Raw genomic sequence first — 72,089 nt, forward strand, 5'->3', positions numbered from 1 at the left:
ATTAAACCAGCAACAACTCTGTTACACAAAGCTAAACAATTCATTTCGAGCAGTTAACAATTCTTTACTACTTTGACTAATTTGTTGATATTGTTGTTTAACATCCAGTGGCAAATATTTCAAACAAATTCAATATAGAGCTCCTGATTTAGACATTACAGTAATATCAAGTACAAAATGTACTATTAAGCTTCATAGTAAGAATATTTTCAATAATACAGACATTCTATAAAAGTAAATGAATAAACAAGAAAAAAGACCACACGTTTTGATGGTCCATAAGCATCACACATTAAACAAAAATTACATCTTAATTTCATCATCCGACACTGAAGTTTTGTATATATGAAATATAAGCGAATATCAACACACTTGTTAAGTATAAGTAGACAGTTAAATATATAAATGCAGATAAATCGACGAGATAAATTCATTGGCTTCGTGTACCATGCCAAATAGTATAAATCTCACTACTAATGTATGATGATTGCGCTTATCGTTACGACACTACGATTCAGCAGTGAATGATCACTTTTCTCGCCTTTGTAGAAGAGAGCTGTCTGCTGTTGTAGTAGGATAATTGTAGATTGATTATGAATAATTAATTGCATTTTGAATATAGGATTTTTAATTTGTGTAAAGATAAACGATGGAGCTTATTATTATTTTGTTACCCTTTTTCGGATTGTCACTAAGGTAAGATTTTTGTTTTTATCTATCCTGTGTTATATTATACTTAGACACTTTTTTTTTTTTTTTTTATCTCTTTGTCATATTTAAATTGTTTATATTTCAATTATCATGAAGATAAAGACACGCGACTCATTTCACAAAACTTTGCAGGAAAAACAATCGTAAGTTATGAACAAGTCAGTGTAACCTTGCAATCAATTCTAATTGTAAGATTTTGTTTGTGTGTGTCCCATGCAATAACAGTGCCATTTTTTATAAATACTATTTAACTTATTGAAAAAAATATATTCTTTTTATTTCGTGAACATCTTTCGACTTTTCCTCTTTAAGTCAAACTTTTTACGGAGAAAACTACATATTTTCATTCTTAACACCGGATCTGTATGTTACAGTTATACCGAAGAGTGATAACCCAGACACATTTCGTATGTGACAATCCCAAAGATTTAAATTTTTATTAAGATTCAAAGACAGTAGCCTGTAACTCTGTGGTTGTCGTTTGTTGGTGTATATCATTTAAGAATAAGAAGATGAGATACACTTGTATTATTGAAAATAAGACCACTCTATACGTAAACATTTCGTAGTAAGACAGTTAAACATTTAATGTAATTTAATTTCTACAAAAATTTATGGGCGCCATCTTCATTTCGTTGACCATTATGGAATAGCTGACTGTTTCGCAGATTTCCAAGGATAGACGATTGTGCTCCATTTAAGGTTTATACCGCAATTCCGTTCACTGTTGTTCAATGGTGACAGTTCTAAATGCGACTAAAGTAATCGTCAAATGTGTATTTGGAAAGAATAAAACAAAAAGTGTTACTAACCGGTAAGGTGCTGTTTACCCTTCCGGAGCTCCCGAAGTCACTCCCATGCAGTTTGGGTGGGTTTGAGTCACGTGGTTTCAGTTGCTTGATCTGTTATTTACTGTATAGTTTTTAGTAAGTTGTTGTTTTGTCTAGTCGGTTATAATTTTTTGATTTTACATTTTAAATGAAAATGGACTATTAGCAGTCCTGATGTGCTTTTCTTTGAATTGCGTTGAAATAACGATTGGCATGCAGAAACTGATTCGAGGTTGAACTTAACTCGAAACGAAATTTATTATACTAAAATTTTGGAACGAATCAATCCTCCTATTCATTACTTTCATCATATATTGCCTTTGGTGCAGAAATTTTATTACGCTTTTGTGTGGAATAAATTACGTTAATTCTATTACAAAGATATGAGGCGTTAAATTAATAAAGTTTTATAGGATAGTATATGATTGGTAATTGCACATAACACGTATCATACCTTTTTCTTTGAAATTCTAGAAGTGGTAGGTGTATCTATTTAATCAAAACTTCTTTTATGATATTTTGTCTCTCATAATGGTCGTTCCTGTTCTTTGATCTTGTTTTAAGGCAACATTAAGGCGGTGTAGATCAGTTTTTAACGTCTTCATTGCGATTAGATGGGTACGGATTTTCTTCGCATTACTTTGCTTTCATACTAGGTAGATCTGGGCGGGTTTTTTTTATAATTACTAAGTCCACTTTCCTTAATATCTTCCTTTCTACATATTTCCTAATAAATGTTTTATAATATGTACAAAAATGCTCTTTAGGGAGCTACCATTTGATTTTTATGGGGGGGGGGGGGGGGGGCTTGGATGATAAATTTTGTCCTGCATTTTTTTTTTAGTTGTAATCTCTGTCCTGCATGCCTTTTTATTTTTCACTCTGTTCGGTCCTGCCTTTATTTTTAGTTTATCCTGACATTTTTTTACTTAAATTGTCGTCCTGACTCTTTTTTTGCAAGTGTCTCATCCTACCCTTTTTTTAACTCAAAACTCCTGTCCTGCCTATTTTTTTCAAATTTCATCCTAAAAATGAAAAAGACAAACAAACAACAGCACACACGACACAACATAGAAAACTAAAGAATAAACAACACGAACCCCACCAAAAAACTAGGGGTAAATGTCATGGACATGATTTGAAATGTTTTGAAAATAGTGATAAGATTAATAGCTTATATACCATCTAATTTTCATTTAATAAAGTTTAATTGGAAATTTTTAAACATATCGTCATATTTAAAACTACAATTCTACAATGGGCATTCTCACACTCAAACAATAACTTGAAGTGATTATGAGCACTTGTTTGAAGTGTATTGTCAGTTTTGTAATGCTGAGGATATTTAAGCACTTAAGATAATATACTGAAGATGCTGTTTAATAAGATTGGTCTTTATTTCGAACAGATATGACGCTTTACATTCAAGTATGTTAAATAAGAAAAAAACGTCTTTAATATAAATAATTCTACGCCTTTCCATCAAGGATTATACAATAACTGTAAAATATTTATATTAAGATAACAATGATTTTTTTATTTACATTTTAAACGACTCTAATGATTATAGGAAGATCTGCATTATTCGCTCAGATGTTATACAAATGCTCCAGCAGAGAAATAAAGGTCATTGTAAGGACAACCAGCATAATGCCCATGATACAGCTGCATTAAGTCTAGTAAGCTTTCATTCTTGCTCAGGAGTCTCACTAAATCAAGAAGTGTGTCACTCAGTGGTTGTCTTTTGTTATATCTTAATAATTTGTTTTTTGATGCAACACGTCCTCTCATTTGCTGTTAGTATTTTTTCTATCAGCTCATATAAATACTTTTGTCTAATTTGAAAAAAAAAACATGACGTCATCAACTTTTTTTCCTGATTTTGTCTGAATGGAATCTGCAAATAAGTTATAAGGAATGACTGTAAGATTGTTTAACGATAAAATGGGCTGAATAAATATTTCTGCTAAGAAAATGGATAGGTTTTTCATATGTGTTTGATTTCGTGTACATGTATACATATGGAATGTTACGGAAGCCGGTTAGTGTCAGGGTGGGGTTTTATTTTTTAAGTCGTTGTAACGACTTAGCTAAGTTGTTATAACGACTTATCATATCTACCTCGTTATATAACAACTTACATAACTTGGTTTAACGACTTAGTAAAGTCGATATAACAACTTAGCTAAGTTGTTATAAGCTAAGTTGTTATAACGACTTAATAATAAAACTCCACCCTGACACTAACCGGCTTCCGTAGAATGTAGCCGTTGGTGGAAAAGAGAAGACCGAAACGGTGTGCATGACGCAATTATTTAATGACGCAACATTCAGCTCAATAGATATATCAGATGCCAAATAGATAATGTTCACAAAAATGTTAAATATCTGATACATGGAATAAAAGATCCGTTTGAGTCTTTTTGCTAAGATCACACAGACGTTGAGCATAACAAGTAGGTGGGGGTCCTTAGATGACTTGTTGGAAGATAAGTTTATCAAAACTTATAGAATTATCATGATTTATGTTTTTAAAAGTGAAAAAATAGTACATGTTTATGACGTCAAAGGAAAGAAAATAGAAGATTTATTCATTATGTGAAAACTCGCTTTTCCATTTGACTTTAAAATAACTACATTTATTGCAAACACAGTAAGATTTAAACATAACTATAGCATAACACTTATGTTTTATTCAAATTCATCACGAATTTGACATCTGCCATGATCCCAATTGATTGTTCAGTTGCAGATGTTGACCGTGAGTATATAGAATACATGTCATACACATCTATAGATGAAATAAGCAGTATTGTGATGTAATGTCAATTATAGGAACAATTATCTATGTATTGATATTAATAACTTATTTAATACAATGTCATACAGCAGACGACACCCAGTAATTGTAGGAGTAAGAATGATCAGATTATACGTGTCACAGTGTTGTACTTGACACATGTTAAGTCGTATGACACATTTCAGATTATACAGCAACGAGCTTAATGGTTTAGAATTGTTGAATTTCAAAACTCAATACAATTTAGTAAGTTAAGTGGTCCATGAAATAGATATTTGAACCAGTCAAAGAGGGGCTAAAGACACTCAAACTCATAAATCGCAAATAAACTGACAACGCCATTGTTAAAAAGTAAAAAGGCACACAGACATATACTAGTACACAGGAAATAACATAGACAACTAAAGACGAAGCAACACGAACCCCATAAAAAACTGGGGGTGATCTCAGGTGCTCCGGAATGGTAAAATATTTTGCACCGGTATACAGTGTAGGTATGACAGTATGGAACTAACATATACACTCAAATTGCGAAAATATCGGTTTTAATGTGTTTAAACTATTGGTTTGACTGCCAAATTGTTTTGATTCGAGCTCAAACGATGAGTCCGATGTAGATGGAACGCGTATCAAATGCATTATTCTCATATGTATTTTATACGAGTTGTCTAAAACATAGAGCAAATTAATCATGACGACTGAAATAATTTATTTTTTCTGAGATGGTCTCTATCTTTTTTTGTTCGAGTTCTACTGACGAGACCGATGACAAAATAAATATAAGCCTGACGTGAGTGGAATGAGAGAGAAAGATAGACTCTTTGAGGTTAGGGGAGGGTTGGGATCCCGCTAATATGTTTACATGTAACCCCACCATATTCTGTATATATGTGCCTGTCCAAAGGCAGGAGCCTGTATTTCAGTGGTTGTATATCGTTTGATGATGTGTTACATATTTTTTTTTTCGTTCATTTTTTCTACATATATTAGGCCGTTAGTTTTCTCGTTTGAATTATTTTACATTTGTCTAACCGGAACCTTTTATAGCTGACTATGTAGTATGGGGTTTGTTCATTGTTGAAGGCCGTATGGTGACCTATAGTTGTTAATTTCTGTGTCATTTTGGCTCTTGTGGAGAGTTGTCTCGTTGACAATCATCTTCTTTTTTTTATATTAGAGAGACTATAAATGATTAAATACAATAGAAATGGAATACTCTTTCCAGGAATTCAAAATTCACTGTATCATTTTAGTTTTTATACCCCAAAATTACATTTTTTTTTATAGTTCTTTTAGTTACTGATAACTCTGCTATCTATATACACAGTGTTTATTAACTTCATATACCGTACACTCATACTTTAATAACCTTTAGAATTGGTTTAATCTTTATCTATAGGATACTTGATGAATAATGTTCTGTTAATTGGAATAATCCAATCGAAAGCCATGCTGACAGTTGTAATACTGATCGTACTTAATAGTTATAGTTAAATAAACATTAGTTTGTGTTGTTATAAGTAGGGGATCACACGAGATTAGGGGATCACACGAGATTTTTATATAGACTTACAATATTTTCTTTACTTATCATCTTTGAAGTGCACGTGCTTAATTTATTTTTTATTAAGAGTATCCTTATTACAATCATATCAAAGGTTGTCTTTTCGGATTCTCTCTAACTTCATGCATTAACTGCAATTACCAAACGACATTATATGTGCTTATTTTTACATTTGTTTTTTTTTTACTGTAGCGCTAAGGATGCTCTTGTTATCTATTTTGTATAATAACTTTCGTTAATAAGTCAGCTAATATTCTGCCACTCTGCAAATATCTTTAATACCTTACAAACACCACTGTATTAAAAACTGTCGTCATCTCTTATTTTTATGCCCCACCTACGATAGTAGAGGGGCATTATGTTTTCTGGTCTGTGCCTCCGTCCGTCCGTCCGGTTAAAGTTTTTGGTCGAGGTAGTTTTTGATGTAGCCGAAGTCAAATCAACTTGAAACTTAATACACATGTTCCCCATGATATGATCTTTCTAATTTTAATGCCAAATTATAGTTTTGACCCCAATTTCATGGTCCACTGAACAAAGAAAATGATAGTGCAAAGTTCAGGTTAAAGTTTTTGGTCAGGGTAGTTTTTGATGAAGTTAAAGTTACATCAACTTGAAACTTAGTACACATGTTCCCTATGATATGATCTTTCTAATTTTAATTCCAAATTAAAGTTTTGACCCCAATTTCACGGTCCACTGAACATAGAAAATGATAGTGGAAGTGGGGCATCCGTGTACTATGGACATATTCTTGTTTAAAATGATATAATTCAACCTTATTTGCATTTCATTGAACTAGTAAGCACTATTTTACTACGACACATTTCAACATTGAAAGCTTTATTAAAAATGTTTAGGCTGTTCTAAAAATAGATATTTGTAAACATCATCTGTGGAGTTAAACATACTTCAACTCATTGTTATGCTTTGTTCTTATGTTGTACTGTTACACCACTGTCCCCGGTTGGGGGATGGTTTGGATCCCTCTAAAATGTTTAATCCAGCCACATTCTGTACGTATGTGCCTGTCCCAAGTCAAGAGTCGGTAATTCTGTCGTTTGTTTATGTGTTGCATATTTGTTTTTCATTATTTTTTTGTACATAAATTAGGACGTAATTTTCTCGTTTGAATTTTTAAACAATAATTTTGTGATTTCTGGGCCTCTTTAGCCGACTATGCGGTATGGGCTTTGTAACGAGTTGCCTCATTTGCAATCATACCACATCTGATTTTATATTAACAGTAATAAAAGCGCTGTTCCGTTTCTATGTGTTTTTTGTTGTTGTTGTTCATGAACTTATACCCCATTTTCTTTGTTTTTCTATCATGTCATATCCAAAACAACAATTTAACATTTTGGAATATTTAGAGAATGTTAAATTACTTTAATAGCAAATTATGTACAATGAAAACCATATGTGCTATAGCAATTTTCAATAATATGTATGTTGACCGGCTGTAAGAATTTAATAAATTCTACTTACTTGGCTACTTAAAAGTACTTGTTTGACATTAACATGTACATGTACAAATACAAATATTTGTTGAAATTTCGAACTGATTTGAAATTTACATTATACACATAACTTTGTTCAATTACCTTTGGTTAAATGTTAAATTATTTATCGTACGAGAAATGTTTCCGACTTTCCAGAATTTAGTATAAATTATATATCGTCTTTACTGTTGTATTATTAACAGTCGTTTACGAATTAAGATTTTTATAATATTATTGCTTATACAATTTGCTTTGTGTAACTTCTTTCAAAGTCGAACTTTATGCTGCATTTCCACCTGGAGAGTTAGAAACACTTTCAGTGTAAACCCATCACTTGAAAATAGGGTTTTTTCTGCGTGTATCGTGTATTTATCATTCATCGTGCATCGTGCGTGTATCGTGCGTTCATCATTCATCATTCATTTTGCGTTAATCCTCCGTGTAACGCTCATCGCTCATCGTGCGTGTATCGTGTATCGTGCGTGTACCGTTCGTGTATCGTGCATTCACCGTGCGTGTATCGTTCGTGTGGTCAGTATGAATTTTAGAAGGTCTGTACCAATGAAGTATAACAATACGCTGTATAAAGGGGAAGACAGACAAATGTTTTCACGTAGGATGAATGTCTTCCTATCGTCTGAACTAGCACTAGCAACGTGTCGGTCTAATTCATAGCAGGGATCATATGCATATCACATTAACACATCCTTCTCATTATAATATGCATGTACTATTTGCAACTTGACGTAAACCCCAAATATAGTTGTCATCATCGCTAAAATAACATTTACTAATATATGGAAATTATTCGTTGAAACTGATTTTATTTAATCAAATACTAGTATCTATTTTCTTCATTAATTTCCTATCACGGAATATTATTCGATTTGAAATATTTTCGTCACAGCATGTACAGTTGTCTTTTATTTCATCTTTCTACTAAGATAATGATGATTTTGTGCTTATTTCGAAAATAAACATTATTTTTTTTTAAATAAAACACGCTGGGACAAACTAATAGCCTACGTGAATGTAAGGGCAAACTGTTAAAACATGGTGTTTGTAATTTATATGGAAATTGGAATGGTAAATGTATAGCGGTTTTGTAATATACAACTTCACCATAATATACATACATAGTATGATGGTACATGCATGGTATTTTTGTTTGAAACAAATTTCTATACAATGGTATAAATGTCATCTTATCGGACCACAGATGAATTATCACGTTGTGATTGGTTAAATGCCGTCACGTGGTGACCCCCTATGAGACCGTATGGGGTTAGTAAGTTTCATATGGAGTTCATGACGCGTTAATGGCGACGTCATCTATTAATGTTGTTGTGTTTCATTGTTTATTTTTCAACAAAACGCCGCAGAAAAAGTCCAGCGTCCGATAAGTTCGTTATACGGTTAACTACTGACCCCCTACGGATCCACAGAGGGTGAATCAAATGCATAGGGGACTCGGCCTCCGGTCTCACCCCCTATGGATTTTACTAACCCTCTATGGATTCGTATGGGGTCAGTAGCGAACCATATAACTTATAGTATACATGTCATCATATGAACTAAAAAAAAAATTATACTCTTTCCCCTTTTAAATACCACTGTAACATATAAAAAAGAAGATGTGGTGTGATTGTCAATGAGACAAGACATGTCACAAGAAACCAAATGATACAGAAATTGACAACTATAGGTCACCGTACGGCCTTTATCAATGAGCAAAACACGTACATGTACCACATAAGGTCAGTTATAAAAGGCCCCGAAATGACAAATGTAAAACAATACAAGCCTAATCTATTTACAAAAAATGAACGAAAAACAAAAATGTAACACATCAACAAACGACAACCACTGAATTACAGGCGCCTGAATACCGTTTTTTTACAGTATGCTGTTAGTTAGTTATATAAGAAAATGATAATTTGTTGTTATCATATTGTTAATCTAACCATGTGATAACTTATAAAAATCATTTTTGACAGATATTACCAGTTATAAACTTTGAAGGTAGAGAGATAGCGGGAGGTTATCTTTTCATGTTCAAACACTTGCTAATCAGCTAATAACGTACTTTTTTTGGCGAACTAACATCTACTATGAAGAAAACGACACATGTGAAAATCGATTACCGTTCGAGTATCTTTCATCTAGTCACAAATAATATATAAAAGAACATGGATGAAAGAGACTGAAATAAATAAGTATATCTTTGAAATCGAAATGTAATATCTTTAGTAAATTCAAAATTTGAAATTAGAATTTCTAAATACAATATCCGAAATGTCAATCAGTCGTCAGTGTCTAAGCTATTGAATGCATGTAATTACACCAAATAACTATATTTTAGTTGTACATTATGTTGTTGTTTCCTGTATCATGAATTTCTGAGTTTTCTTTAAAAATACTAATTTTTAACTTTGATAATGAAACATGAATATTATATTTTACTTGTTTGTTCATTGGATATGCTGTTAGACACATTTGTAGATATCCCATCCTCTATAATAAGCCGCTAAATGAGACAAATACTGACATTTCTTTCAAATTGTACTCTATAAGTTGTTTAAGGAGCCTAATAATATTTTTGATGTTACATGTATGTCGTGCTTTTGAAAATCTTCGTCAGTTAGGTTAGTTTACATTAACTATCTAATGTTTAAAAGCCGAAAATTTTGCTTGCAATGCGGTATGGGTTTTGCTCTTTGTTGAAGTTTATATGGTGACCTATAGTTTCTTACTTTCATATAGTAAGTTTTTTTGCATGGTGAAGAGTGAACTTGTCTCGTTGGCAATCATATACAACATGTTCTAATTTTTATAACATACAAGCTTCACTATCTATAAATAATACTGGCAAGCAATGCATGAGATATTCATCACTGGACGTTATGTGACAATACTTCACCGATATAATGTTTGGAATATGATATCATTGGACAACGAGTTTTCTGACGACAACTCGCTCTTTCTCTCGGCGACATTGATTAAACTGAATCTTAGAGAAGGTATTTCATATATGAAAATCATTCGTCTCAACTCGGCCGATTCCGTACCCTCATCTAACGCGGATTCTACCGAGGATTGCCGAATGATATGACAAGGTTATTTTACAGAAACAAGGTTTTGGTTAAATTTAAAATTGACCTACATGTAATACCAATTATCGACAAAGATTGAAACAGTATCAGTGCATGAGTGCAATGCATTAAACCAAAGAATTGACGACATCCGAAGAATCTTCTCTGTCATATAGTTTTGACTGATTTTCTAAAGGTTAACTATAAAACAAGGATACATGTACTAGTTTGTGTCTATAGGACATTGTGTCGCGATCATATTGTCACATGTCTGAGTTGGGTTAACTAACAAATTTGGGTTAAAATCCCAATCAGATCTGCCAAACAATTTGGTCAAATTAAAGAAGCATAATTATGATTTCAGTCTATTTTCATAACTGTCTTTATCCGTGTCCTCTTTTCTTCTTTAATGACTTCACCGACTGTTTCCTATCAGACTTTTTCAAATAAAAAGGACAACGCGACGAATGTAACTGGTGGAGCAGGTACATCTTACCCTTCATTTGTATATTAGTTAACTTCCGGTTTTGGTAGGGTTTCTATTGGCAAATCAGCTTATTTTCCCCATCCTTTAAAAATAACATATACGAGATCCACTGTTTTGCCTTGTTTTGGCAGATGGTTTGTTCATAATGTCGTTCATACACTAATTATGAGAATAAGCTGACTTTGCAAATCACCGCCCTGAATCATTTTGTAATTTTCTGATAACTACCAACGATTAGCAGTTATGACATAACTGTTACTCAACCATTAACCCATGGGATAATTACATATACATACGCCGTACAAATAGTTCCCATCTAATGTGACATTAGGTCGTCAAGCGTGGTAAAAAAATGTCTTGAAAAGTGTTAAAGTCATTCTGTGTTTGTTAAGATAAACTTTGTTTACATGCAAGTATATAAACAAATATATGTTTTGTTTGATTGCACCTGTTGACAACAGCAATAACAGACGGACTAAGATAGTATGTCAACTTAATGATCAATTTGCGACGTATGGCTAAAACATTAGGCACTAAGTGAATTTTGACGTTTTAAAGATTGTAAAGCAAAAAAGCTACATAGGAAACAAAAGTATGCAATACGAATCAATTATAGACTACAATATAAGACAACGCAATGATCAAAGACATACGGCGAGAAAAAACCCAAACTACTTGAAGATTCAGAGATTGAATTATAATGAAATAGTTAAATCCGCCTCATGCTTGTTGTGACGTCATCAAGACAGGAGCCATAAGCCCTTGTCTTGTACGTTTCGTTGTTCATAGTGTGTCTTAATCGTTTAGTAGTATAAACTCAAATCTGACCTTCAGTTTTCTGTTGTGTGTAGGTCTTTTACATTGAGTTACCCCGGTACGTTTACCCTACGACATTGACTTTGAATGTCGTGCAGTGATCGACAGTATCTACATCTTTGTCCTGTAGTCTTTTGCATATAGCTGTCGCACTATAATTAAACATTGCCGAAGATCAGCCGTACGGTGTATTTAGTTGATTGATAACTGATACGTCATTTCCTCTCTGGTGGAGAATAGCGATCTACAGTAATCTATATCTATGTTTTGTAGTCTTCGGCAGATAGCTGTCGTATACGTACTAGCAAACATTGTTGAAGGCCGTACGGTGACCTTTAACTTATAACAGCTACGTCATTTCCTCTCTGCTGGAGAGGAGGAGTCTCATTGGTAATCATACCACATCTTTTTACTTTTGTATACCATAGATCGTATCTTTCTATAAAATGTTCTGTTTAGCGTACCCCTAAGAACCAAAAGTTTAGATGACGAGGAAATATTCAAAACATATACAGATATATGAAACATGCGAATCAAAAGCAGAAAAGCGTAAGATGTCAAAAGAACAGCCTAATAAATTGAAATAATATAAATAACGTTAATAAATCAATATATCGTAAGCTTGTATAATAAGATGAGGACACTTGCACCATAAATGAGCGGACCAAGAAAACAAATTACCAAGTTGCTTTGAGAATTTAGATATGATATACTAGTAAACAATAATCCACCATTGAGCTTTTTTTATATTATATATATAAATGTAAGAAAATGATATTATATGAATGTAGCTCTCTTTACTTGAAATATACTGCCTTTGTGCATTTACACTCATATAGCTGTTTGCACAGTTTGGCTATAGTGAACGTGGTATTGCCTCAGAAAAATAACACTTATTAATACTAAATGAATCTTTAAAAATAAATGAATGCATGGCATCAGAACACGATTTGTATAGAAGCCCTAAAGTGACATGCAGAAAAAAAGCAATTTGGGCATTCCAGGGCTCCCGTAATTTTAAATAATATTGTAGCTTTCAAAGTAGTATTCACACGCGAACTAAACGCTTGAGATTGGTTGAGAAACCAATGGGTAATCAATAAGGGTCTGGATAGGGATCATTCATTTCTGTATTCTGTTTTTAGCTCACCTGGCCCGATGGGCCAAGTGAGCTTTTCTCATCACTTGGTGTCCGGCGTCCGTCGTCGTCCTGCGTCCGTCGTCCGTCGTTAACTTTTACAAAAATCTTCTCCTCTGAAACTTCTGGGCCAAATTTAACCAAACTGAGCCACAATCATCATTGGGGTATCTAGTTTAAAAATGTGTCCGGTAACCCGGCCAACCAACCAAGATGACCGACATGGCTAAAAATAGAACATAGAGGTAAAATGTAGATTTTGGCTTATAACTCTGAAACCAAAGCATTTAGAGCAAATCTGACAAGGGGTAAAATTGTTTATCAAGTAAAGATCTATCTGCTCTGAAAGTTTAAGATGAATCGGACAAGATTTTGTTGGGTTGCTGCCCCTGAATTGGTAATTTTAAAGAAATTTTGTGGTTTTTGGTTATCTTGAATACTATTATAGATAGAGATAAACTGTAAAACTGGTAACAGCAATAATGTTCAGCAAAGTAAGATCTACAAATAAGTCAACATAACCATTATGGTCAGTTGGCCCCTTAAAGAGTTATTGCCCTTTATAGACAATTTTTAACAATTTTTATTAATTTGGTATTTTTTTGTAAATTTTTACAAAATGATTTCCTCTGTTACTAATGGGCAAAGTTCATTATAGATAAAGATAATTGTAAGTAGCAAGAACGTTCAGTAAGAACTTCAAACACATCACCATGACCAAAACACAATTTTGTCATGAATCCATCTGTGTCCTTTGTTTAATATGCACATAGACCAAGGTGAGCGACACAGGCTCTTAAGAGCCTCTAGTTTTATTATACCCCCGCTTTAAAAAAAGGGGGGTATACTGTTTTATCTCTGTATGTCCATCCATTCATCCATTCTTCCGTCAGTCCGTCAGTCCTTCAGTCCGTCCGTCCCATGAATATACATGTATTTCGTCACATTTTTCTCAGGAACTACAATACAAGGATTTCTGAAATTTGGTTTCAGGGTTAATATAAGTCAGCTATACCGTGTGATGCGTTTGCAGATTCATCACTTTAATAACAACTTCCTTTTTACCAAACACTTGAATATTTTTACACTATTAATATTATCCACTTGCGACGGGGGTATCACCAGTGAGCAGTCGCTCGCAGTTTCACTTGTTCCTTTTATTTTTCAATTCTGATCTTGTTTGTCCATTATGCTTTTTTTTAATTTTAACACCGCATTATTCTTTTACTAAATGTATATATTCTTTATTTATTTCTTTATTCTGAACAAATTGAATTTCTCTATTTAGGCCCTCAGTAATCCGTAGCTTCATCTCACACGAAAAAAAAAGACAACAAAAATTCCATTAGAGGGAAAAACAATAGTCAGACAACAATCCTAAAAGACTAAAGCATAATACTAAATTTAAAGCAAAACGAGACGTACTTTAACCAAGAGTCGCGATAGATGTATACCCGAATGCAACTTATCATCAAATATCCCTCCATATGATTTCATAACGTGTGCCAATTGCGATTTTCTTATCCTTATGAAGCACATGACTATATTCCAGGTTTTGATGGTGTTCGAGGTCCCCAAGATTTAGTTTTCAAAGTATTATTTTGGGTCTGTCGTGTTTCTCTTCGTCGTGTTTTTTTTTATGTTCAAAGCACGTGTTTATAAAAGTAGAATAGTTCTCAGAGGTACCAGGCTTATGATTTAATACGCCAGATTGCGTTTCGTCTACATAAGACTCATCAGTCACGCTCAGATCAAAATAGTTAAAAAGCCAAACATGTATAAAGTTGAAGAACATTGAGGACAAAAAAATCCAAAAAGTCAGAAGATGTGTTATGATTGCCAGTGAAACCATTCTTCACAAGAGACCAAATGACACAGAACATTGCCTGTTTTATTTGGAGTTATAATATTTGAATTGTCTCTTAGCTTTGAACTGTCTACCTCATTTTCTTAGGTTTATACATAAACCTTATTGCCGACTTCTTCAGTTATGGTAGATCTTGGACAATTCGGTTGCTCTTTGTAATTTTAATTTTTTTTTTTGGTGTTTTTGTTCCTCTAAACATTAATGTTGTTGGCATTCAAAAGATTTGGACGCAAACGCTCGCGTACATGTACACGACGACAGAGATTCACAGAAACATGCATTGTTGGAACGGAAATCATAAAATCATTCGTTTTTAATGAGAATGATGACATATGGAAAATAAACGACAGCTTTGGCCTCGCAGGGACGGACTTGTCTTATTACTATAATATAGATGAGAACATTAACGCCTTTACGTCACGTTATTTTTCTTCCGTTTTATACGAAGATCAGGTGTTTGATTTTCGTAAAAATTAAATTTATAACTTCTTGCAATATCAGGTTTGATTAACGTAAGTCGTCATATTTGAAGTAATACAGTATTATATTAATTTATAATATCTGCAGAAAAATATTTAAAATTGAGAAGGGAACGCCACAAATGGGTCTTCAATGCATCGAGAAACTCCCGCAACCGGAAGTGGTCCTCGGCTGGCCCCTAAATAAAGTTCAGTGAAAATTAACGTCACACTGAACTCCAAAATATATTAATAAACTTATAAATTAAAAAAAACCCATACAAGTCTAACAAAGATCAGAGGCTCCTGACTCTGGACAGGCGCAAACATACAGTGGGGTTAAACCTGTTTTGTTAGGTTTCAACCCTCCCCCTATATCTATATCCAATGTAAAATTTCATGTTTGTTTTATGCTTTTTTAGTTCCGTTACTAATGTACTACCAATTCATATCAATCTTTTTGAAAAGCTTATAATTTTGAAACTGAGTTCGCGGATTCATTTTTTCGTGATTTTTGTTAGACTCATTTAATTCTCGCTGACGCAATTTAGAGAAAACATGTATTTCATACAATATATGCATTTATTTAAAATCATGTATTTCATGTTATATATATATATATATATTTATTAAAAAGGATTCTAGTAAATTTCTCACTTTCAACAGAGGCGAAAGATCATACTGCACTGAATGATGTCTTTAATATCATGCATTGATTAAAAACTACATTTCAGCATATTGCAGACTACGCCTTCAGTCTTTCCACAGCTGTTTTAACTAATCGATCTTTTACGTTCATCAAATTATCTGTCTTTGAAGCAGACGTTTTAAATGTTGTAACAATTTATATAGCGTTTGTGATATTCTTCTCTTGATTTCCTTACGTTTGAACGTGCAATAAAATAACGTCTTAAAATAATTAGTGTTAATGTATTGCCCACTGTTTCGTATAAAATAATTAGACTGTTAATGTATTGCCCACTGTTTCGTATGACTTAAATAACTTAAACCGTTCTTAAATAGAATACCTGCACAATTCGAGCCACCTGAAAGTGTTAATGGTCGTGTAATGATGAGGTAGTTTGCGTTCTTGTCACTATGAATCACAGAATAATGATAATTTTCTTATTCAGAAATAATTCAATTGTGTAAACAATTATTATAAATGAAACAGATTGATATTTGCATTTGGGTCTGCAGTTTGATTTTTTTTCTTTTTAATGTGGTTCCTAACTCTACAGGGATATAACTCTGTAAAGTCAGCTAAACGTTTTAATTACGTTGTGTTGTAAAGGGAATATTAAGCTTCTCAATGATCAAATTTGGTGTTTGTCAAACTGCTATAACCAGTGTAATTTTTCTGACAAAACGGTTGGTTCAAAATTTTTGATTTTTTTTGTGTTTTTGTTCAAGGGTCAAAGTAATACATTGTCAAAATTTTATGAAAATTAAACGAGCCAAATGAATTTCAGTGAAAGTGTTGGGTACCACCTGAATGTTTATAGTATGTCCTGAATATAATGGCATATTTGCCACTGGACATAAATCAGTCAATTTAATGTTACTTTCAAATAATTCATTTTTCTGTGTGTTTGTTTGTTTTAAAGTATGGTCATCGATTATACTAATATTCAGATTCGAGATTGATCATCATCGATACAATATTTCAACTGGCTTTAATAATTACACCAACGTATTTCTTATTTTTGCAAATGGTAATGAATGGTATTAGCCAAAAGCCTCTTATCATTTAGAAAGAAACCCAAAACCGATGTACGACCAGTTCAATTTAAGATTTTCATGAGCAAACATTTTGGTCAAAGAGGGACTTTCAAACGTTGATTAATTGCTTACATGCAGATCATGCTGGACTGTGCTGGATTGTTGTATTATCAGCAATAATTTCACATCTCCTCATTATAATTTTTTTTTGTAAACTTCGTTGTTGGTTTATACTGTTTCGGTTTTAGCGCCACTGATAAGTCGCAAATCCACTTGATGCGCCTCGCACCACGTGTCTTTCGTAATGGATAATAAACCTGGTATTGTTTGTAAGATTTAATAGATACATTCAAAGTTTATTTCCTTTGCAGGTCACCGGTCCATTGCTATGGAGATATAGACTATAAAGAAGAAACAAAACACGTGTTTACAACTGCATTCCATAAATATAACGAACGTGTACGACCTTATAACAACGGTCTGCACCCAGTGGAAATAAAAGCAAATTTAGAATTCATCGATATAGTTTCCATAGATACCAAACATGGTCAGTTAGAGAGTATCGTAGATCTCAGAGTGGTAAGTGGATATTTTTCATTATACTTATTACTGATATCGGCAAATTTCGGCAGATTCCGTTGTCCTAATTGTTAGATGCTATACTCATTTTGGGAGCAACCCTAACATCTTGCCTCGTTGTCGTCCGATAGTTCATCTCTTGTGCACTTGGTAATGCAACGTCTTACATTTCAGAATTCAACCAAACGTGTCCTTCTTGTAACTTCATGACATGGCGATGTGCACAGTCATGTTTTTTTTAAAACTTCTATCTGATTTTACATGCCACACCATGCACTACGCCGTTCAGATTTACGTTGTCCATAGCAAGCGCAATACAACCCATGGTTTAGTAAAAAAAAATGCCATCAACTGTACATTTTAAATTGAAATATGCTCCATGCAATAATACCAAAACCAAAACATCGACTTATATATGGATGATGCCCTGACTTTGTGTATGAAATAACAAATGATTGATAGTGTTTGACGCATTTTCATCTCTATTGGCTATTGGCTGTCAATATCATAATGGAATAAATCAATTTCAAATTCCATGTTGGTTTTTTCTAAAATTTAAAGTACATCATTAAGAGAGTAAAATTGAAATATCATATGTGAAGCAAAGTTAATGCTGAAGACATTCTTCACAAAAGTGTTGAAAAGTTTTGATCGATGATTTGACGTCAAAAATACATGTAAAATGGCTTAAAAAGAAAAGTAAATACTCTCACTATTCGCACATCGCAACTTATGTCAAAATAATGCCTGTCATGATGATTAATATCTGTATACAGCAAAGTATTAAAAATGTCAATTTGCAGATAAACTATCACACCCATTCCATGCAAGACTTACAGAGTTCTTTGCGGCTTCTGTTATATAATTCAACTTTCGCTTCATGAAATTTATTGATAAATGTATTTTCTATTCTTTAACCAATCTCAAACGCAACATGTAATCGCGTATTAATGATAATGGCTATGTAAAACACATGTTGCATTTTTTATAGATCGCGTGAACAATAACTCGTGGTAATGCATTTTTAAAGAGGTATACTAAACAATTTACAAAATTCTTTGTTTATTTAGTACTGCCATGTGCATTATACAACGTGTTTAAAAATATCATTCAGTGTTTATTATTATTGAAATGAAGATCAGCACTTGTAGTTGCATGTTTCGTCATTCGTTTTTATGATTTAGGAGGTCGAATTGTTTACATTCTCTGCAATTATTATTCCCAGAAAATTGGTACTAACACGAGCCAAATGTTTGGTACCGCATGTGGAGCAATTTCTAATTACCCTGATAGACAAACCTAGATCACTCCTTAACAAATGTTAATTATGTTTGGGTAGCTCTGTCTGTAGTTTTCCATGTCGTGCCATGCCGTTGTCAATTTGGCTTCTACTATATAGTTTGTGTTGTTTTATGGGCTATGCTTTTGTCAGTTCGTATGCGAAAAGTGGTGCGAAATATACAAGATGGACATTCAAACTCATAGATCGAAAATAAACTGACAATGCCATAGCTAACAAAGACAAAATGACAGATAATAGTACACAAGACACAACATTGAATACTAAAGAATAAGCTAAACGAACCCCACCAAAACTTATGAGTTTAAATATCCAATTGGTATATTTTGTCTCTCTTTTACCCCTATTTACTGGGATGAATTTAAGATTGAATTTCCCTAGAAGGGTACGCATATCTTGCGGCCAGTGTGGCAATAATTATTTACCAATACCTATGGCAGTTCTAAAACATACCATTGTGATAATAAAACTATCTTTTTATACCTTACAAAATAAACAAAAACAGTATAGTAGATACTAAAAGATAAAAATAGTAACGTGTTATTTTTATTGTTGTGGGAGGATATTGAATTATTGTACCTGTCATGTATATTATAAATATCAAAGCTAGACCAAGGTTATAGATCAAAATAGCATTGTTGCTTTTGGCATGTTAACCTTGGTGAAAGATTATGCTGTGACGTTGAAGTGATTATAGTTGAACTTTTCTGCTAAAGTAGTGTAAAATGTATCTGTTTTGCAAAATATTTGCAAAATGCTCACTGACACTGTGAAGCGAAGACATTGATGGGATCACCTAATTTACTTTTTTTTTTACCACATAAGTTGTCAAAATTATTGTAGGCACACTATATTGCTTGGGAATATATTTCTCTTGCAGCAGTCAAAAGAAAATTGAAACTGTGGATTCTTTATAACTATTCGTTGGATACCAATTTTCGTGGATTTCGAGGGTAGAGATGAACCACGAATTTAAATTTTCAATGGATTTTCTATTAGGTTGTATACAAACTTTGACAAAACAACAAAATCACATATCGACGATAAGGCAAGTTTGTTTGCAATCCACGAAAATTAATACCTATGAAATACCTGCGATGGATTAATCGATATATTGATTAAGTTGCCTTTCTCATATAAAGAAATTTACTAAACAACAGAATTAAGCTTGTTATGAGAAACAATAGGTGTGACATTATTGGAACTTCTCTAAAGCAAAATCTTATTTTTGTGTCTCTCATATGAATATATTTTTCACAATCCCTACCAATAGTCTATATACAGATTAGATTTTTAAAAAAGCTAGGAAGAATTATTTAATGTGTAAATTGAACTTTTTTCTTGTACTGTATGTGTGTTTTATATTTGACTCTCAAACTTACATCGCAGTCCATTTTACTTTTGTTGTGTGATCGTCATTTTCCTCGATTTATAGAACGCCAATTTGAGCTAGATTCAACTATTATCACTCGGCCTTTGAGTGGCGGTGTTTGAAGAGTCTTCTTGAAAATGTCTCAAAAATTCAAAACACCCATCTTCTTTTGATTTGACTATGAGTCTACTGTGCAATGAAAAGGTATATAATTATGCATATGTTCTATTTGAAGGTTTATGTTGTGTTCTCGGCGTATGTCTTCCATGCTCAGTTGTAGAGTTGTATTCTGTATTATTTTTGTGCTCCTTCTAGTTGTCATACATTATTCTGTCATGTGCCTTAAAAAGAAATTTGTCTTCGACACCCCCTCTAACTCGCCATACATGTATAATTATGCCTTACATTTTTACCATTACTATACCTGTGTATTGGCCAATGTGTATCGTTCATATTTTTATTATGCGGGAACTTGGTCCCGTTTTTGTGATTCGTGTTGTGATCTTTCTTTCATAGTTATATCGATTCTTTTTGCGGGGAACTGCTCACATTGATGTTACATTATTTGGGAACTAGCTTGGACTCGGCATGACAATGGGACCTTAAAAGACAATCCAGTCTGCTAACTACATTTTATGCTGGTTCACAGTCCAATCATATTTACAACAGTTACAATACAGATTACATTACTTTTTCATCATAGTTAGACATCAAATATTTCGCGATATCAATCGAACAATAATACAAAACCCGACAATAGTATACGCGCCATAAATGGACAGTCTTGTCATATGTTATCTCCCCTTAATTCGTGTACTTTTATTATTAAATCAGGTATCAAAATAAGAATTGTATTTTCAAAAGTTATCTATACGAATAAGTTAAATATCTTTTTGTTTAAGTTAAGAACCTTTTATTCAAATCATTTACCTTAATTTTATCTCAAACTTTGCCTATAATTTATTTAATCTAGATCACGATTTTTCTTACGAATGTGAATACAATTACTTTACTAGGAAACATCTTTTAATTTATTAAACTTGTTTCCTCTAAATTTATAAACAAACTACTAAACAATTTTAACCTATTTACTAACCTTAAAAGACAATCCAGTCTGCTAACTACATTTTATTCTGGTTCACAGTCTAATGAACCAAATAGTTTTGCACGACTTTATATATAGCAGACTGGACTTAGGGAGCTACCATTTGAATTTTATGGGGGCTAGGATGAAAAATTGTGTCCTGCATTTTTTTTAGCTGTAATCTCTGTCCTGCCTTTTTATTTTTCATTCTGTTCGGTCCTGCTTTTTTTTTTTTTTTTAGTTTATCCTGACTTTTTTTTTTTGCAAGTGTCTCATCCTGCCTTTTTTTTTACTCAAAACTCCTGTCCTGCCTATTTTTTTCAAATTTCATCCTAGCCCCCCATAAAAATCAAATGGTAGCTCCCTTAATTTGACACGTACAATTTTGTTACTCAATACTATAGCTTTCTTTTGATCTCTTTTAATAAACAATGGACTATATCGGATAAAGACAGAATTACTTAATCTTAATTGTTCAAGTCTATTAATTTCAAAAGTATATACAATTGTATTTATGCCTTCGAAGCTGACACATTTATCAATTAGCTGGGGGACATTTTTGAGACAACGTTATCAAATATGCTAAAAAGATTAAACACTTACATTTATATTTTTAGGAAATTGTTCTATAAACAAGTTAAACTTTCTTTAATTCTGTATGAAGACATGATTTTATTTACGTTTATTTTTCTGTCATCAAATTTTACAATTAAATGATAAATATTCTCTTGAACTTGTGTGCGTTTTTCCATTATCCAACAAAACTTTATTTGTAATTTATTAATAAATGTTATCTTTAAATATCACGTATTTTTGCATCATTATATTTTACCTAATACAATTCGCCATAAATTGCTTCATTAAAAAAATGGTTACATTAAATGTGCCACCAAATTGAACACAAGCCAATATCTGTTCCATGCAACTGTGATTAATTTAAGTATGGTGTACATGAAGTTATATAGTAACAAATGTTTAAAAAGATAACAGGAGTGACATAGGAGAAACATGAACAGTCTGACCCGTGACACACAAAAAACAAACATAAAAGACAGCAACCATCGACAACCACTGAATTAAGGGCTCTTGACTATGTTTATGTGCATGTTGAGTTGAACTTTTAAAAGCTGTTTACTTTTCAAGGCGTTAAGAATTTATCAAGCAAGTCCTTAACGCCTTGCAAACGGTTTATCAAAATTCAACTCAACAAGCATCTGCAGTGTTCGGGATTCGCACTCACAACATCCATAAAACATGTCATACTAATAAATAACTGCGTATTTATAACAATTATACACTCATTGGTTAGTTTGATAACTTTGTATAACATTTACTACAACAAAACATATGTCAAGTCTAATTTGTAACATTTGATGAGGGAATGAATGACAACATTGTTGTCTTCATACAGACATGTATAACATGCGTAATAGTTGATGGCACAATTTTGACACAGGAGTTGTCTTGCGTTTGACAGAAATAAAAACCAACGATTATGTGATATTATAATTATTTTAAGCATGTACAAATAGTCAGAAACCCTTAATTCAATGGTTGTCGTTGGTTGATGTACTAGTATGTCATGTTTGTGTTCTGTGTGTCACATGTCAAACTTGATTTTTTTCTCTCAGTTATTTCATATTTTTTTCATGTTGAGGTCGGGATCCCGCTTACATGTTTTACCCCGCAACAGTCTGTGTGTATGTGCCTGTCACAAGTCAGAAGCCTGTAATGCAGTGGTTGTCATTTGTTTATGTGTTACCTATTTTGTGTTTTAATAAGGCCGTTAGTTTACTCGTTTGAACTGTTTTTCATTGTCCTTTCGGAGCCTTTTATAGCTGACTATGCGGTATGGGCTTTGCCCATTGTGGAAGGCGGCACGGTTACCTATGGTTGTTAATTTCTGTGTCATGTTGGTCTCTTGTGGACAGTTGTCTCATTGGCAATCGTAACACATCTTCTTTGTTTTCATATATAGTGACTAACGATCATGTTGGGTATCTGTTGTCTGCTTAACAATCACATCACTTGTCCTTATTTTTCTACATACACTTTACAGGCCGTTTAATTCTGAGAATGGGGTTCGTGTTACTTAGTCTTTAGTCTCTATGTTGAGTTTTGTGTACTATTATTTGTCTATTTGTCTTTTTCCTTTCTAGCCATGGCGTTGTCAGTTTATTTCCAATCTATGAGTTTGACTGTGACTCTGGTATCTTTCACCTCTCTATTAATTCTGATATTTCAGAGAAAGGTGCTATTAACAAGAGCGTTGCACGCTTCAAAACCATACACAAGAGCACATTCGTAAATCTAATACTGGAATATGTTTTGAATTTGTACAAGTGTAATATTTAAGAGACTTGGACATCATTTAATGATGTATTTTGCACTTATATTTCTGTTTCGAATGCGGGTGGGAGTACTAGGTTATGTTGGCTGTCACTTCAAATTTAAATCTGCCGATACATCTGAATACCGTGCAATTAAATCGGTAGATAAATCACGTACCTGGCATGAACAAGATGTAACAAGAAATAAGTTGTTCCGTTTATCAGATAACGTGTAAGTATAAAATGTCTTACTACAACCTCAAAAATAGAGAATACAAATATCTTTGTTTATAGTGAACATGAGTTCACACCTAGTGCTCAGAATTTTACGAGTTTTGCAGAAAAAGGAAAACAAATAAAAAAATAAAATATAATGGCTTCAAGACAATTTCTTTTATAAGCAGCATTGTAAAAACATCCAATTCTATTCTAATCAAATATTGTAACGTTGACAAAAAAATTGAGACCACAGATTCCTTTTAAAATAAAAGATTAATTACTTGAATAATTGACAGCTTCACTGACTACTACATGTAAATATAAAATTTAAAGGTTACCATTTAGTCATCATAATTTACTAAATTTTGCTCTTAAACATTAAATAGTCCAGTTTATTTCGTCTTATAGCACGTAGAAAATATGTAAACATTCAAAAATATTTTCGTTTTTTCCTTAACTTTGCAATATCAAGCATTTGCTCAGTTTTTTTTTATTGTGTATAAAATTCAACCCCTTAACACTTTGTATTATTGAGATCCACATTTATTTGATAATCCTTGTTCTAACCACATTTGACAACGTGCTCTGGAAGTGCTAATATAGCATTATAAAATTGAGAATGGAAATGAGTAATATTTCAAAGAGACAACAACCCGAGCAGACAATAGCCTAAGGCAACCCAATAGTTTTCAACGCAGCGAGAAAATCCCGCAGACGTAAGTGGTCCTCAGCTGGCCTCTAAATACAATTGTGTAATAGTTCAGTGAAAAAAGACGTCACACTAAACTCCAAAACATAAATGAACTAAAAATAAAACATACGAGACTAACAAAGGCCAGAGGCTCCTGACTGAGGACAGGCGCAAAAAAAGCGGCGGAGTTAAACAAGTTTTGTGAGATCTCAACCCTCCCCCTATACGTCTAGTCAATGTAAAATAAAGAAACCCATATTATTACGCACTCAGTTTAAAAGTTTCAAATTGTCAGCTGAAGTCATGTTGATTACAGGATCATGGCAAAACAAACCGTTCTTATAATAGATCACAGTTCTATATATTTGTCACGATGACAATGCACATGATGGTTATAAATCGTTTTTTGCATATAAGAACCTGAAATTCCTATTTTTCACTCAACAAAATTCCAGAATATTTTATTTTTGAAAGAGTACTATATTCTCATAAGTATCAACACAAAATAGAATCGGGTCTGATAATGCTCCGTTTATCTTTTGGTTCTAAAGACCTTTTGGATTCTCATAATACATACCTTCAAAATTTTGTGAGTGGAAATAACTACAAAACAGAGAGTATTCCAAAGTGTTGTCAGGTCCTTTTTAGCGAAGCATGGATACATAATCTAGGCATCAAGACTGCACAACATTAAAAATAAGAATAAAGTTGAGTAAGAAGAGAATCAAAATTTGAGAACAATACATGCTATCTAAACTAGATATTTTTTACTTTAAATTTGAGGACAACATATTGGTTTTCCTAACACATTGAAAATATCGTTTGTTTAACATTTAAGATTATTTATATTATGTTCCTAAATCTGACACGATGCATCTACATGCGAAAATGTTAATGTACATATCATGTAAAACTTGGAATTAGCATATTGATATACATTATAATTATTTGCATCGTTGCTATGTTTTACATGTACCTGTTAACATCTTTTTTTATAGAGTGCCTGAAACAAGAAATAAATCATATATGCACAGCATGAAATGTTTAGATAATGTTAAAAAAGTTTTACTGCGCTAATGGAACAATAAAGTGTTGAAATACAGACGATAAAACCTACAAAAACTACACACAGACAAATAAATAATAGAGAAGAACTTACAACTTGTCGAATTACCTCAGTCTGCTCAATGACATATAAACTACACTAACTGTAAAAATGGCGAATTTTCGCAGGGTTTAAATTTTGCGATTTTAATATCCAAACCGGTTTTGGAAATTTTATATTTGTGCATTATTTCATTCATAATTTAATAAAATTCAACAATATTTTTTTTCTCTTTCAAATGTGATCATGAATTTGCTCATCAGCTCACTCACAGTTATAACACGTGTTTAACACTGCATATGCAAGGAGTATAAGTAGTGTCTGTCTGATTTTACATGTATCTTTGTTTAGTCTTGTTTGGTTCTTTTTTTTTTACTAATGTATAAACCATGCCCACTACATGTACAATATTATATCATTACACAACAAGTTATTGCTGTTAAAATATCTGACAAACAAGCAGCATTTTAAATACAAAATGTATGACATCTTAATGTGAATTCCTTGTGGTATAGATATTCTTCTTTACCTTTACATAAGGTTTAATATGAACGAGCCCCTATTAAATCATTGATTAAAATCTAGATTATTGCAGATACAATCTACATCTTGGTGTATGTTACAATGTAGATACATCGAATCGGGCTAGTGCCCGCATGAACAAATGTGTTTTTATTGTCTTAAATTGAAGTTCTTCCTCGACTTAATGATACAGTGTACTAGAACACACTCACGTCATCGCGGGTCCGTGACTGAATAAAATACATACGCCTAAGTTTAGCATGAGTTTCGTGTTGTCAACTGAAGTCATGTTCATTGCATAGTTTTCCCTGTTTTCAAAATCTAAAAGACCTTTTTAACCATTTATGATTTTCTTAAGTACTAGTACTATAACCGGGAACTATATGTGACACTAGAACACACCCGTGATATCACGGGTCCGTGACTGAATTAAAGTATACAACTATGCGCAAGCCTTATTTTAGTATTAGTATTGTCATCTGATAAAGTCATGTCGATTATAAGATACACAGTTTTTCTCTGCTTTCAAGTCTTTCTGTTTGAACCCGTTGAACTGGAACTTATCAGTTATTGGTAATATTAATTATTTTGAAAGCAAAAGGTCCTGGAATGGAGTATTTTTTATTCAACAGCATTGTCCTATTTAAGTTATAAATAAAGTTGAATTCTTTGCTTTGCTGTTTTACGTTATGCCCACTAACAAATTGAAAACTGTACCTATACGCCTTATTTTTAGTCCAGATTTTTAGTATTCGTATTGTTATCTTAGAAAGTCTTACTGATTAAAATACTACAATAGGTAACAATTTGACAATTTAGTAGTGTCAACCCTGTGGTTATGACCCGTGTATATAGCATATTAATCCTGCATACAACGTTTGGTGGTGCGCCTGTCAGATGCGGAACGTACAGATAAGGTAATAGGTAACAGGTGACTACTATTGGTATCGGTAGCGGACTCGACCCGGAACTTCTTAATTATTGGCAATATTAATTACGTGGAAAACAAAAGGGCCTGGAGTGGTGTAATTTTTAATCTACACCTTTGTACTATATTAGTTATATATAAAGTTGAATTCTGTGATTCGTCGTTTTTACGTGATGACGGCTGACAAATTGGACCTCGTAATTTTAGTATTATAGATATGCTACATTGTATTTGCATCGGTACATGTGTCAGATTCAATCCGAAACTTGTTATTTATTGTAATAATTGATCATTTTGTACACAGAAGAGCATGGAATGGTGTAGTTTTGAATCGACACCCCTCAGTCTGTTCTTAATGAGTTATATATGGGCGTTTTTCAATAAAAGCGTTCCTTTCAGACCTAAAAAAAAAAATGGAAAATCAACTAGTCTACAATTTATTTTCAAGAGTTATTTTGAATACCTCTATTATATACCTGTTTGTAAACAAAAAGTGCAATCTTAAATACTCTTTAAAATGATATTATTTTCATAATTTGTGTACTGTTTCGTAGGGGACTTTTGTCCCCTACGAAACTGCTTCTAAACACACATATTTTTGCAATTTTAAATGTTTCCTATAGACATTCCAATTTGTTTACTTTATATACTAGAAAAATCTAAATTTTTTTCTGAATTGGAGAACCATTTTTTATCAATAAAGATTAGACAGTACTTCACATATGAAGGTACAACTCATGTTACGTAGTGGACATTTTGATGCGTTTCGTAGTTGACAAAACCGTTTCGTAGTGGACAAAAAGTTTCGTAGTTGACATCAACCCTACTCTATGTTAATAAAAACATAATAAAAATTACACGAAACTAACCTTTGTTATTTGCTTTGCACGAATATAATTGAAAAAAGAGTAAAAAAAAACTGCATGGTAGTGGTAGTGTCCACTACGAAACGTTTTTCTCACAAACTTGTTTCGTAGGGGACTGTTTCGTAGGGGACGTATTCACATGTTTTATTTTTTTCTCACAACCCCTATATTGCAATAGTAACAAGACTTGACTGTATTCATCAAAGCGTTATTAAGCTGTACACTGATATTTTTTCATAATTTTAAAACCAGTTACTGAAGGAGATTTGACCCGTTTCGTAGTGGACATTTACAAAAATACGGTATCACTCTGGTCCATTTGAGGTGCTCAATTTTTCTTACCAACAGTTTAATTGCCGTTATAAAAGCATCACTTCTTTTGTAAGACCCTAATGTTTATATCTCTTGCAAACAAAAAATTACATTGATTTTATAAAACTGTTTATAAGCAAGTTTTAATTACTTCGTTTCGTAGTGGACATTGTGTTAGGGACACACCTTCTAAAATAAAAAAATCCTATGTTAAAGCTGTTTATTAAAATATGTTGGCTCTAAACATACTTTTGAATTATTAAAGAACTTATATTAAGTAAAATGAATATTTATTTCAACATTTTTTTACGATATTTTAGAGTATGAATGTTGAACAGGCGGTCTAGGGACATGCCATTTTGGTTGTTTTGGACCATTCAGGAATCAATATCTTATCAATCCCTCTAAACTGTTTCTTTGCTTAAAAAATGTTATATCTAATTCAATGTACTGACTGCACAAAAAATTACTTGCAAAGATCAAACACATTTTTTTTTAAAGTGGCTGGGACAAGAAAGTACGTTTTTATTGAAAAACGCCCATATAATGTTGCATTCTTTGAATCGTCGTTAGTTCTAACGACATGGCAGCTATTAATTGGACCTCGTTTTTTTTTTTTTATCAAAAAAGATATTATATATTTTAACGTTAGAAAGATGTTTCAAATATCATTTTGCATAGGCGAATGGACCAATAGCCCCCCCCCCCCCCCCTCCACCCACACTGAAAGTAAAACGACGTCATTTAAATCTTTGAAAGGTCGATCGAATCCTCATTATGGTGATAACAAATATTGTATTGCGTTTAATTAAGCATGCACGACCTTCATATATTCAAACTCACAGCCGACCTTTTCGTCGTCTGCCCTGGCCGGTTTTGATTAACTTCCGTCCGATATTTCATGCATGCGTGCTAGTACTATCTTTCCCTCTCTTATTATTTTTTTTGCGGACAAAACGTTTTGCTATTAAATGCTTACTAACTGTTGACTGAAACATCTTTTCAAAGAATACACTGTTGCCTCAACTTCCACAAGTCTACCTACAAATAGATCAACTGATAAGACATCAAACAGATTACCCAAACAAACAGACAGTATAGTTTTATAAATGTTGAAAGAACACAAGATATATACAAGCATTGTGAACATTAGATGGTAGTGGGTGTTTAGTGTAAAGACATAAAACAGCTGTTAAGTGCTTTAATTGACCGAAATTTGCCAAAAATATCACTGCTTCTCAAAGACAAACTAAATGTATATGATTGTGATGAGAAAAACCAAGTACATATTACATATTTACGTCCCATTATTTAGAACGGAGTTTGTGATGGATTTATATAAGATAAAGACAACATGCTCAGTTCAACGTTGTGAGTGTTGCACAATAAACATTGGCATACCATCAACCTATAATTAATTTTATTTTGTCTGTTGTCTGCTCTTTGGTCGATTTGTTGTCTCTTACTTTGACATATCAATTCTCAAATCTAAATTTGAAAATACACCTTTGATTTAAATTACAATATGGCAAAGTATGAAAATTAATCTACAATTACCTCATGTCTAGTGTGAGTGTACTGTCTATAAGTTATACAGTATTAGCAGTAGCGGCGGAGCAAGGATTTAGGCTAATAAGGAAGCTAACCTTAGAATGACAGGCACCTAGAGGAGAGATGCTTGAAAACAAAATTACGATTTTTATGTCAAAATATGATATTTTCAAGATTTTAGGAACGTAAGTCAGACGCTTTCCCAATGAAATTGCCACTAGACAGATTGTGATAGTCGACAAGTAAATGCTCCTCCCCAATTATAGTAATGTTAACCGATCATACCAATGTCATGCACAAAACGCATTCTTCTGATTCAGAAGAAGTAATGAATTATTGTCATAAAATCTTCTGATGTCAGCAAAACTACAATAGCTGTACATATGGAATTCCGAAACAAGAATTCTCGTTCATCTTAAACATGTCTGAACAGTATACAACCATTTTCAATCAAGGAGCATGTAGTCTTGATTTATCCTTTGCTATCTGGGTACCTATGATACCATATATTTGTTACTTGTATATATAAGTTTTTTTTCATGACAAAGAATAGCGGTAAGTAACATACGGACCATTGTAGAAGACTTGCGAAAGGTCAAGAACACTTTTCAAACGATTTGCTTTCTTTTTGATTATGTCTAATACCAAACCGCTAACCGTTGCATGTAGTCGCGGAGTCCGTTCTTTTGACTGATGATTTAAAAAAAGAACAGAACATATTGATTTCCATTTTGATTACATCGGTAAAGTTCTCAAATAATGTTCTTACTAGTATTAATAAGTACTTGTTTTTATATATGAACTTGATATTTGTATCTTTTTATACGTTGACTAAAACAATTAGCTTTATCGCGAAAAGTGTAAACAATGGTAAGACGCACGATACTGGTGTCACCAAACGTAACGTCGAACTACGACGTTTTCTACATGAAAAAATGAAACGTTGAAAAACGACGGCATTGAAAGACTGAATTTGATGTTTTTTTAATTCGATTAAATGTTTGTTTTGTTTATTTCCCTTTCAGTTTACGTTAATTGTTTCTTTAGTTTGTCTTTTTTTAATGTTTGTTTGTTTACTTTTTAAGAAATATACAAAATATAAGAGCAATTCAAAGACAAAATAAGCAAGATCGATCATTATGTCTATAAGTTCTTTTTCGTATCTGAACATGTCTTCAAAGTTTTTAACACCCCATACAATAATAAAGTTAACTGTTTAAACAAGTTGCTTTCTTTAAAAAAAGAAATGCAATCGTAAACCCAAATGCTTGTTTGGCATTATATATATATTAGATAATTGTTTAATAAAGATGTATTGTCTTATATTACTTTTGTTGTGCATAAGAATTAGAAACTGACATTGCCTGTTTAGTGGTTTAAATAATGTAATACCGGCTTCACACATCAACGTATAGATCCGACGTACGTCGGCCGAGGTAAAAAAAATCATGCACGCTACCAAAACGCTAGTAATTTTGATGCATTCAACCTGTCAATCATATCTGTATCGTGTGCACAACGAGCTTAAAGCGTGTATTGGGTGTGCGTAAAGCGTACCTTAGCGTTTCTCCTAGTCTTCCTACATTCCCAACTGCAGGTCTGTCTATATGTGAATGTTTGTCAATAAGTCTGTCACATTCGCCCGTCTGTTTACATGTTTACCAGTTCGTCTATGCATGTCCACTGGTTCGTCTACATGTTCACTAGCTTTGAAATAGCTTTCGGTAAGTGCGATTATTTCAGTGATTTGTGTCTATTGTTTTTATGTAAGTGATTATTGTGCACCGTACCCATAATTTTAGGGACGCGAATTGCAACTGATATTTTACAGTTTTTTCTTGCGATGTGTTGTCCTTAAGGTTTGGTTCATTTGGGAGGGTTGGGTTTATGGCTACCACATTGTTTATGTGCCAATGTCCATTCTAAAGCCAGAAACATGTAGTACACTGGTTGTTGTTCATAATTCATGTCGGTCAAGTTGTTTTCGTAAATTATTTTGTTATCATTAAGGCTGTTTAGTTTTGTTTGATTTTTGTTTTTAAATCTTAATGGTCGGGGCATTTAATAGCCGACTAAATAGTGTTTTTTTTTCATTTTTGGAGGCCGCTCGGTGGCCTTTAAAGACTTACTACCACGTCATTGTAACTCTGGTTGGTATTTGTATCATTAGTGCTGGACCATGGTCGATCCTATATGCACCTTTGAGGCAGGCGGGATATTTTTGTAGATCTTGTACAGCTCAAACTAATGTGAGTAGTTCCTGTACTTCTATGTCTAGTCCCATGTTGCATGGTTGGAGAGGGTGTAATATCTTCTGTAGGTTTGATGAAGTTTCACCCGTATCGGACTTCTTTTCCTAAATGAAAGCTTTAAGGCGACGAGTATTTTTGTATGCAATGTGCCCTTAACGTGTCTAAAACTTATCTGTAGCGTTTTCAACGCTCGTGTAGCGTGTATATTATGTGCGTGCAGTTTACAGGTATATACGTTTGACAAACGCTTGAGCTGAATGATTTTTTTTATGTTCCATTAAAATTTTCCTGAAGTAAAAGCGTTCACCAAGCGTATACCTTTGCATTTCGACGTACTTCAAACTTATGGAACGCGTGTTTAAACGCTTGCGTGAGCAACTAAGTTACGCATACGATGATACGGACTTTGTTAATTTTCTTTTTTGACTGATTGTTTTACATTATCATTTCGGGGCCTTTTATAGCCGACTATGCGGTACGTGCTTTGCCTGTTGTTGAAGGCCGTACGGTGGCCCATAGTTTGTATTTCTGTGTTATTTTGGTTTCTTGTAGATAGTTGTCTCATTGACACCAAACCCGATATCTTCTTTTTTTATATTCGATATCTTATCGCCGACCTGGTTAAGTCTGCCAAAAATGCATGCATGATTCATTTTTAGGTTATCAGTCGTAATTAAAGTGGCACATTTAATTCGTTGTTTCATTGCTTGAAGTATCATTTCTTACATCTGCATGGTCAAATGTGTATTTTTTTAAAATAAATTTTAGATTTAGATTTCAGTCACGGTTATTTTTTCCCCCTTCATATTGATTATCTATACTTATCAGTCGCATTTTAATGACGAAAAGGATTCAGAGGTTATTAAAAAAAGTAAATTATGTTGCAATATTTAAACAAAGAAAATAACTTTAAATTTGCAATATTAATGAAAATAAATACGGACATAACTTTCATAATTAATTTTAACGTTATTTTCAATAAACGAATTTTTTTTTTAAATCCTCGTTTTTACACCTATTTGAGGCACGTATTTATGATTATATTTCCATGTCCTTGGTCTATCCTAGACGTAAAATTTCAAAAAGTGCTAATACTTTTTTTAAAGATATTATTTTATATTGTTCTCGTTCAAAATATTTTATTTTTTCATATTCAATATTTATTTAATTTTATTTTTAACAACCATTTTTTTTTTTATTAAAGTTGCAATATTTAACCAAAAAAAATAACTGTAATTTAATCATATGCAAGAAAGACTTCCCTTTAATTTCAGTATAAAAAAATAAATAGCTTGCTTTTTACAACATGTACATCTTCACTAAACGTAAAATCTAAAATAAAATGCTACTAAAACTCTTTCTAAAGATTTTATTTTTAATTATTCTCGTTCAGAATATAAAGCGCATTGTTTACATGAAATCTTATCTCATATCTAAACACAGCTGGTTACATCGTTTGACTAATTAAAATACTACGCATGTAGGTTAATATTAGCAGCTTGTAATCGTGTGCAAGAAAATATTATATCATAATAAATTTCAGATCATACGTAAAATGTCTCTATAGCAACTTAAGATGCTAATGCATATTCAACAGATTAGTAAGCTATTGCGCATGTCTTTGAAAGGTGGTCATAGCTATTGCGCATGTATTTGAAAGGTGGTCATAGAAAGACCAGAAGTGTTCCGACTAACATCCGGTGTTCCGAAAGACTACATCACTCGTCCAATATATACTGCGTAAACAAATTCTATCTGTTATCAATGAAATTTACTTGGTCAAGCGAAAATCCCAAGGAAATATTTTCTTAGAGGCAAGGTGTTCAAAGTCTTTGATAAAATTCTGCGTAATTTAGCATTCATGCCCAATTACTGCCCGTAAATTGTCAGATTGATGCTAAATAGATCAGTCAACACCTTAGTTTAATGACTCGTGTAACGTTTTTGGCAAACTTTTATTAGATTTTTCTTTCCAAAAAACTACGTCTATTTAGCTTTGACAGTTGTTGCATTTGTGATGGTAAACTTTTCCTTGTTCTGTTGTAATACTTGTCAATCTGATTACAATTACTGCTTGTCTGCTTTGAGCTTATGGATTGCCTTTAGTGCAGTCACAGTCTACATTTGATACATGCACGCATTTTGATTTCTTCGTCAGAAAGCATATATTGAAACTTGTAAAAACTGAAAAAAAACCCTGAAATAGACAAGAAGCGCCACAAAACAAGTAGGTTTGATCAAATGTGAACAGAGTAAAAAAGGCTACATCCTAAATTTAGATAATAAGGTGGGGTCTAAGCTCCTATACGTTATTTGAATGCAGATACATAATATGTGGTAGTTAAACACTAGTTTTTGTTGGACTTCGTGTTGCTCAGTCTTTAAGTTTAAAAAGCAGTATTAACGTAATCGAACTGCTTTTCATTTTCCGTCATATTTTATATCACACGGCAGTGTCTGTTACAATCAAACGTATTGAGTTAATCTGTCCCGCCTAGTCTTAATGCAAGATTCCCAGTGTTGTATCCGTGTTCATGGTAACATTACCATACTTTAACCATCTATTTATCAACTATACGACATTGCAAGGATTTTACAAGTTAAGCCGGTTTTTTTTTGTTTGGGTCTAGAAAAAAAGAGGCGAATGTTATTCTAAGGACAATCAAATTCATAAGTCGAAAATAAACTGACAATAGAAAGACAAACATGTGGTATAAGTGCCGAAGAGACAACTCCCTGTCTAAGTCCCAATGTGTAAAAAGTAAAACATTATAGGTCAAACTCTATGGTTAAAACAGAAAAATGGAAACAGACCAACAAAACGCAACATACATTTAAAACTAAACAACACAAACCTCACCAAAAACTGATGTTGATCTCGGTTGCTCCAGAAAGATAAGTAGATCCTGCTCCACATGTGGCACCCGTACACTTGATTAAACAGCAACTTCGAAAGAAGTTCTAAGGGTTGTAATATATGAAATGTAGTAGCTGAAGAAGTTATATTTGTAACATCAACAGTGAACGTAAATGTATGATTGATAGTTGTAGAAGTTGTTGTAGTAATGACATTACCAACGGAAGTAGTTTTAAGGGTTTTAATATCAGTAATATAGTAGGAGTAATTACTATTGTAACAGCAACGGCGAAAGTAATTGTTAGGGTTATAGACACAGTAATGTAGTCGTAGAAGTAGTTGTAACAGCACCAGCGAAAGTAGTTGTAGTAGTTGCAGCAGTAGTAAAATGGTGTTGTGATATATTAAGTTATGGTATGGTACAGGTACACGTAGCAATAAAACAGTGTCGTCGTGATAATATTAATAGAAGTTCTAATAATAAATGTATGAAATTAGATTGTCGGTCAATTAAACACACTTCACAATATAAAGGTAAATAGTTGTTGTTCTTTATGCAATCATGTTTTGGCTGCTTTCAAGATTTGCAAAAAACGAAAATGACAATAACACTTGTCTTCTTCGCTTGGTGCACCGTAATTGGAGGGAACTGCAACTATTATATCTGAGAGGAATGTCTAGTTTTATAACAGAGAGTAATGAAGAACTTTAGATTTATAGCATTTATTTGTTTATATTTCTATTCTACATCTGAAACTATTTAAAGCTACCATTATCTATAGCACTTTATAATTGCGTTTAACTTAATAACCTTTTGAATTAAGACAATGCGTTTTAATTGGAATGCTTTATTCAAAGTCTTTTAATTGTTTTCCTATACAGTCTTGTTTTAACATATCCATTATGTAGCAGCGTTGAATATTTGTGAGTCGCAATTATTTTGTAATTAACACCGTAAAGACTTGCATGTAGTTAAACATATCTTTTCTCTCTATCTCTCCAGTAGGGACTCTTCTTGCGTGTCATGCGCATCGACTTCCAAGGTTTCTGCGCATGCAGCTTATTTTATTAACTTGACTATATGTACTCTTTGGTATGAAGTACATTTACAGTTTAAATTAGCGGCAGCTTTCAGATTAGCATTCGAAGTAGAGATAATGGTTAGTACAAAGAAAAAATATATCATATGGTGCTCTCCTGCTTCCTCCACAAATGAAGGCGGCGTTAAACATGAAATAATCAAACATTCTTATTCGTATGGAACGCCATAGCTGTCTTCTGTTGTTCATATTTAGTATATGCTGTGATCATTTAATTTTAAGCGTTTTTTTCAAAAGAAGATATTTTCAAAAGTACTGAATATAAAGACAAACCTATTCAATAGAATAATTTACCTACTGAACATAAAGCCAAAACTGCTAAGTATATTGATTAAAATGCTGAATATAATACCAGATCTGCACAATATAATGATTATTCTACTGATCATTATGATGTTACTGCTCAACATAATTGTTATACTACTGAACATAATGAAAAGGGCACTCATAATCGAGAAAAATACCGCTGAAAATAATTAAATGATCACAGCTTATACTAAATATGAAAAACGGAAGACAGCTATGTCGTTCCATATATATTCGTGTCATGCATTATGTACTCTGGTAGTTTGTGAACTTCATGTATACGATGTTCTTATTATTGCGATTGTTTAAAATTGAATGAAAGCGCAAGATAAATTATTGCGATTCCATTAGAATAATATACTTACAGGTACCCGTACATGGATGTATCGAATTCACGACTTCTTAGGATTTCGATACTTTTTCATTTATTAAAACTTTTATATATTGCTGGCATTGCTATTTTTCAGACTTGGCATGACAGACGATTGCAGTGGTCAACAGACAAAATCCCGTATATTACGGTCAATGACAGCTCAATTTGGACACCAGATATAGCCTTCCTGAATGCGTAAGTCATGTGACTTAAGTTTGTTTTGTTTTGTTTTTTAGTTTATTATATATTTTGCCGGAAAACAGGGGGGGGGGGGGGGAGGGGGCAAGAATGTATCCGGTATTGATTTCGTCTATTATTCGACGGTAGGACAACATTCTATTACACCATTTACAGTATTTAATTTGGATCCCAAAGCTCTTACATGACTTTGTATGTGTATGGCAAATTTAGAATAGTATTCTTTCTAATTGTTTCTTTGATGTTATTCTTAAAAAAAATATTTGCCAGCATAATAAATTTTAATGTTAAGAATGAAAAATTATTTGGAAGTTTTGTATAAAAATGCTCTTTTCAAACTTTTGCTGAATTCTGTACAAAATATACTAATAAATTACATTTTCAAGACTATTTAATTTTAAATTATTACAATTTCCTTTGATATCTAATGGTCGCGGTTTTCATGTCACATTAACTGTTAGTCGCCCCTTTTTGTTAATATTGTTGTGTTATCGTTTATCAAAGAAAACGCACGAGACACTAAAGTTAATTGTTCATACTTTTATTTTATTTTTGTATTGAACCACCCAAGCGCGTGTTGCATAAATCTTTCTGTATCAATTAAACATTTCCAAAAATTCATTTCAGAAACATGATTTCTTGCTTCAAACTCAGTTTGAAAATCGAGGTGTCATAACCACTCGAGCTCAGCTTTTTTAACCGTCTTCGTTTACACTCTGTACTTTAACAATTAGACAGTTTTCATATCTTGTTTATTGTTAACCATACACGTAATACTTTCATTTGTTTTTTTTTCAGATTGGAATCTCCAAAAGTAATCATCCGACCACGTTTCGTCGTAATAGAAAGAACAGGAAATGTTTTCCAAAATCATAGACTCAGAATAGTTACAGCATGTAAAAATAAAAACAATACATGCGCAGTACAAATAGGGTCAAACTTCTTCACAGATTCTGAACTGCTGATAACCGATTCACAATGTAGTATCCACGAAGAACTGCTGTCGTCTGTCATAAATATTGAACTTAAAAATATGACAGCAAATATGAGCATCATTGAACATACTAATAATTTATTTCACGTAGATCAAATGTATTTTCCAAAGTTTATAGAATCAACTTTTTCCATAGTTACATGTGAAATTACTTTGGATAGGGACGATATGTCTCAAATGGAAAATTCCCGCCAAAAACAAGAGAAGCTAGAAGCAGAAGAAGACAAAACAAATAGTGCAGAACAGTCCATTCAGCGTTTAGGCCTACTTATAATTGGAATTTGTTTAGTTTATGTGTCATGAATAGGCACACATGTCCAATAAGAAGTTGATTCATTTAACTGAAAAGTTTTTACATTGTCCTTGATCGTGTTCTGTCTTCAAAATACCTTGCATGCATTTTGCTTCTGATCTCTGACCAATTCGTATTGATTTGGTTTTCCAACATTTTTTTTTTTGTCATTCGAGCGTTACTGATAAGTCTGCTGTTGACGAATGTGTGTCTTCTGTATAAAATTATCCACGTTGGTATCATTGATATAATATTGTTAATTTAACATAACTATTATATCGCTCCTCGTGGTGATAGCTGTGTCGCTCCTCGAAGTGAAAGGTTTTGGTGATTGTTTTAAGAATCAAATATGGTTTTGGTGCTTTAAATACAGTCATGAATTATTATCGTATTTGCCTTAAATATAGACACGTGGTAAGTTACGTAACGGGTGCCTTGCATAGGGTCACGGGGTATTTTCATACAAACACTTGCTCAAATAAGGTTATGTTTTTATCGACTACGATTTTCCTTTTTCGATTGTGAATAGTTTTTGTTCATCGTCACAATCTTGATTTTCATATAATTAGCCAGTATTACTGTAAAAGTCAGTTATATCAATACTTCCATGGTTATATTGAATAAGACAATGTCTTTACGAATCCTAGGGGATTTTTAAATAAACTGTTAGTTTTCTCGTATGAAATGCTTTACACTTGTCATTTTGGGTCATCTGATTATGCGGTATGAGTTTTGCTCATTGTTGTAGGTCGTATACCGACATATTATAGTTGTTAAATTTTATGTCATTTGGTTTCTGGAAGAGAGTTGTCTATTTGCCATTCATACCACATCTCTTTTTTTATATATTGGATATACATTCGGTAATCTTGAATTACAAAAAAACAAAAACATTTCACAAAAATACAAGAATCAAATATCAGAAAGACATTTATCTTTAAATACATGTACATATTACTTTTAAGCGTAGTGCAGTAGGAATATTTTATTATGTAGAAAGGAAATTAAAAAAAGATAAAACACACAGCTAGACGAATATCGTACACCTAAAAATGAATGTAGCATGGTGCGTGATCTCTCGATGGCTTTAGGTTTTTATAGGTTTTGTTGAATTTGTTTCGCTTTGATAACGTACAATGTATAACCAACATCACGTTTTATTCACACATAAAAATATATCAGAATGTTGTATATAATATTACCATTATACATGTAGATAACCTTAACAAATTATAATATAATGTATTTTTGTAATGTTGAGAGATGAGTGAATGATACGAAATATTTAAAATAATGTATGTATGAATGGTTTTGATGATATAAAGACTAGAACGTTTAGTGTGTTTGTCGTTTGTTTCCCTACAGTATATTGTATACGTATGATATAGTTTTATTTAAAAATGCAACTCTGGTTTAGTGTGTATTTGTTTGATTATAAGGGAAAACATTGTTTCTTAGCGTGAACTTCAGCTTCAGCTGAATAGAAGTATAGAACAAGTGAAACGCTGATTATTAGAGAATGATTATGTTTGTAATGGTAATCGTTCAATATATTACTTTTATTCTATATAATATATGCCAAGATAGACAACTGCGATTGTCTTATACGTATAAAACTCATCTCATCTGATAGCCAAAATGTAGAGTTTAATTGATAATGATATTGTCATGTCATTTGTGTGTTTTTTAATTCCTCATGTTGTGTTCACATTTATATTGCCCAAGTAGCCACGAGTATCTCATCTGTAAAGGTTTTTAGTTTTCGGCATTTTAAGGTAGTACTAGAATAGTACCGATCATTATAAAGAAGAATCAAATATTGTACTGTCGGTCTGTCACACTGGTGACTTAAAATAGTCAAAATTTGTCTTTTCATCCGAATAATTGGTAAATACTGAGTAAATAATACATGTATTTGCTATTGTTTTACCTGTTAATTGTTATCTGCAAATTAACTGTTTTTTATGTGGTGATAGAGAATATTAAATTAACTATGTGTACAAACGCACCAACATTCCCGAGTACACTATATTAAAACTCAAAAGAAAGAAAAAATACTTAAAAAGCCAATAAAAAGAAAAAAAAAACAACCTGTAGAAGACAGACAATATCATCCCCTCCCAAAATAATAATAATAATAAAAAAAAAAATCAACAAAAAAAACCCAACCAAAAAACAAGAAACTATCATAAACTTTGGTGGTGAACTCCTATGCATCGTAATGGTAAGCAGTTCTGTTCCATTTATGGTTTGTGCAAAATCATATCAAAACATAGAATGTAATGTTACCTTGGCATACATTCCACTGATTGTCAAGGAATTTTGTGTAAGATTGGTTTACAATCATACAATTACCCACGTTAAAGATCACCCGATCAAATTGCAGGGTCGGGTAGCGAGTACAATCTAGCTAGTCATGTAGTGCCTTGTATATAATTGCTAAAAATAATCAGATGAAAAAACTAAACTACTCTTAAACTGCGACAATTCAGAAACAGACCATATCAACTACATGTATGCCGTTTGAATGATTTCACACTAGTCATTTTGGGGTCCCTCTGTAGATAACTATTCGGTGTGAGCCAAGGCTCGGTGTTAAAGGCCTACTTTGACCTATAATGGTTTACTTTTAAAAATTTTGACTTGGATTGACTTTTGTCTTATTGGCACTCATACCACATCTTCTTCTATCATCGTATTGATAGTTGGTAATAAAATGTAAGAATGAAACAAAATCAATTAAAGAAATATTGGCAATTGATCTATCAGCCGTCCGATTTTTTATTTTATTTGATATATTTCCTTTAGACACACGCTCAAACACAAATACTCGCTTAACGTATAATAACATATCAAAGAGGGGCGAAATATATCAGAGGGACAGTAAAACTCATAGATCGAAAATAAATTGACAACGTCAAGGCTAAAAAAGAAAAAGAAAAAGAGACAAATAAATAAAGTTTTTTTTTAATTTGAGCGTCACTGATGAGTCTTTTGTCGTAAATACAAAATTTAATCCTGGTATCTATGATGAGTTTATTTAAAAGTACGCAAGACACAACATAGAAAACTAAATGCAAAGCAATACGAACCTCACCAAAAGCTGTGGGTGTTCGATTTCAATTTTACGACAACGGTATTAAGAAAATAAGTTGGAACAACGTTATTGAAAAGATATTAGATTTTTCAGATTTTCAAAATCTGTTTTTGAGTGAAAAAGACTTTAAATATTTGTAATGCATTTATACATATATCTGCTTTCTTTCCCGGTGCCAGTGTGAGATTGAGATGTATGATTAGGGATTTTTATAAAGTGTACTGTTGTGTTTTATGTCTTAAAATGTAATAATAGCTATACTATATACACTGTATGTACATGTACCTATTTCCTTAGTATTATGAATTCCCGTTATAAATATCTTGCATTTGCTAAGACAAATAACATCCCATGTTTATCTAACTATAGAGAGCGTGTACTTAGACTATGTATTTTAAAATGTAAGATGATATAAATGAAAATTGATACAGAGGCTGTTCCAGTTTTTATTGGTAAAGAATTACGTCAATAACATAGGATAACAAAAAAAGAAGATAATAATACACAAAAAAAAACCGAACACAAATTCGATCAACACACAGTGTACATATTCCACCTATCGCAATTTTGTTTTAACAAACAACAGATATGTTTTTTTTCTCGAATTTTTTACATAAAAAAACCCAGAGTAATATCATTGTAACCACATAAGAACGAGAGTTTCTACATTATCTTGAAAATACAACAGCTTAGACCCCGTTTACACCACCAAAAATTTGAATCGATCTTTAAAAGACCATTTTGCGTATACATTGCTCACGCAAGATCGATCGCGATCGACCTTATTTAATCCAGTGCGGTTACACTACAACACAAAAAGAACAGGTCTGACCTTTATTTTTGTATCTAAATAGAACATTCACTCGAAACAAGATCGATCACGATCGACCTAAGCGTTTACACACAAAAAAAGATCGATTCAAATAAGATCGATCTTTTTAAAACCACCTCTAGAGGTAGAATTTTCAAGTCCGATTGCAGATCGATCGTACCCGTTTACACTGGACCAACGATCTTAGTAGTAAAGATCGATCTTTTTTGTCATTGTAAACGGGGTCTTATATTTGAGCTTGTAGTTAATTTGCGATCGTGATCGATACTTACTGCTTACAATTGGTCACGCCATTTGTAATTTTAGCACTATAATGCTTAATACTAAATTATTTTATTCAAACCTTACTTCTAATCTTAATTGAATAAGCTGCAAAAACAAGACTTTTATAGCTGACTATGCGGTATGGGCTTTGCTCATTGTTGAAGGCCGTATGGTGACCTATAGTTGTTAATGTCTGTGTCAATTTGGTCTCTTGTGGATAGTTGTCTCATTGGCAATCATACCACATCTTCTTCTTATAAACTATAATTTGTTGTGCTCTCCACGTGCATGAGGTTGTTGGTTCAATTACCGATTCGGTCCAACCAAGATATTTTCAAAGTTGATGTCTGATGTTTCTCACCAATCACGCAGCATTTAGCAATACAAACAATCCCTTCATGGTTGACATTGATATAAAAAAGTAGATATGGTATGTCACTTAGAAAACTATCAACCACGCACTACAGGACAGGCATATACACAACTACTGTACCCTTTACGGATTGAAACAATGTGAAAACTTTAACATGTACCAAAAAGTAGAAGATTGACAATTATATCATTTATTGATTGATTGATTGATTGATTGATTGTTGTTAAAGTCCATTGACAAATATTTCATACATATTCTGGATGAGAATAAATTAACAATACATACAATAGGTACATATTTGTAGGGGGATTCGGGATGTGTGCCAGAAAATTGGGACTTCAGGTACCCAAGGACAATGATGAATATTGGATATGATTAAAAGTTGTGCCTTTCAATAGGCTAGGTCACATACGAACCCACAAAAAGAGCTGTTGCTTCAGTTTTTAATGTGTAGAGATAATTGCACTTTCTCTACGCGATGCATCGGCTATACTGGTCGAACGTGGCGCGTATTTATACACCCTGAATTGACTTACGGAGCACAACATTGACAAGGACTTTACTGCCAGTCGAGAGAAGACATATCATGACAATATTGTTATTATCTTGCTACCCGTGTTACCAAGATGCATTTCATAAGTACAGGATTATACCTAACCAAAGACTCATAAATCATCAATTGATAACTAAGTATATAGTCATATATCTTCCTATATAAGTATAGACTTTACCAATTGTTTTGTTTAAAATGACTACTTCATGGCTAATATTGAAAATAGACAAACAGACACGTAATAGTACAAATGACACAACATAAAAAGCTAAAAACAAAACGACATGAACCCCACCAAAAAGTAGGGGTAATCTCAGGTGCTCTGGAAGGGTAAGCAGATCCTGCTCCACATGTGTCACCTATCATGTGAACAAACGCAAAGTAGGCCACTATAGTATGATGTGTTTGCCATTTGATTAGGGGCTTTCCTTTTAAAATTGTTCTTGTTGTTTAGTATTTTTAAGATTTTACTTTATACTATAAATAAAAGGATGTGTTTTGTATACGGTAATTCAAAACTATCCTAACGACAAAAGAAAACAACCCCCAAAAGTGCCGTTTAAATAGGGTAAAAACAAAATTTAACAAGTGAACGACACGCCAAGTACTTCATCTGATCAATCCGACATTGGAATATTAAAAATAGTATTTACTTTTATTTGAGAAAGCCACATAAAGGAGGTTCATTGTTAAGAAGATGATCTTATACTTCGTGAATAAACCCATCACATATACTAGGATTGAGATTTTGTATTTGCACCACACGCACGTTTAAAATTTAAAAAGGCAAAACAAAGTGAGAAATTGATGAGCAATTAGGACCTATAATTCCTAAAAGTTTTGCACAATACTAATAAGGTAATCTAGTCCTGAGGTAGAAACGCCTTAGAAATTCAAAAGTTCAAAGTTGGTAAACAGTTATCCTATAATTATGCCATTTAAATGATAATCCATGTCAACATAGAAGTTCGGACTACTGGGCTGTGCATACTCTCGGGAAATAAATACTCCACCAGCTGTAGTTTCGATCCAATGGTTGTAAATAAGCTCATCATATTTACCAGGATTGACATTTGTTAGTTGCACCTTCGACTAGAAGCGACAACTCAGTGACGCTCGAATGAAAAAAAGTGATGTCAACAGTTAATTTATAGTTATGACAATTTCAATGATAATTCATGTCAACACGATAAGTGCTGATTACTTGGCTGGTGATACGTAGCTGAGCAGTCTCATCCGCCAAATGATTGTAAATAAACCTACTTACTTTGTGATATATAATAATGATATAAATTCATGGTTGACTACACCATGACTAAATATAAATAGTAAGTAAGTAACCACAAGTTTCCAAATTTAGAATTGTTTATGTTTCAATTTCGTTGTAAGATATATATGTACCATTTGGTTGATGTGTTTCAGTTTTTGATTTTGCCATTTGATTAGAGAATTTCCTTTTTACATTTTCCTTGGAGTTCGATATATTTGTTCCAGAATTATGTGGCTTACTTATCTGGATAAGTCATACCACAGTTTATTAGTGATAAATTCTTACTGTTCTTGCAGCTGATGGGCATTTATAATTTGCGTAACACAAGGCTAAACTATTTATTCAGTTGATTCTTCTAGATAACAATAGATTCTTTGTGACATTTTTATTGAGTTTTTGATGAGGCTTAACTGATATTACGTTATAGGTTTTAGTAATGTAAACGAAACTTTCAACACACATAGATAAAATTGCCTGGTGACATAACTATGTATAAAATAGATATTTTGGAAATCGTCTCCGTTTCAAACAAGGTATTTCCGCTAGTGAAGTTTTAATAAATGAGAATGATTTAGACTTCTAATCAATAACATTGGTTGTCAATTATAACGACCAGGGTACTAGGATAACATGGTGAGCATCTTATCTGATATATATTGTATTCTACTTAATGAAATCTATATAATACGGAGATGGATTTTACATTTTATGATATTTTTTAACTGTCTTTTACAAAAGATTATATTTTATCATTTTAACAGTCAATTGCATGGTCTTTTATTAAAAAATCAGAATGGTTGTAACACTGAAGACACTGTTATAACGAAGAGTATTCTTATTATATTCATACATTATTTTTCCAATGGATATACTGACGTATTACAAAACCATAGCTTTCATACGAAAATATGTATCAGTATTCACTAAGTCCCAATTCTTAAACACAATGTTAATATACACTCTTCCGGAGCACCTGATTTCACTGTTGTTTCTATTTCTTATTTATAACTGTTGATTTAATGTCTTTTGGTTTAATGAGTCTTTGTTTACTCCTTGGTTTTGATTGTTAATGTCTTACATATACGCTAAATCATGCAATCAAGAATATGTTTTACTTTAAATTTATGCTTTATTCAAAAGTAACGCCTTTTTCTGCTTTTATTTAACTTTTATTAAGTTTACAAATTTGAAAACAATGATACATGTCATTCATACTTGAGTACTCTCTTCATTAAGAAATGTAATCCACTAAACATTTCACTTACTGTAAATTGGATATTTAAAATTATTTATCGTTTACTTAGAAGTTTGATTTACAATTTTACATTTGAGATTTCCAGCACTTCATGTTTCTGTTGAAAATCAGATCAAAAACATGTAAGCCAGATGATTTTGTTAGCTATGCCCTTCTTTTCATTTTTTTTTATGATAATACAAATTTTACGAAGCGTGTCAGTAGAGCGGTTATTATCTTTTAATAAAAAGCCTTCATCGTAAAGAAAGCAAAATATATACGCTGAGCAGTGATACCTTAGTTACAAATTATAACGTCGTTCAATTAAACTTAACTGCAGTGTTTATTTCCGACGAAAAGATTGCTTATATGGCCTTGACCTTTGGAACGTAGTATGTGTAGACATACTTCTTCTTCATACACCGTTATGCATTCCTGTTTTGTCAACGTAGTACACACGGTGTGTATCTTACTTTTTAAAATCATCCAACATGATTGCTATTGATAAATAAAATATAAGACAAGCGTTCATGCATACATATTGGTTATATCTTGGAAAGAAAGCAAAACGCAGTGTCGTTTAAAATACCCCTAAAGGAAAGTCACAGTTATAATAAATCAAACGTGTATGTCTTTTACGTTAAACTCGTAGTTTAACCCTGTTTAAAGTGGATCTGCAATATGTAAAATTGTCATCGGCAGTCTTCTGATTAGACAATATCAACATGCAAGTACCCTTCAAATTCACCGCTTACTAGACATATAATTTCAATCCTTTGGTAGAGATTGAAAATCAAACTTGATAAGTCATAGATTTTCTTTAAATTTGTAGTTTGAGAACTTGTTTTGGTGTTCCATTTAATACGTAATCTAATCGTGCTTGCTACAATTACTTTAGATTTACGAAGACTTACGGTCTAGATACTCTGTAGTTTTCGAAAACACGGAATGAAGCTAAGAAGACCTTTTTTGACCAGACTGAGTGATGACCTTTGTACACAGACTCTTTTGTCAACTTGGTGCCATATAATGACGTTCTAGATCGCGAGGAACTGACCTTATATTAAATTTCCCGCAGAATATTTTTTTGAATCCAATGATATGACGGATGTACAAAAATGTACCGCGTTTCTTTACAGATTAACGCTTATAAATGAGTGTTTCGTGCCTCAATGTATACTGTATAAACCCTTTACCTGTCCATGGGAATGTAACAGTTTAACATTATAGAGACAGTATTTAGCAGACACATATTGTCAATTTCATTGTTCGCAATATTAATTTTCAAGTGGACAATACCTTGCCCAATTCAGCTGGCGTATTCGCGTAGTTCTTACATAGAGCAGCATTACTGTATATATTATCCAGATCCACACATTCAGCGGATTGAATCAAATATGAAATGGTACTTGATATCGTCATCTATTACTAGTACCCCTATCGGTATACGAGTATACAAATATAGGCCTGGGTGTAGTTAGATTTCTTTGCAACAACAAGCCAGCAGAGATTTTTGGCAATTTTAACGCCTATAGCAACACATTAAAGTTTATTCCGTTTATAGGCCCCAACATAAGTTAACACATTTCAATTGAGAAAATTTACACTTGAAACCAATTGCAATAAAAAAAAAACATGTCTGCCTGAACGGACGACTGACACTCCTCACTAGGGGTAGGCATATACAGAACCGATTTCTCGTATAAGGACAGTGTTGTAAAAACACAGCATCAGGAGAACACATTATAAGACAAAAATCTTTTGATAATCAGATCTATTCATAATTTTGTTGTTGTTGTAATTTTGTCGATGTAATTATTACGGATTACTTATGCTGCTATCAGACAGTTTTATGTTTTTATTTAATTTTGAAACGTAGAAACATATAGTCAAAACAAGTAAACATGTCATCTATATGCGATTACACATATTAAAAATCAGTAAATGGTTTTGTTATAAGATTTTTCATGATGTATTCAACTCTTAAAATGAGTCATTTGATGGTATCGATGCTTCAGACATTGTGCATATCTTTTTACAACTGACTAGTAATAATGATTAAAGTTTTTGAGATAAACGTTACACAAAACTCGTCACATTAGAGAAATGGCTTCTATGCGAAGTCATCTGATATCATTTTTTTTAAAAGGGCAAACACTTTTATAGCTGACTTTGCGGTATGGGCTTTGCTCAATGTTGAATGCCGCATGGTGACCTATAGTTGTTAATGTCTGTGTTATTTTTGTCTCTTGTGGATAGTTGTCTCATTTGCAATCATACCACATCTTCTTCTTATAAACTATTTTTGTTGTGCTCTCCACGTGCATGATGTTGTTGGTTCAATTCCCTATTCGGTCCAACCAATATATTTTCAAAGTTGATGTCTGATGTTTCTCACCAATCACGCAGCATTTAGCAATACAAACAATCCCTTCATGGTTGACATTGCTATGAAAAAAGTAGATATGATATGTCACTTAGAAAACTATCAACCACATACTACAGGACAGGCATATACACAACTACTGTACCCTTTACGAATTGAAACAATGTGAAAACTTAAACATGTACCAAAAAGTAGAAGATTGACAATTATATCATTCAATGATTGATTGATTGATTGTTGTTAAAGTCCATTGAAAAATATGTCATACATCTTCTGGATGAGAATAAATTAACAATAAATGCAATAGGTACATGTAGGTAGGGTCATTCGGGATGTGTGCCAGGAAAATTGGGACTTCAGGTACCCAAGGACAATGATGAATATTGTATATTATTAAAAGTTTTGCCTTTCAATAGGTCACATACGAACCCATAAAAGAGCTGTTGCTTCAGTTTTTAATGTGTAGAGATAATCGCGCTTTCTCTACGCGATGCATCGGCTTTACTGGTCGAGCGTGGCGCGTATTTATACACCCTGAATTGACTTACGGAGAACAACATTGACAAGGACTTTACTGCCTGTCGAGAGAAGACATATCATGACAATATTGTTATTCTCTTGCTACCTGTGTTACCAAGATGCATTTCATAAGCACAGGGTTATACCTAACCAAAGACAAATAAGTCATCAATTGATAACTTAGTATGTTGTCATATATCGTCCTATATAAGTATAGACTATACCAATTGTTTTGTTTAAAATGACTCCTTCATGGCTTATAATGAAAATAGATAAACAGACACGTAATAGTACAAATGACACAACATAAAAAGCTTAAACCAATACAACATGAACCCCACCAAAAAGTAGGGGTAATCTCAGGTGCTCTGGAAGGGTAAGCAGATCCTGCTCCACATGTGTTACCCATTATGTGAACAAACGCAAAGTCGGCCACTATAGTATGATGTGTTTGCCATTTGATTAGGGGCTTTCCTTTTTAATTACTTCTTGTTGTTTAGTATTTTTAAGATTTTACTTTATACTATAAATAAAAGGATGTGTGTTGTATACGGTAATGCAAAGCTATCACTACAAACCATTAAAGTCTGAAATGGCCGATATCTGTACTCGATTGTACTGATTTTTACTCGACCAGTCTGAATTGGTCTGACTTTTACTTGACATTACGACCCCAGTCTGAACCATTTCCGACTGTACTGAATCTTACTTGACCCTTATCTTTGCCGTTGAAAATAGTCTGAACTATTACTCGACCAGTCTGAAACAGTCTTAACCCATTCTTGATCTGTACTCGACCTATTTTTCCAGTCTAAACCATACTTAACCAAAGGTCTGAACCATACTAGACCAAATAACCTCTAATTTTTTAACTGTTAAAATAAATTTCTTTTTAACTGACATATATAACAACAGCTAACAAAATTTATAAATTGTTTAACCTTATATTAGAAATATATCTATTATTATATTTACTAATAGGATAAAAAAAAATATATTATTATATAATTTATATCAAAAAGGGATAAAATTAAAAAAAATAAATAAAATTGTTTTTCTGAGTAGTGGTAAAATATAAAGTATAAGCTCTGCTTGGGACAAACTCATAAATAAGATCACACCTGGTCAGAGGTATTAAATTCTAAAAAACATTTATTCAAAATTGCAACATCCTGTTTAACTTAAAAAAACAAGGCCTTTCGAATATACAAGATAAGTAATACACGAACTTAAGAAAATAGGGCTTTCTTTTTACCTACAGGTAAAACACACATGTACTGAGGCAATTCGACCATATTAAATTGTTTAATGAATGCCATGTCTTTAATTTGACAAAAAATACTTAAATCAATTGAAATAAATTTTTACTGTTAATTTGGAACACATTTCCTTTTTTAAAAAGGTTATCAAGGATCGATGTGGAAATTCTATTATGATCATGATTATATCAAATTCTTGGTTTAATAAAACAAAACAATTGAGGTATCATTTTTAAAAAAAATATATTAAGTTGTTTTATATACCATTTCATATAAATATTAATAATAAAAAAAAAAATTCACTGCATTATTAACTAAAGTCAACTGACAACATAAATCTATACTAGGCTTAAGTTGATGGTGAAAATAGTCCAGTTAGCATAAACAATGATAAAATACTTCATAAATATTCATAAAATTTTGAATAATATTGAACAATTCATTGTTTGAATTATTTGATCAGCTTGTTTTATTTGTATTTTAAGGTTGATATATATTATTATGTAAGTGTTGATTAATTAAGAAATAATTCATGGAAGCCATAGATTTGTTGGAAATTTACACATGGCCTGGGCCGTGATATTCGAATTTTATCCTGAGCGTTAGCGAGGGATAAAATTAACGAATATCACGGCCCAGGCCATGTGTAAATTTACAACAAATCTATGGCTTCCATGAATTATTTCGATTCTAATAGGACAAATACGATCATTAAAAACTGAAGCGATGATGGGCATACCGTGTGTGTGGCTGTTCTATTTTACCCACTGTTCGATAAATGTAAATCAAATTTAATAAACCTGCATGAATGATTTCTTAAATAACCGTTAGAAAAAAAATGTGATTCCTTTTGTTACTTCTTAGTAAACCCAACATTTGCAATTTTAAATATACATTTTTTATCGTAAGCTTCCGTCATGTTGACATGTTGTAACCAAGGAGCCGCCATGTTGACTTGCTGAAATCAGTAAATGTGCGAATAATGCAATAGAACAGAAAACAAGCAACACCTACCTCAATAATTTATTTTAATGCAATTGTATCCGAGTTTAGAAGGTAAACGCAATAGAAAAACCTTCAGCTTTGACGTTTTCATACGTATGACGTCATGTTTTGAAATGACGTTAATGCGCCAAAATCATTACTGGAATTTCGCGGAATTTTAATTTATTTTGTTTTTGTCCATTTTTCCGTTCTCTAATGTGTAAATTCTTTTTGCTATGCGTCAGAATCAGAAGAAATGTTCTGTAGGGTTTTATTCAATTGTAATTGTTAACACAGTGAAATCCACAACCGTTTACACATAGGTTACGATACATGTGGATTTACGTGGGAGGCATATTCAAACAGCCATTTGTGTACATCTTGGAGTCTGCGCTAAGTATAGATATATCGAGAATTTTATCACGGTGTTGTTTACAAAGCGAAAGAAGCACGTCATATTAGAATATTGTGTTGAAGTTATATTATGATTGATTATTGTGAAATTTTAATTTCAATACTATATTGAATACATTTTTAATATCAAGTAGTTGTTCAAATTTCATTTTTATTAAAAATATTTCCTAAATTGATAAAGTTCAGTTGATAAGATACAAAGAATAGGTCTAGGTTGGTTAATACTTGCTCGAGTATGGTTCAGACTAGGTCGAGTACGGTTCAGGCTAGGTCGAGTATGGTTAAGACTAGGTCGAGCGTGGTTCAGACTCGTATAAAATAGTTAAGAACTGGTCAAGTACAAACTCAGACTGTTAAGTATGGTTCAGACTACAGTCGAGTATTATCAGGTAAATTTCAAACCAATTCACACGGGTCGAGTAAAAATCAGTACAGTCTAGTACAAATATAGGCCATTTCATACTTTTACTGGTTTGTAGTGTATCCTAACGACAAAAGAAAAGAACGCCCAAAAATGCCGTTTAAATAGGGTAAAAACAAAATTGAACAAGCGAACGACACGTCAAGTACTTTATCTGATCAATCCGACATTGGAATATTAAAAACAGTATTTACTTTAATATGAGAAAGCCACATAAAGGAGGTTCATTGTTAATAGGCGAGTGACATTTTCAGAAAAGACGCTTAGGTAGTGACTTTAATGCACCCACCTAACACACAGCTGAATTTTTTATATGTTATAGTATAATATCTGAACTTCCTTTTTTGGTCGGTCGTAAAAAAATCGTACGGTGCAATTTTTGAAAAAATTGAATTTAAATCTAGAAATAATTCCAAATTGAAAAATGACCAACAGTGTTGAAGCGTGCTTCTTGATTTAGGCCATACGATAAGCTATAGTTGTTTACCTCAAAGCATTTAGTCTCTGGTATACAAATATCATAGTGTCCTTTTAATCATACTTATCAAAGGTACCGGGCTTATAATATGATATCTTCAGGCTTCTTATTCTAAATACGGATTAACAATTTAAGTGGACTAATGTCAGAGGGTCAACGATGACCTGACACTTCGTTGTATTCTAGACATGGAACAACTGTGTGCTTGTTACGAGTTCTTTAACCAGTGGGAATTATGGTTGGCGATGCACCATGTTAATTATTGTGCATGTATAGTTTTTTTAATTTAATATATGTTCCTTTACCAGCAGTTCATGCTCTTACAGGTTCTAACAGCTCATCATCTATCTTTGTTCCTAAGAAAACTCTCGTTTAACGCTTTCGAAATCATCAATAGATGGCGGGTCTATCACAAATTAACCAAAATTCATATTGACACGTCTACAGATAAGTGCTGCAAGAAAACTCTAAAGTGTCCTTTACCAAAAAATAAGTATGTATAAGTCAAATCAAGACACTTTGAGCAGGCTACTTCCAAGCAAAAGGATTGCCATCGTATCACGCCTACCAATAAGTGCATCATCATTCAAACTACATGTTCTAAAGGCTAGCAAACAAAGACATGGCGTCATTTAACAAACAAATACGGCAGTAGGTTTACCCATGTATGAGTACGGATGACAAAAGTGGTCTTAATACGTCATACTTTCTGCAGGATTTGATAAATGTGTTCTTGTGAAGGAAAAATATATGCATTAGGGAGCTTGTGCATGTACTGAAATCATTGAAAGCCTCTGTTACACAGAATTATTTCAGTAACAGCGAAGCATCAGGAATTATTCAAGAAAAGCAAAAGTTTTACAGGCTCAGTTTTAACTATGAATTTCAACTGTCTTATATTGTTAAAAATCACAAAATTGAAAACCGCATTATTTGTAATAAATTAGATACATTTTTTTCTTTTAGAAAATAAAATATTCTCTGAAACTCCTCCAGAATGATAAAAAAAAACTGTTTATAGGTTTAGCCGAATTAAATCCCGCAAATTCCACCTTCATATTAGTTGATAAATATTTATATATAATTATATATATCTAAGTTTTGAATACTGGTAAGAAATCAACGCTTGCATTTTCAACTGCAAACCTTTTGACTGCACAAATGTGAGTGAAAATAAATGCAGTCGTAATAAAAAAAAAAAAATACGTGAAGCAATCAAAGTGTTTGTAAATTATATAATCCAAAATGTCAAAATAAAGGTCACCGTGGGACTTAACTTTAGTTTGTAATTCACTGCATTCTAATTTTGCATCTGGGGTCAGTTTCACAACGAATCTTACGACTAAAACTGGTCGTAAGTCATGAATATTTCAGTTTACTTACGATTAATCTTGTCTTAAGTGAGACCGACTTCTGTATCTGAAGTTTGGTAAACCTAAGTTTTGCAGCTATATATGTCGCGGGCAGGATTCCATTATGATTGGATCAATATCACTGTGACCTGATTTTAGTTTATGACCATCCCCTATTATATAATGTATATTCATATACTTAGTTTGGAAAACCCAGGTTCAACGGTTCAAAAGATATGGACCGGACACAAACCAGACAAGAAGGAATCAAACAATGTTTGAAAACTTGACGGCTCAAATGTCAATGCCAATGTCAAAATGAACTGATTTAATTTATGAAGAACCACGTGCCATCCCATAATACATTTCTGATCTAAGTGTACTTAACATCAGTTCTATAGTTCAAAGCAATACATTCTATATTGGGTTTTTGGATGAACTGTATATCTGTATACATGCATAAGTTACCTGATTTGATTCGACACAGACCACAAACAAGTGGGGACTGACGGACGGACAGACTTAAAATGTGATTCATGTATCCTCTTTAACTTTGCTTGTGGTTGTATCAAATGTGTAAGATAGTGATTTCCTATCTTGACAAAGTTTGTAGGCTGTTAACAAAAAGGAGACTATTGTTACTGTTGGTGTGACAAAGACGTCTACTTTTTACTCTCTTTATTGCGTTGTTTTTTCTCCCTTTTACTCGTCCAACTTACAAATATTTCATCATATTTGTTTTTATTTTGCATGGCACACCATCAATTATAGTAAATATTAACACATTTAAGGTCAAATATTTGTTATTATACTTCGTTTTTGTAGAAAGTACCGTCTGACATATAGCACTGCAGAGTGAAAACGTCAAAATGACGTACATTATCGCCAAACCATGAACGATATGCATCTAAGAATCAGAGAGACATTATAATAGTATCGTGTAAAGTAAAATTTGAATTAACTATATTACCAGCTGCCTAATAAGACAATAATACTAAAAAAGTGTTATTCTTTCAATTTTTTATGAATGACCTTTGACCCCAATTTTAAAACAATTGCACCATATTTCACTTTTACGACCGGAAAAAATGGAATCTACACATGTTTTCCTTTCGAATGATATATAATATAGCTGTGTGTTAGATAGGTGCATTAAAAATATTTTTAAGGTCTGAATGTCACTCGCCTATAAGAAGATGATCTTATACTTAGTGAATAAACCCATCACATATACTAGGATTGAGATTTTGTATTTGCACCAAACACACGTTTAAAATTTAAAAAGGCAAAACAAAGTGAGAAATTGATGAGCAATTAGGACCTATAATTTCTAAAAGTTTTGCATACTAAAAAGGTAATCTAGTCCTGAGGTAGAAACACCTTCGAAATTCAAAAGTTCAAAGTTGGTAAAGAGTTATCCTATAATTATGCCATTTAAATGATAATCCTTGTCAACATAGAAGTTCGGACTACTGGGCTGTGCATACTCTCGGGAAATAAATGCTCCACCAGCTGTGGTTTCGACCCAGTGGTTGTATTAAGCTCATCATATATACCAGGATTGACATTTGTTAGTTGCACCTTCGACTAGAAGCGACCCATCAGTGACGCTCGAATGAAAAAAGTGATGTCAACAGTTAATTTATAGTTATGACAATTTCAATGATAATTCATGTCAACACGGGAAGTGCTGACTACTTGGCTGGTGATACGTAGCTGAGCAGTCTGATCCGCCAAATGATTGTAAATAAACCTACTTACTTTGTGATATATGATAATGAAATAAATTCATGGTTGACTATATCATGACTAAATATAAATAGTAAGTAAGTAACCACAAGTTTTCAAATTTAGAATTGTTTATGTTGTATACATATTTCTATTTCGTTGTTAGATATACATGTTCCATTTGGTTGATGTGTTTGAGTTTTTGATTTTGCCATTTGTTTAGAGAATTTCCTTTTTACATTTTCCTTGGAGTTCGATATATTTGTTCCAGAATATTGTGGCTTACTTATCTGGATAATAGTTATCATAGGTACCAGGATTATAACTTAGTACGCCAGACACGCGCGTTTCGTCTAAATAAGATTCATCAGTGACGCTCAAATCACAATATTTATGAAGCCAAACAAGAATTAGTACAAAGTTGAAGAGCATTGAGGATCCAAAATTCCAAAAAGTAGTGGATAAGTCATACCAGTTTATTAGTGATAAATTCTTACTGTACTGGCAGCGGATTGAAATTCATATCTGTGACATTTGCGTAACACAAGGCTAAACTATTTATCAGTTGAGACTCTTATAGATTCTTTGTGACATTTATTTTTGATTTTTTGATAGGCTTAACTGATATTTCGTTAAAGGTTTTAATAATGTAAACAAAACTTTAAACACATATAGATAACATTGCCTCGTAACATAGCTATGTATAAAATAGATATTTTGAAAATCTTCTCCATTTCAAGTAAGGTATTTCCGCTAGTGAAGTTTCACAAAATGATAATGATCTAGACTTCTAATCAATAACATTGGTTGTCAATTATAACGACCAGGGTACTAGGATAAAATGGTAAGCATCTTATATGATATACTGTATTCTACTTAATGAATGCTATATAATACGGAGAGTGATTTTTACATTTAATGACATTTTTAACTGTTTCTTACAAAAGATTACATTTGATCATTTAACAGGGAAACTGCAAGGTTTATTTTTTTAATTAAAAATCAAAAAATGGTTGTTAGAGTGAAGACACTGTTATAACGAAGGGTAACTATTCTTATTATGTTCATACATTAATTTTACAATGGATATACTGACTTATTACAAAATCATTGCTTTCATACAAAAATATGTATCAGTTTTTAATAAGACCCAATTATTAAACACAATGTTACATATACACACTATCATGCACTCAATTAAATGTGTTTAATTTCATGATTTATTTAAAAATGTTAAAAGTAACGCATTTTTTGCTTTTATTTATTCATACCAGGGTTTCCGAATGTATATTTGACTTACTGGAAATTGTATATTTCGAAAATATTTATCTTTACTTAGAATTTTGATTTACAATGTTACATTTGAGAGTTGATAACTTTTCCAGGACTTTATGTTTCTGTTGAAAATACGGAGCATATGCATAATGTAAACCAGGAGAAATTCGCTAACGCTGTCCATCTTTTTCATTTTTTGATAATAATACAAATTTTACGAAATTTGTGAGAGGAGCGGTTAATATCTGCTGATAAAAAGCCTTCATCGTGATGACAGCGAAATATATTTGATAAGCAGTACTTGTGATATTACCAGTTTCATAAATGATGAAACTCTTTTTTAATAATTCATAGTTCAATGAAACTTGACTGCAGTGTTTGTTTCCAACAAAAATATTGCTTATATGCCATTGGCCTTTGGAATGCAGTATGTGTAGACATACTTCCTCGTCATACACAGTTGTGCATTCGTGTATTTTCAACGTAGTTCATAATGTGTGTATTTTCCTTTTGACAATCATCACACGTGTTTTTTTTTTTTTATTAATTAAAGTTTTATTGCACTTTTGCTGCTAACAATTTACTCAATCTACAACTTCAATTAAGTATCCCTTAAATTAGTCATTGAATATTTAGGGAAAAACATTCAATAAGTATATCTATAAAGTTGGTTGTATTTATTAAATACATAATAGCAGTGGTTTCTATTGATAAAATAAAAGATAAGAGTACATATAAAAAAGATGTGATATGATTGCCAATGAGACAACTATCCACAATAGATCAAAATGACACAGATATTAACAAATATGGGTCACCGTACGACCTCCAACAATGAGCAAAGCCCATACCGCATAGTCAGATATAAAAGGCCCTGATAAGACAGTGTAAAACAATTCAAACAATAAAACTAACGGTCTTATACGAGTATACAAATATGGGGGTGTAGTACGATTTCTTTGCAACAACAATCCAGCAAAAAATGTCGGAAATTGTAACGCCTATAACAACATATTTTAAAAGGTTTAGACCGTATTTTGGCCCCGACATGAGTTCAACATATTCTATTGAGAAAACTTACAAATTGCATTATAAAACAAAAATGACTACATAAAAGGACGACTGACATTCCTCACTAGGGGCTGATAAATAAAGAAACTAATTATCTTATAAGTACAGTGTTGTAACATCACAGCACCAGAAGAGCACATAAGCCGAAAGGCAACAACTCTTATAATGAATCTTTAAAAATCAGATTTATACTTGATTTTGTTGTTGTATTTTTGTCAATGTACATATTACTTATGCTGTTTTGTGTATTTATAAAATATTAAAAAAAGTAAAATGAGTCATTTTATGGAATCGAAACTTCAGACATTGTGCATATTTATTACAGCTGACTGGTGATGAAAAACTTATTTCATCCAATGTCTAACCATGAAAACGATGTAAGTTTATCAAAATCAAAATGAAAAGCATTTATATTGATTGATTGAGTGTTGGTTGTTTAACGTCCAGTGGCAAATATTTCATGCATATTCAGGACGAGAACAAGTTCACAATAAATACAATATGTAGGTTGATACAATAGAGGCCATCTGGGATGATGGTCGCAGAAAATTGGACTGCCACCGGAAAAGGAGGGTATATTGGATAGGGACAGAAATTTTGCCTTGCAACAGGCCACCTACGGACCCCTCAAAGAGTTGCTGCAAGGGTTCTTACCGTGCAAAGAGCGTGGCACTCTCTTTACACGAGGCATCGGATTTAACGTCCCCCTTCTGACCGGACATGACTGCGAACCTGATACATCCCGCACAGCCAAACGGACGCCTCACCTCGGCAAGCGTTTTACTGCCGGTTGGGAGAAGATCAAGTGACCATATTACTATACCCCAGTCACCCTTGGGGAAGCAAAAAAAAAAAATAGCTACTTTAGATGAAGATATGTTTACAAATTTTTTTACAAGTTAATTTATCACTTTTTTAATTAACCTATATACCAGAACTGATTAATAGCTGCACAATAAGTGAGGCTGGACAATGAATTACACATCAAAATGTATTGTATTTTTCTAAGGTTTTATTTTTTATAAAATGTACATGAACTAGTATTAGTTTTATTAATGGGTATGGGGAAAAACTCAACAGGTCCTTTCCTAAACAAATCTATCATAGTAAGCGTATTTATAGTAATCGATTAGCGGCACAAAGATATCATTATATTGAACTGAAGAATACATGCGGCAGTAGTTGACTTTACGTTGTCTGTGAGTACTGTCATAAGTTATGAAAATGACATACATCAATAAAAACATTAATTCCAATGAAAAGGTATGAACATAAATAATCAAGTAAGGCTTCTACAACTTATCTTTCATGTGCTAATATCATGCACTTTTCATCGACACTAAAAGGACAATTCTTACATTATGAAAACTCACCAGTATCTTGCTCGAACAAAGCATAGATATTTACGGAAAAAGTTATGACTTGATATTTTTGCATTTTAATATTATACATCAGAGAAAAAAAAGAGACAAACACATGTCATTTTATTATTAAGATACAAGACCACCAGACTCACATACATGTATCTTAGACGATGATAAAGATCCTTTACTAGTATTCATCTAAAATTATTTTAACCCTACAAAGATCAGCAACTGTTGTAACCCTTTGAATATTTAACGTCCGATATTTATTTGAGTCGAAATAAATGTATCTCAAATATCTGATCGAGAGTCGACTGTATCTATAATCCGATGACATCAAACATTTGACTATACGATGACTAAAATCTGACGAGAGTGTCCAGTAATCTCCTATTAAGAATGGAAAAAAAAACATGGGTAGTACCAGCGGGATTCGAACTCTCAATCTCTAGATCAACAAGCAGCACATTTACCAAATGAACCAATAGAGCCAAAGAATTTTATTTCTAACTTACCTAGTTAGCCTGCCCAGCTTTGGCTATACATGTTGCTCCTTTTTGGTTTATAAATTAGCTCTTCATATTTTTTTAATATGCTTTGGATGTTAAACTATTTTGTCCTCGAGCATCTTAAAGAGACATTGATTGACAAAATGCGCATCTAGTAAAAAAAATGGTACCCATTATTTGATTTAACATATTTTTGCAGCGATGTCACTGTAAAAATCCTTCGATAGTGTCCGCGGGATTTGATTACTCAATACCATGATCAAAAGCTGCGCTCGATTCAATTGTCCCTAAAAAGATCTTCTCTAACAAAACTAGTGAGGCAACCTTATTTCTCCAAGTTTACATACATATTATAGTTTGTTTTTCATCCGTTACAAGTAATAATTCTATCAGATCACATTAAAAACTCAACTCTCCAATCTGTCTTTACTGTCTTTTGTTTTGGAGATGTAACCGTATTTTGTAAAAAAACTATTTTGTATCCATTTGAAATGTTAAACCTGTTTCAACTGATTCAAAATAGTTTGTTGTTATGTTTTACATTGTTATACTGTTATACCACTGTCTTGGAAAAGTAGAGGTTGGAGCTAACACAAACATGTTTAAACCCTCATATCATTCATATAATTGTCCTGAGTCAGGAACGTGTATTCCATTAGTTGTCTTCAATCATGTTAGTAAATGCCTGTCTTCTTTATTTTTCGTCAATCGTTTTGTTATAAATTAGACCGTTAGAGTTCTCAATTAAGTTGTTCATTTTCGTATCTTCAAATGTCGGGGCCTTTCACTGCCGAAAGTACAGTGTGGGTATTTTTCATTGTTAAAGGCCGAACAGTTCCATAAAATTGCTTACATTCATTTAGTTTGAACTTTGGTGTTAGGGATAATTGTTTTATTTGCAAGCATACCACCTTATACAATCTAAAACTTTGACATCTTACAATAATATTAAAACAAGTGACTATTTACACAAGTATTATCAATTCAAAACTAACTGAGGGAGAAATAGAGAGGCTTAGTCCTTCTTTGGTTTATAAAAAACGAATGGCTGATATATATACAAGTACCTTGCCTAAGCGAGGGACAATTCTTACTATGAAAAATTACTTTGATTTCACAGATTCTCTTTCCGATACTGAAATTATCAAGATACTGGATTTCTAAATTGACAACATATTTGTTACGTTTTGGTTACGTGTTTTATCAACAAACAATCATCATTATCAGTGAAACGAAATTTGCTTCTTTTCTTGCCGACTTATTCCTGCTATTCACATGAGGCTCGTTTAAATTCATATATTTTCATTTTAAGAAATTGAAAAAGATTGTCAGTTAAAAACAAAATATATATATATGAATATCAGATTAAGTCCTCTTTTAAATTACGACCTTTCAATTACTCATGATTTCTGTGTAACATGATACCTGCAGCGGCTGCATTGTGAGAATATATCTTCCGTTCGTTCCGATCATTATCGGTACAGTTGATGTTCTTTTGTTCAGTTTCAGGTAATTTTCTTTTGACCATTGCATTGTCAGTTTATTTTTGACTTACGATAAAGATTCCCTTTTGTTAGATTTTGTCTTTATTCAAACAATTTACACAGTTAAAAAAACCTGTAAATGGAAATACAATGAAAAATACAAACAAAAGTGTACTGTTCTTGAACTCGGTAACATACTCTGACTTAGTTGACATCAGTTAGAGACACATAGATAATTAGCTACAAATAATGTATAATATTTAGTCTCAAATGTGTAATAAAAAAATAAACTATCTACAAAATTATATTGACACATTCTGATAGAAAAATATTTCAATGGGACAGTTTAAAGAGTTTTTGGTATGACTTCTCTTGAAATTGATTATTGGTTTAGTAGTATTTGCAAAATTTTAAACTCGTTCATGTTTACATTAAAATGCCTGGTGACATAGCTATGCATAAGGTAGGTAATATGACAATAAATAAGGTTTTACAGTTATTGAAGTTTTAACCAAGAATAATATAGGCTTTTTATCAATAAGATTGATTGTAAAATAAACCAAAATATTGTACATAAACTGAAATGACGTAGTAAGCAATTAATCTCCTTATCAAATGGCGAGATCACAAACATAAACATATCAAATAAATGGACAAAAACTGTCATGATAATCCCAGATTTGGTACAGACATTTTCATATTTAAAAATTGTTGGATTAGACCTGGTTGGAAAGCTAGCTAAAAATCTCGCTGGTATTGCAGTTGGATACATTTCCATTATATTGACACAGATGTGTGAACAAAATAATCAGACAAGATAGGGGAACTATGTCAAAAATAAGGGTAAAGTCTCACATGACTCATTGTGTTATAATCTTAATCACTTAGAAAACAAACTTATAATTAAACAAACATTAGTACTATAGCACACTGGCAACATCTTTAGGTACAGAGCCAATCCATATGTAACGTAGTAACACAATAACACATATAGACAAAGAATATAGCCATATCATTGCTAAAACAATACGCAGGAACGCTTAGAGAGGAGGCATATTAGCAAAAACCAAAGAATTAAAAAAATTATAACACGTTTTTTTAGATGCTAAACTTTTATCGCCATGCTTTTGATACCTCCCGATGATTTTTTAGTAAAATGACTCGACGTTCTTTGACCTACCTCTGGTTCATCAACTTTCTGCTGAGAAGTTGCTGCATACTCTTGACTACCCAATGAGTTGTTTGTCGAATTATAAATCGAAAGACGTTGATTACTTTAAATTTACCAAAATAATTTAATACAAAAAAGCCTTCAGATTTTTAAGAACAGCAAAATGTACACCTTGATCAATGAACACATCAGTATAACTGAAGAAACTTATGTTTAATTGAAAAAAATAATTTCTGTGAGAGAAAGACGAGAAAAAGACTCGTTCGTTGATTGAAAGTAAACTGAAGAGTATATATGTCTGAAGAGAACCAAATGCTTTTCCCACTGACCTTTTGTACGCAATTTGTGTAGAATTCTAATTCTTACAATATTTTGCAATCGTCTCCTTGTAGAATGAATTTTGAACGAAAATCGAAAAATATAACAACTGAACAGTTGAGAGGATTGATTATATTCATTATTTTCTGTAAAATTTTAATTTGATATTATCAAAAATTCAAATTGTTCTTACTAAAAGATTTCAAAAGTATTCTACAATAAACAGCTCCTAATTAATTATCGATGCGGATAAAAAAAAACACCAAAAAGATAAAAGACGGATACACAGCAATGTCCACAATGTTGTGTATTTTGAGTTTTTTCCCCTGAAAATCAAGAAGTAAAAAAAATGGTTAGTTTTGTAGAAACAGGTCACATTCGTATTTTTCATTGTATCTTGTTTTTCATTGTCACAAATGTAAACTTCTCCGAGTTTGATAAATACGCAATTACAATGGAATAGATGTGCAAGAAAATCAGTTATAATATAACCGATTTATCTAAGTTAACATTATTCATAAACTTAATGTGTGTCAGCAATTTAGTGTATGTTTCAAAAAGGGATTCATACATTTGTATTTGTCTAATTGCTTTCCAGGAAGAAATGTCAACTTTTTTCGGTAAATTAATTGTTTGTTAACAGTTCCATTGTTTAGAAAACGCTTCCATTGTGTGTTCTGGATAAGAATTGCCCCTTATAATCGATTGTTGTGAAAAATTGTCATCCGAAAAAATAGTTCAATTTATTATCCAAACAAAATATTAAAACAAAAACATAGAAAAAAGTTTGAAGAGCTTATTCAAAATTCTAAATTGAATATTTTGTACACTTATTTGTGTGTTCGGTTGAATAAAACAGTTTTTATTCACTGAATTGTCTAAAATCCTCATGGACTTATCCTTACTCGGATTGACGATTTTGAATATTTACCTCCCCAGCTGCAAATACTTGTATAGTTTCGTGTGTGTCTAAGATTGGTACTTAACCAAGTGTTAATTTTACATGTTTCTTATTGGAGTGAATTTTTAGTTTAAATATCCGAATCTTTTAAATATCCTATTATCCTGTATTATGTTCCCATAATATTCTATATACTAGTAGTAGTGTATATCTGACACAATTTTAACTTTACACTCAACTTAAGCAAAAGTTAAAATATGGATTTGCAGATTGTCCCATACTTTGAATATACAGCATTTCTTTAAAGACTGGTATAATCTATAGGCTTTAAGTGATGTTTAATTATAATGTACAGCTACAGGTGCAGTTGACATTTATTATATTTTGAATAAAACAAATTCCGTTCTAGTATATTTGATTAACAATAGACTTAAATTGTAACATTTTATTTCTTAAGAAGTAACATATTTAAAGTAAACAAAAACGATATGGATACAAATATGATGGTTTTGGTTAAAAATCGTCAATGAAATAGTTTTCATTCAAACCTTTATTATATTTTGTTTAATTCTTGCTATATTTTTGTTTTTATTTATAGTTTTAACCTAACACTTTAGATGGTGTTAAGATACCAAATAAAATGACTGAAAGGGATAGAGATAACTTACTTGTGGTAGCCATCGACATCGGCACAACTTACTCTGGATATGCCTTTTCTAAGAGATATACCTTTAAAACAGATCCATTAGATATACGCGTCAATCTCCCTTGGTATCCCGGCAGTGGACGAAGTCTTTTGACCTCAAAAACCCCAACCTGCATATTGTTGAACTCCGATAAGGAGTTTGTCTCCTTTGGTTATGAAGCTGAAAATCAGTATGCCGATCTGGTGATGAACAAGCAGCAACAGGACTTCTATTATTTCCCTCGATTTATGACGAGCTTGCACAATGATAAGGTAATGTTTTTGATTTACCTTTAATTGATCTTAAAAAGTTTAGTAAATGTATAATCAATATATTATCCATTTTGTTGAAATGAAATATTAAAAATGAAGATCAAGGCAAATGGCCATTTTTTTTTGTACAATCAGAAATATCTTGTTCAACTTTTAAACTTGTCATTGAAACTATTGATATAGCTTTATGATTTTTCGTCAGTATATATTTAACATGCAGACGTTTATATTCCTTGTGGATATTTTTGCTTTTGATAATGCATATTGTAGGTTGCATTTCTGTAAAAATAGACAATACAATTTCACAGGAACTTCATTTGCAGTTTGAACTGTGACATTTATACGACGAATTTGGTAAAAAGCTATACCCTAGAAGGACATTTGATATGCACTGCTATTTTATTCAATGGTCAATACATAGGTCTCTGCGGGACATTTTTTAACATTTATATAGATATAGGAAGATGTGGTGTGAGTGCCAATGAGACAATTCTTCATCCAAATTACAATTTGAAAAGTAAACCATTATAGGTTAAAGTACGGCCTTCAACACGGAACCTTGGCTCACACCGAACAACAATCTGTAAAGAGCCCCAAATTTACTAGTGTAAAACCATTCAAACGGCTAAACCAACGGTCTAATCTATATATACAAAACGAGAAACGAGAAACACGTAGTTATTACATAAACAAACGACAACTACTGTACATCAGATTCCTGACCTTATGCCCTGAAATTTTTAGAGTTGAAACTTATTCTTAAATTTTGTACTACCTACTCTTTTTGCCTACCTCAGAATCAATTGGTTACCGTAAAAGTACGTTTTATACTGGTTAAAGCATTGGAAACAACACGTTTAAAAGTTCTATTTAGGTAACAGTCACAAGTTATGTTTTTTTAAGATCATATCTGGGAACCAGGATGTTAACAAATCAAATTATCTATAAATATTATATATATCCACAAAAGAGACATGTGTGGACCAGCTGTATTTATCAAGTGCAACCTGCATGGTATTTCTTATCAAATAATTAACATCCTGATGTTTTGATTATTCTCATTATTTCAGATCGCATATAATTGTTAGCATCTAGCATCTACTTTATTTGAACTTGAGTAGATAGTTGTCTCATTGACAATGATACATGTACCGAATTTCCGTATATTTAAATTGTCTGACGTATAAAGTGCCAAAAAACATTCTTTTCTGTAAATGTTTATATAGTTTAATCGATCCCATTTAAAATGGTATATTTTTTTTGGTGAATTTTGGTGTGACAACAACATTTGAGTTGATAATCAGATGAAATAAAAGTCGCAAATATTCAGACCAGTTTAATTTCAATTCAGTTGCATGAAGCAAAACATAAAATCTACTTGTGTCAATTCGGCCTGCGAAAATTTAAGTATATTTTTACATAAGTTTGTTTTCTAAACTTTATCATGAGGAATTTTTAGGTTTTTTTTAGAATCAAGATAGAACATTATATAGTTCTTTTGGGATACTTGTGGGTTAGATCATTGTTTTTGTTATAGATTATTCGTCTTGAAAATGGAGTAAATAATCGTTTCAGTAATTGAACCTGCAATGGATATTTACAGACAATGGTTGGACAACCCAAGAGTTACAACAGCACACGATTACTATCAAATAATGCTCACAATAATGTAATGCCTTTTAATCGGGGACAAAATTCCTTTAAAACGTTTAGAAACTTAGATTCGTCTGGGTATATTTGTCAATCAAATGACCTAGCGTTCTAAAACAAAATAACATATGTGTTTGTAGGAAAACATGACGATTACCATAATTACATTCTGATCTATTTTTTTTCTCATCTCAGTGTGCGCGATGACAAAGCAGAACTATTATGTTCATGTTCGTCCACACGCTTTAAAAAGTGAAGTGAAAGATACCAGAGGGACATTCAAGCTCATAGTCAAACAAATAACTGAAAACAACATGCATAAAAAGAAAAGAAACTGTCCAAAAATAGTACACAGAACAAAATATAGAAAACTAAAGACTAAGGAACACGAACCCCACCAAAAATAGGGGTGATCGCTCCGATAGGGTAAGCAGATTATGCTGCAAATGTGGTACCCGTCATGTTATTTCAAACCCGGTAAATAACTAGTGAGGTATGTTGAATTCGTAAACGGGATTGTAGTTACGACATAAGTGGCATATCCGATATCATCTGTGAAACGGATATTCCATAACGGTAAACCAACTCGTGATTGCGTCCGTAAAATTTACAAAGGGATGATTCCAATTTCATCATTTGGAGCTCTAGGTTTAAAATCTTCCTTGTGAGCAGCAAACTCTCAATCAGGTAAATCATGATATGAAAAGTAAGTCTGCGAGTATTGTATCAGGTTTAATTCGGTAAACTGTGATTCCCTTTTCCGTCATGTATTAGATTATAAAATTAAAAGTATGTAGTTGAAATGTACTTTTGATTGAAATTTGGATGATCCATTGTGTCTCATAGTAAATTTTGCGCTGAACGTGGGGTACAATCACTCGTTCACATTGCACGAATAAAACCAGGTATTCATTAAAATATTGTCTCAATTCTCAGTCATCAGACTAATATAGATTCGTGTTTTTACTGTACTTGATTGACAATCAAATTCAAGAAATAACAATTGTTTAACAATCAAAATGCATTTGAAAAACACTCCTTAGGAATTTTAGAAGTAAAAAGTTCCCACTAAACTTGTGACTCCATGATCCATGGTAACTGACAGTTTGAACTAGTTCTTAGGGTAACAGCATTTGTTAAATATAAATATAGTCGATATTCTCTAAATTTCAAGAATTTAAGCAGAAGCATGATGATAGAAGACTTTATTGGAAAACCAGTACTAGCAATTGATGTAATTGCCCTTTTAATCAGAGCATTAGCCGACCATGCAATGACTGCAATGGAAACTCAAGGGACAAGAGTATACACAACTGACAAACTTATAACATGGGTACTTACAGTTCCAGCTATTTGGACAGATAATTCAGATAATTTCATGACAGATTGCGCAGAAAAGGTATGAGTCGATTTTCTCAAAATCTTTGATGGTATTTGATGGTATTTCCCCTGCAAAAACACATTAATTATTTACAAAATTTTCTTTTCTTCAAAAGTTGAGAATCAAGATAGAAAAGTATATACCTTGTGCGTGAGATTGGTTTTTCTTATTTTAGCAATCTTATAAAAGGAGTACATAATTGTTATTTTATATAAGCTTTAATGCTTATTTGATGTATGCAGTCCGTCAAAAGATAATCACCTACTAAATATAATTGGCCATATTTTATTTACTACACCCAAAAAATATTGATGTTTAGCGTAATGAAATGACTGTGATATACATTAAGAACATACATTAATACCAAAAAGGTTGAACTCCGAAAAACCCACCAAGCAACTGTTTATTGACTGTCATCAGCACTTTTACAAACACTCCATTTTAATACCTATAAATCATTTTCCCACTCTCCTACGTACAGGTAAAATTGGACATTCATCAAGTCATTGTGTAGTATGACAAGATGTAATATATATGTGGATAAACATTGGCAAGAAATTGGCATGTCAAATGCAGGAAGTAGCACTATCTTTATATGACAAACTGCTTATTCGTCAAGCTTACGCCACCCATTTAACCCTGCACCAAAGCACAACTAAACTGGCCCCCAGGTGGTCTTTTAGTGTTTGAACATTGATAAGACAATTCAAATTGTAGTATATTTGAAATTGTACTAATCAATATCATTATAAAGGATACCTGAAGATGATGGTAATGTGTGGCTGCTTAAAGCTCAGTGAAGCAATGGCCAATAATACGTCAATAAATTATCATGTGTCCAATTCCCGTGAGCACAAATCAACTTAGAAAACAATTCTTCTTCTTCGCGTGATTAACCCGGAATTTTTATTTTCGGAAAAATACGTCATAATTTATTTTCACTGAACTCACTATATAAATAGATAAATAAATACAACATTCAGTTGTGGTGCAAGAACAGTACACATGTCTTATAAATACGTAGAACAACTTTACTGAGATACATATTTATTCAAACAATGTACATACTTGCATAACCCCTCATACATTATATTTATGCAAACATTTAAAAAAAAAACACTTTAAAAGCAATTCGACAAAAATATATGTTGCACCAATACAAGTTTCATGTCAGAATAATAGTTCTTTTTATCTATGAATAAACAAAATATGAAGATGTTTCCTAACAGACTATAAAAACATTAAGCATGGCTTTAATATATATGGTGTTCGTTCAATTTCCTAAATCTGTTTCAATACTTGGAATATGTCATTGGGTAATACTATCCACATAATTTATTAGTTGATGATGTAAATAATCAAAGTACCGTTATGTTAATAAAATATGTCTACAATTAAAATATTACTCAAACAGGAAATTCATTTAACATTTTTAATGTATCAACAAATGATCAAGTTAATATTCGAATTTTGAGGAAAAAAATGTACTAAATATTATATTAATACGTGTAATAATTAGCCAACATAAGATATCACATCCTCTCAAACAATGTCCAGAAAAGCATAAAATAATTTGAAAGGGTTTGATAATTTTAAGCAAAATAAACTCATGACAATGCAAAAAAAAAAAAAAAAAAACCACAACAGTCCATAGACCACAATGTATCATATAATATGTGATTATAATAAAATTAAGAATGGACGTTTACTTCATAATATGACCCTCCGAAAAATCAGCGAATTATTTATCGTTTATGCTATGTTTACTGTCTCGTTTCTTTATAATTAAAACTTAAAAATTTGCAGGCTGGAATACAACGGGACCATCTGTTATTGATAAAACAACAGGAAGCGGCGTTAATATACTGCCATCATCTCCCTTTAAATAAAGCGGGAGACGCAGAATTGTCTGGTGAAGACACCAAATGTATGCTGGTTGATCTTGGAGGTATGTATTTGATAGTGGTGCACATATTTGTGAAATGCATACTATGTCTTTAGCAGGAATAAATTAAAGCGGTGAAAATTTTACTCTAATAAAAGAATATATGTTAAAGAATCATTACAAAACCAATTCTTCTTTAACATGTTATGTGTATAATTTTGAGTTTATGATGGTTTCAAATTCTCAACTCCACTTCACATAAGAACATTAATATTAACGAATATTTGTGTCGAAGAAGAACAATTAAAAGAACTTTACAGTATCCCAATTGTTATATGATGATCAGTAAATCATATAATGCCTTAAAATGTTATCATTACGTTAAACCATCCTATTCATTGCATGAAAAAAAAAAAAAAATGATTGACCATTCTTGAAATTTGTGGCCAAACATGGCTCTCATCATACCTTTAACCTATATAAAAGTTCATTTTACAAAAATCAGATGATAACACAATGTTGACTGCAGCAGCTGTACCCCTATTTTTGACGTTTTTACTCTTTGAGTATGTTTGTTTTGTTCACGCATCGTGACAATGTAATTGAATTTGATGCGACTGTCATACAAGTGAGGGGTTAAGCTAGCTATAAAACCAGGTTCAATCCACCATTTTCTATATAAGAAAATACCTGTACCAAGTCAGGAACATGAGGAATATGACAGTTGCTATCCATTTGTTTGATGTTTGGACTTTTGATTTTGCCTTTTGATTTTGGACTTTCCTTTTTGAAATTTCTTCGGAGTTCAGTATTTTTGTGTTTTTACTTTTTATTGATTTTAAATGTCACCTTCAACATACTTATGACTCGGAATGCTTGGACCGGATAAAGAACCAATACAAACAAATCACAGACAACTTAACGATTAATATTAATTTATTTTGAGTAAATTGTTGGCTATAAAGAAAATAAATGAACACATTTTGTGAAGAATCACGCGTATTCGCGCAACGAATAAACCAAAGATGCATCATCGAGGTGATTGATTTGTTGACATACTTATTGGTTAGTGGATTCATATGTTAGCAGACAGTCGGTAAATTGATCGATGTGAAATGTGGATCATTACTGATCGACTTTTTTTGCACTCATATCAACCAGAGTTTGTACTGAACTTTTTCAAAGACAGAACCCACATATCTTACATAGTTCACATTCATATTTATTGATGATGTTACATCCTTGCATGATAATAAATTCAAGGAGGTCCTACTCATACTACCAATATATCACTGGGAATATGAGGTTTAAGATTTACTGAAATAAGATGCACAGCTTAACATCTTTAGATGTTGAACGACTTTGAAACTTCCTAATTTTCAACGTTGCTTTTAGTCCAAGTTACATGTAAAACTGAAACATGTGTTGGTTGTTATATAATAGCTCTGTTTATACATTATGCCAGTAGATAATCACACAATACGGAATTCAATTATAGGGTGTACTCCGGACATAAAAACTACATAAATAATGTTACAAGGAAAAAATGTATTGATGATTCTGACATTAAGTAAACATATCACATGATGGTTGATAACTACTCGCTTACCGTATCGACATTATCAGACTCGGTGATTTATAAGTCCTTGTGATTCAGTCCTATTTTGTTTATAAGGATTTGTTACCTCCTTATTAGTTTCAGAAATTATAACATAAGTTTAATTCTTTAACCTTAGTTTAAACTTAGTTGCTGTAATTAAATTGTTGAAACAATTTAAATTTTGTATGTAGGTGCCACAGTAGACATATCTGTTTTGGGGAAACTAGTTCAAGGCGGTGTAGAGGAATTATGTAGAATAACAAGAGGAGATTGCGGTGGAACATCCGTCGACAATGGGTTCATACAACTGTTTGAAAATATGTTAGGGAAACACCTTCTGAACACAATGGAACGAGAGCATTTTAAAGATTACTTAGATTTGCTTACAGGATTGGAAGCATATAAAAGGACTTTTACAGCAGATAATGAGATAAGTATCACAGTACCAAATAAAACTCTTGACTCACTTTGCATTAGACATTTGCAAAAAGACTTTTCTACCGTGTTAGAGTCTACTTATTCCAATTCAATTTCGATTCTATTCAATAAAATGAGAATAGACAAAGAATTGTCGAAGAGCATTTTTGATAAAGCTATTAATAGTATTTTGAAAATACTACAAGAACTGTTTGCAATCTCTGATTTTCAGACTGCAGAATTAATATTTTTAGTTGGAGGCTTTTCAGAATGCAAATTGGTACAAGGTGCAATTATGGATGCCTTTCCAAAGAAAACAATACTAGTATCAGAGAAAACCGATTTCGCAACTCTAAAAGGTGCTGTGCTTTATGGTCACAACAACGAAAAACGTTCTGGTAAGATCAGGCTAACTTGTTTTTGCTCTTTCCATCTTGCTGCTTTTTCTGCTATTAAGAAAACATAAAAAAAACAAGTACATATCGAAGATCATTGACGTTTAGGTACTATACCTCAAGAGAATAGTCTGTCGATTTGGATTTAATTCGTATCTTATGTTTTTATGTTGAGGTTTTTATGCAAAAAACGGTTTCTATCTAACAATTAACTTTACACAAAAAAATCTAAAATACAAATTGTATGCAGTGGATGGTTTCAATGACTTTTCTAAAATGATTTGAATGCTGCAATTGTTGATAATCTATATAGAAATATAGAAAATGA

At 32.3% G+C, this 72,089-nt stretch overlaps 1 protein-coding gene across 1 annotated transcript; it reads left to right on the forward strand.

Annotated features, from left to right (window-relative positions):
- Positions 1–381: 381 nt before the first annotated feature.
- LOC139498304 (acetylcholine-binding protein-like) lies at positions 382–39,892 on the forward strand. The gene is made up of 4 exons (XM_071286670.1): positions 382–696; positions 17,359–17,566; positions 36,829–36,929; positions 37,731–39,892. The coding sequence occupies exons 1-4, from the start codon at positions 650–652 to the stop codon at positions 38,227–38,229; spliced, it is 855 nt and encodes a 284-aa protein (XP_071142771.1). The 5' UTR covers positions 382–649; the 3' UTR covers positions 38,230–39,892.
- The last annotated feature ends 32,197 nt before the right edge of the window (positions 39,893–72,089 follow it).

The sequence above is a fragment of the Mytilus edulis genome, chromosome 12 (assembly GCF_963676685.1).
Source record: "Mytilus edulis chromosome 12, xbMytEdul2.2, whole genome shotgun sequence".
Taxonomy (NCBI): Eukaryota; Metazoa; Mollusca; class Bivalvia; order Mytilida; family Mytilidae; genus Mytilus; species Mytilus edulis.

Coding starts and splice junctions, on each gene's coding strand:
- LOC139498304 (XM_071286670.1), top strand. CDS start 650: ATGGAGCTTATTATTATTTTGTTACCCTTTTTCGGATTGTCACTAAG. Junction 697..17,358: donor TTTTTCGGATTGTCACTAAG/GTAAGATTTTTG, acceptor TTTCCTTTGCAG/GTCACCGGTCCATTGCTATG. Junction 17,567..36,828: donor GTATCGTAGATCTCAGAGTG/GTAAGTGGATAT, acceptor GCTATTTTTCAG/ACTTGGCATGACAGACGATT.